We start from the raw sequence: 72,089 nt of genomic DNA, 5'->3' as shown, positions 1-72,089 counted from the left end.
TTTCTTGTTATTTTGAGTAGCCAAAACTAGCCTTAGCTCCACAAAAGTTGTCACCGCAGTATCTATTTTAAAAACCCAGGTATATTAATTCTCTTCATGATAGCTGAACGTATATCTGTGTTCCTCATATCATTAACAAGAACTTACAGTTTCAGGAGAGAGAGAGAGAGAAGGTGGAAGAGAGGGAGAGGGAAGTGTGTGAATCATTTAAATTTATTAAACGTACTAATGGTATATACAGCATTTCTTTTCATTCTCACTCCAGCTCAATTAAATAGAAATGTAAATATTCAATTGATAATGAAGGAATCTGAGTGCCAGAGAAGTAACTTCCTTAAAGTCACATGGCTGGTGTATGTTGGTATTAGATTTCAAACTTTGTTTTGACTCCAATGCCCGTTGTCACGTGCCATGAAATACAGTTCGTACAGTTCAGAACTTCTCCTCTTCCTCTATCCAAAGTGGGTCTCACCACCTCATCCCAACCCATTGCTCCCCTCAGCCGAATACTCCACGACTCACTGGTTCTGAAACCAACTTTTCATCTGTGGCATTTTGTCAATAACATTTAGTTTCCTTAGGTCTTTTCTCTTGCTGACCTTATACATTGTGCCCTGTGGAACAGCATTTTAAACTTAGGTAAAACTCCCCTTTGCTTAAAAATAATTTCACACCATTCTATTATATCATCTGAAAAACACCGCTCTCCTCAGAAAATGCTGTTTTCAACATGATCCTTAACTCCAAGAGTTTCATCCTCGATTACAATCCTAACTCCATGGAATAAATCCCCATCTGCCTTAAATTAAGTTGTAGAATATATTTGAAAAGAGTCTTATAAAATGCAAAAGTGTTAAATAAAAATGTGTTGCTTGGTTATTATTATTATCCGTGCCGATTATATCAGAATGCTGATCGAGTCTTGTCTTTATTTCTTAACAGGTGAGGCCCTTCTCTAATCTTTCCATTCTCCTTGCTCTGTTCTCTAAGAAAGTTGTTCTTAAACTTAAGTGTGTACCCAATCACCTGAAGGACTTCTTAAACTTGGGAAGGTGATGGGAATGTTAACTTGTTTGACTGTGGTAATCACTGTGATATGTACGCATCATATTGTACACTTTAAATAAATACGGTAAAAATAATATTTTTAAGAACATTTTCAAAACAAATGTTTTTTAAAAAACATGGATTGATAAGGCTTCGCCTCAGAGTTTCTGATGCAGAAATGAGACCCCTCAAATTGCTATCTATCACGTTTATAGATGCTGCTGATCTAAAACCCATGCTTTTGGAACCTCTGCTCTAAGAAAAAAACACAAAAGAAATCATGTCCCCAAATCCCAGACTCCAGCTTTTGGCCTGTCTGGCCACTGTTTCATTCTGTCATCCAAAATGACACTTTTAAACATCGAAGTTCTCCACTTATCAGAGCCCTTGACCTCATGCTCAATATTGCCAAGCCACCTCAGCCACACATGGAACTAAGTCCCTAACACAAAATATTGCTCCCAGTCACACTGCAATTCAGCTCTTTTGCACCATTTCTTTTCTCTGCCTCCCCCTTAACTCTGAAAACATGTTTTCTGTGTTGGCTGCGGAATGCAACATTACTCATCCCAGCCCTCTTTGCTAAGATCTTCTCTCATTGGACCAAACTTGAGTCCTTTTCACCTTGTAGTAAGCGGTCAGCTGCCTCTGTGCTCCTCTTGCCAGTATTTTGGACTCTCTTGAGGACCTTGCCATCTCTAGCCTTGGATTGCTCCATGGTGAGCCTTCTGCTCACAGACTGCAGAACGCTGCTGGAGAAAGCTGCGTGGCTTAGTGCAGCTGGTGCCCTGCGAGAGCCTGCTGTACAACTTCAGCTTGGCCTGGGCCTCCTGCTCACCACTCCTTCTATTTATCCTCATTGACTTCTTGGATCATTTTCCATGGAAACTTTTCAGGCTGTGTTTTATTTCCTTAAGCCCCCAATCCCATTAGTTCTCTCATTTTAATTCAATTTATCTGTTCCTATATCTATATTTATTCTTCTCTAACATCTCAGAGCAAGATATACCCTCTCTCAAAAGTTAGTCTGATGTTGCAAAAGAATGTCTGATGTTCCTTTGCTCTCATCTCTTCACATGTATAAAGGAACTTACTTGACTTCTGTCTTCACTGCCATCTCTTTAAAGTTAACCTTCCTATTTTCCAAATTGGAATTTCTCTCTTTTGGCTTTGAAAAATGCCTCAGTTTTCTCCCATTAAAGTGACATTTTTGCTTCATCCTGCTTTCCTTTCCCAATATTATTTTATTTATCTTATTAATTAGGGTCTTTGAATGAACAGTTGATATGGATTGCATGCATGCCCCACCCAAATCTCATGTTGATATGTAACCCCTAGTGTTGGAGGGGGGACCTGGTGGGAGGTGATTGGATCATAGGCACGGATCACTCATGAATGGTTTACTGCCACCCTCTTCATGCAGTGAGTTCTCATAAGATCTGGCTGATAGTGAGTTCTCATGAGATCTAGTTGCTTAAAAGTGTGTGGCATCTCCCCCCTTACCACTACTTCTTTCTCCTGCTTTCGCCATGTGACAGTTTGCTCCCACTCACCTTCCCCCCTGAGTGAAGGCTTCCTGAGTCTTCCCCAGAAGCCGAGTGATGTTGGTGCCATGCTTGGATAGCCTGTAGAACTGTGAGACCTTTAAACCTCTTTTAAAAATAAATTACCCAGTCTCAGGCATTTATTGTAACACAAGAACAGCCTAATACAAAGATCTTATTCAATACAGTTCATACATTTCCTCAATAACATTTTTCCCCTCAGTTTTCAGAAAATTGGACGGGACCCAATCATTCCATGAAAGCGCTTTCTCTGAAGTTAATAACGGCAGGCTCCATCTCCTGCACCTCTTCCTGCCCCAACTGGATCGAAGGCCTGTGTGGATTCTCACTGATTTCTCCACTGCAATTTTATCTATTTGCCTTTCTATTAAAAAGTATTATTTTCTTGACCTCTGAGACACTATATTCTCTTTTTTTTATTTTTTAGTTTTCTATTTAACTTTCTTCTCCAATTCTATTATTATTATTATTATTATTTGGAGATGGAATCTTGCTCTGTCACCCAGGCTGGAGTGCAGTGTCGCAATGTCAGTTCACCGCAACCTCTGCCTCCTGGGTTCAAGCGATTCTCCTGCCACAGCCTTGCGAGAAGTAGCTGGGATGACAGATGTCCGCCACCACGCTCAGCTAATTTTTGTATTTTTAGGAGCAACGGGGTTTCACCATGTTGGCCAGGCTGGTCTTGAACTCCTGACCTCATGATTCACCTGCCTGGGCCTCCCAAAGTGCTGGGATTATAGGCATGAGCCACCATACCCAGCCTCTTCTCCAATTCTTAAGCATTCCTCTCCCCACCTCATTATTGACCTGAGCTTAATCTTTGGCTTCCATGTTCTATTATTCCTTTGGGGTCATTACTGTCTTGTCTAGGCTTTTGACTGTCATTCTCACCTTTAGTTCCAAATTTTAACACTTCTAGTTCCTACAGGACTTTTCCTTTGCATATGCCCAAGCTTTGTTTCTTTCTTAAAAAAAGAAAGAAAGAAAGAAAAAAAAATTCCCTTCCCATCTTCTCTCCCCTTTTCTTTCAAAAGCAGCAACATTCACAGAATCAATATCTTGGATGGCTTGTTGACTTATTGCCGACCTATACCTTCCACAGGCTGCAAATCACTAGACTCATTTAGTGCTTTGGAGACTCTGAATCTTCCTTTCTTTCCAACATCTAAGCTTTCATGAGATTGTGCTTGGCTTTCTCTAATGGTCACCTTATGAGGAACACAATGCATCTTTGTTTTGACTCATAAACTTTTTTCTTCCATTTATCATGTCATTGTTCTTTAAAAATCCACAAGACTTCTTGTTCCTCTTGGCAATCAGACTTCGGTTAAGGCACAAATCAACTGGCGCCCTCACTTGTTTGTCAAGCATCTTACTACTCCCAAAACAGCTGCACCTGTGGTCAGAATATTTCCCTGGTCATCCCCACAAGCTGTGCCTCACTTCCAGGTTTTACCCACATCGCCTTCCCTAAATTCAGCTGCTTCCTTTCTCCCTTTCCTCATACTTTCCTTGGCAATCAAAGCCATATGGTTATTCTAACAATGGTACTCTTTTTTCCTGAAGCTTTTACTAATGACTGCTACCCACTGCCATTTTTCCTCCACTCTATTTCTATACCTCTCTTAGAGTCTAGCGTTTAATGATATACTCAACTAAAGGTCTTACATATATGTGTGTGCGTGTGTGTGTATATATATGCATATATGTGTGTGTGTATATATATGTATATAAATTTCCTAGTGAAGTCGGAAGTATCATATTGCTAAATTCTATTCATGGCAAGTATGCACTGAGTATCTTATGGCTTGTCCTATAGGTTTGTAGCTCTGTACTATATAACAAAAGAGATCGAATATAGGCTACTTTGCCATTAGTTAGAAAGAAAGATTTGCTTCCCAACTCCCCATAGGTTTTTTGTATGTGCAAATTTGCATAATTGACTTTTTAAACTACAAATTACTAGGTAACCATTATTTGTAGTTAGTTTGTAGCTTATCACTGTAATATAGATCAGCATTGTTATTATCCAAAACTCAGCGAAAAGAACTAAACTTTCCTCAAGGCACAAAAATTTGCAACATACATTTAATGAACTTTTTTTTTTTAACCAAGCAGTAGCCTGATTCTTCATTCTCCAAATTTAGCTCCTGAAGCATAGTCAGACCTTAATAATTATGTCTCAGCACAAACTTTCTTCACTGCATTCTAATGAGATATGTGATATTTAAAGTTATTACCTCAAAGGATAATTTTGATTGTTTAGGAAAACACATGCCATTACTAGTATATTTGATCATTTTATTTTAGTAAAATATTCTAACTTAGTGATGTGTGAAAATAAAATACTATTCTGTGGTATAAAATCCTGTCTAATTAGAACTTCTCTTTAAATAGCTTTTGTAGATTAAATATTTTTAATTGATGGGAGGCACTAAATCATTGACAAAAGTGAAGTAAAATAAAATTAAGTGTAATAATCTTTATTTTTTATCTAAAGGTAGTTCCATTTAAGAATCAAAAAAGACCAGGGGATATTTTATTACAACTATGTTAACATAACCAGTGGCTTAAAAATATATTATTTTTCATCTGTTCTAGGTGAGGACTACACAGCAAAGACATTTCTGGAAAGATCTGAAATCCTGCCATTGACCTGTCGTGGCCACTGGATGTCACTAAGAACAATAATATGGATGTGAGCCAAAATGTTCATGAAAGTTTACATACTAGTATTTCATCTTATTTCAGATTTATTCTCCACATCAGAAAATTCAAACTCTTACAAGATACAATTGATTTATAAGGAGCAGAGACAGGAACAATAGACATATATCACAATGATGGTAAAAAATAAAATGGTGATAGAAAAAGGAAGACAGAGATTATAAAAAATTTCAGCATGACTCCAATAGGTAAGTTTACTGTAGTGGGCACCCATTTGTCCTAATTGATGGAGCTAAAACTAATTGGAATCCAAGTTGTTATGCTTAATGAAGAATCCAGATATAAAATGCACCTTATATCAATTATAAGTTCTTATTTTCTTAAACAGTGTTAAGCCTTTTTTAGTTTGTGTCTGTAATGGATTGAATTCCTATGGTGATGCCTGAGAATGTGATTTTATGTGTAGACAGGGTCTTTACAGAGGTCAAGTTAAAATAAGGTCATGAGTGTAGACCTTATTCCAATATGACTGGTGTTTTCATAAAAAGAGAAATTTGGACACAGAGATATACACTGAAGGGAAACCTGATGAAGAGAAGGAGGGAGAAGATGTGACTATGTGTAAACCAACGAGCCAGGCCTGGAATGGATGCTGCCTTCACAGCCTTCAGAGGAAACCATGTAATTTCCCTCACCACCTTGTTCAGTAGGTACGATTTCCTCTTTTATTCAGGTAAAGTTTACAGATAAGTGAATTATAAAAAGAAGACTTTATCTAAATTAAAAACCTATACTCTTCTCATAACCACAGCGTATAACTATTTTTCTCTACTATTAGACTTAAAATAAATATCTACATTTTATAAATATATAACATTAACTTTAATTATACTGCTATAATAAAACACTTTTTCCTTGCATTTCTAATTTTAATAGCAATGTAAATTTTAAGCAATAATTCTAAACACATTTAAGTCATAATCCCAACATATATATAATTGTTCCAAAGAAAATTTCAAATATATTATGTAGAAGATATTTTCCACATGTTTGTAACAGTAATAATTTGGACTAATAAAATTTCAATAAGCTTGATGTGGTGGCTCATGCTGTAATCTCAGCACGCTGGGAGGCTAAGAGGTGAAGATTGCTTGAGGCCAGGAGTTCAGACCAGATGGGGTAATGTGACAAGACCCTGTTCATACAAAAATACAAAAATTAGCTGGATGTGGTGACACACGCCTGCAGTCCTAGCTACTCAGGAGGCTGAGGTGGGAGGATGGCTTGGGCCCAGGAGCTCAAGGTTACAGGGAACCATGATTGTGCGACAGTACTCCAGCCTGGGAGAAAGAGTGAGACCCTGTGTCAATAAATAAATAAATAAATAACATTGGGGAAATGATGCAATTGTGTTTAAAAATCAAGTGCACAGCAATGAGAAAGTTAGTTGATGATAGAAGTCACTAGTATGCTGAGACCAGCTCGGTCATGGAGACCCTAACCCAGCGGCACCGGAGGAATTAAAGACACACACACAGAAATACAGACCATGGAGTGGAAATCAGGAGTCTCACAGCCTTCAGAGCTGAGAGCCTGGAACAGCTTATTGTCGGGAAGCCGGTGATAAGCATTATTTCTATAGATAATAGATTAACTAAAAGTATTATTTAAGGGAAACAAATACATGGACCGAAACAAAGGGCTGGGTTTGGCTAGTTATCAGCAGCCAGAGCAAGTCCTTAAGGCGCAGATTGCTCGTGCTATTGTTTGTGGTTTAGGAATGCCTTAAGCGGTTTTCTGTCCTGGGTGGGCCAGGGTGTTCCTTGCCCTCATTCCAGTAAACCCACAATCTTCCTGCGTGGGTGTCATGACCATCATGAACATGTCACGGTGCCACAGAGATTTTGTTTATGACCAGTTTTGGGGCCAGTTTATGGCCAGATTTGGGGGCCTGTTCCCAACACTAGTATAATATTAGTATTTTATTCTTTGAGGATGTCAGATTCACATCTTAGAGTGGGAAAAAATAAAATGATGCCTAGGAAGTGAATTGTGTGCCATCATAGGATACACAAATGTGACCATTACTACTTCTGATATAATAGATTAAAAACCTATATAAACTAAGTTATTAACAAGAAGACATAAATATTCTTGTGCCTCTGGGCGTCCATTAAAAAACAAAACAAAATAGTGATCCTAATTACCAGAATTATACTTACTAGAAAAAGATTGAGATGATATTGCAGGAAATGCAAACAGTTCTGCCTTTGCAATTTTACTGCTTACTCTGCCACCTGTTACTAACTCTGAAGCCAGCCAGCTAAGCTTATGCCAATGCTCAATACACATCTCAGACTTTTCTTGCAATGATAACAAATTTAAAAGCATCTGTGTGCTTTTTTTTTTTTAAATAACATTTTGGTCTTAAAGATTTAGCAAAGGCTTGAATACATAAGTCAACATAGTCATTTATGTATGTCTTTGCATTTATATGTGGTTTTTTATAAAAGTTAAACATCCTAAATGGAACATAGATAATTTTGCTTAGAAATTCTTAAAATTGTTTTCACTAACAAGAAGAACACCTGAGGTTTTCTGATCTGCAAGGTTATCTTCTGTCTTATGTTAATCTGATACTGTTGGGTTTTGACAAGTTTGTCTCTTATTTACTGTAATTGGTAGATGATAATTAGTGACACCTTTTACTTTTGCTTTTTTTTAATAAAAGTAAATACGAATTAAGTCTGTAAAACTTTGCTCAGATCCACAATATATTTCAAAATGTTTTGTTTTCTCCAACTTGCCAAACTTAGAATATGAAGAGCTATTTGATTTCTTTGGGAGGCAGTGAATGGTATTCAAATATCCAAAAGTAAAAAAAAAAAGTCTCATATGGGCTTTGAGTACCATTATTGAGGTTTTACTTTTAATTTATGAAAATTAAGAAAAAGCCTGTTATTGTGGTATTGTGAGTAGAGTACAAAACATCAAATGAAACATTTTGTGTTAATAAATATCAAATGTATATATGTATATTTGTTAGCACTCTGGGCAGTCATCTACAGATCTAGAAAAAGCAGATTTGGATATAGATCGAATACTTCACTACTTTTCAAACGTCGTGGCTGTTCTTCTTTCAGAACGTTAGAAATGCAACACGGCCATGGAAGTATTAAATGCATGAAGAGAAGTAAGCAAAAGAAAAACATGAATAGACAAACTACATGTATCAGTAGGATAGTCAGGAGGTCCTCTGATCCTACATGCTTTGCAGAAAGAGTGATTTTAGGATTATGGAGAAATCTCTCTCTTCTCTTTCCGGGGCTGGGCCCATCCTCTAGGAAAGCATCAGTGCCTGGCAGTGTGCTCCTTGCACAGGGACGGGGCTTTAGCATGTCCACACTGAAAAAGGGATTTCCATTCTATGAAGCCCCCAGTCCCTCAGCTGCCACCTTCAACAAGAATTACTTCTTACTCTGGATAAAAAAATCTGATCCGTCCTCAAGGAGGAAGAGAAATAAAGACAAGGGTATGGATCAACAGAATGATATATTTATTGGGAAAAATCTTGCCCCCTGGAAATGAGTTTCTGTGTTTTGTTTTTTCCAGTTTAATTGACTAATGTGTTGCTGTCATCCATGGACCTCAGCTTCCTACTTGTAAAATAAGGGGTTGGACAAGGTAATCTGTAAGATTTTCAGCTTCAAATTTCTATAAATTGTTGAAAGGCATGATTGTGGAAATAAATTCCTAGGATCTGAAATAGTGGAGATGGTATCAAATAAACTGATTCATAAATCAAAAAGAGACTACTCACAATATTCAGAAGTTTACTTCTCTCTCTGTATCTGGTCAAGTAGAAAGCTGTGAGCTTGAATATCAGCAACAATCAAGCAAACAAAGATTTTACTGCACAACTTGTTTAATAGAAGCATTTGCATTTATTATTTCTTAAGAAGATCTATGCATTCTATAGGTATCTCTGAAGCATATGTATTTTTTTAAGGTATGATTAATGTAATCAAAAACTTTTTTGTCTGGTGAAGTGTTTGCATTTCCTTTGAAAATGTGTAGAATAATGGGAAACTGTCTTGATGTCTGAAGCAAATGTCATAGTCATTTTGAAACTGAAACCCTATAAAATTTATTACAGCAAGCTAAAATTTCATTTTCAAAGATAAATTAATCAAGGGTCACTAGCAAATAGACCTAAATTCTAGTTTCTACTATTTTTGTCAATTTTGTTGGAATCTTACATATTATCTAGTGAAATTTCACGTCTGAATAAATACTATATATAATTCTAAAATACTGCATTATGCTTTTGTTGATTATACCATCACTAAAATCTATAGACCACTAACATAGAAATTACAATCAACCTTTTAACTTGAATTAAGTACTGTAATTTTGAATAAAAAAATGACCTTAAAAGTGGTGATTTATTTAAATTTTTCTTCATACTATAGATGTGGCTAACAATAGGACTTGTCCAACTACTTTTCCAGGATCTGAAACTAGGACAAATAGAAAGTGCATTTCACATAAATACAAAATATATTTTATATGTTTTTACAATGTAATTTATTCATTTGTCTAAGTACTTTCCAATAGAAATACGATAGCCATATGTGTAATTATAAATTTTCTAGTGCCCAAATTTAAAAAGTAAAACAAAATAACAGAAATTAATTTTAGCAACATATTTTATATATCCAACATTTTATCATTTCAACTTGAGATATACTACTTTTCTTTCTTTTTTACCAAGTCTTCAAAATCTGTGGCATACTTTATACTTATAGCGCATCTCACTAAAGTCACTAAATTTTCATCAGAAATACACGATCTGTATTAAGATTTCATAAAACTTGCAGTTGAAACAGTAGATTTACATATTTATATCCAGTTTGTCCCAAACTTACTTAAATGTTTTCCAACCACCGAACCAAGTATTAAGAAAGCACTTTCTGGCCAGGTGCAGTGGCTCACTCCTGTAATCCCAGCACTTAAATGGCAGAGGCAGGTGGATCACCTGAGATCAGGAGATCAAGACAAGCTTGGCAAACATGGTGAAACCCTGTTGCTACTAAAAACACAAAAATTAGCTGGGCATAGTGGCCTATAATCCCAGCTACTTGGAAGGTTGAGGCAGGAGAATTGCTTGAACCTAGGAGGTGGAAGTTGCATTTCCAAAAAAAAAAAAAAGAAAGCACTTTCCTTTACTAGTTGCATCTACCCTTACCAAGCTGATGCTTTTTTTTTTTTGAAAAATTGATTTAACTTTGATACTTTGAAATAAAAGCATATTATTTTTAAAATTATGTTCGGTAAATTCACTAATTCTTTTTCCAACTCAGGATTATTACATCAAACTCACTCAAAGGGATATCTCACAAATTACAAGTCAACTCTAGATTTATCAGTAGAGGTTGAGTATCCCTTACCTGAAATGTTTGAGGGCAAAAGTGTTTTGGATTTCAGGGTTTTTGGGATTTTGGAATATGTGCATATACATAATGAGATATCTTGAAGATGGAACCCAAGTCTGAACAGAAAATTCATTTATCTTTCATATATACCTTAAACACATAGCCTGAAGATAATTTTTTTACAGTATTTTTAATAATTTTGTGCAAGAAACACAGTTTTGACTGCCTTATTGTGACCTTTTACGAAGTTAGGATTGGAATTTTCCACTTCTGGTGTAGTGTCTGTGCTCAAAATGTTTTGAATTCTGGAGCCTTTTGGATTTTTGGAAATATGCAAGAATCTAAGCTGTGTTATGGTTGCCTAAAATCACAAGTTTAATTCTGTTCAAAAATTATTAGAAAAAATTTTTGACATTTTCATTAGGATTTTAGGTGACGAATTTTGACAATTTGAGAGCAAAGTTCTTACTACATTCACTAAGTAATTGCAGAAAATGTCTTTTTGCATGGGGCATTTTATTGTCTTGAAAGATATTTTCACACAACTAAGGACTTTTTCAATTTGCTCTACCACAGAAATTTGCCATTTTCCTTCATCAAGAAATTTCAACACACCTTCCAGACTTGCTTTTTCACTGATTCAATTGGAACATGAACTTCTGCATCTTGACTTGATTATGCATCAATAGTGAGCCTTTATTTTAAATTGAAAAAAAAACCTCTGCGTATACATTTTAGAAAGTACATTATTGATTATAATAGTAATGAATATTCAAATCAATTACCAATTATAATTTACATAGGTATCACTGTAATCCCTATTGACTGTAAGAAACATTTAAACAAACACATTACAATGTTTCACTGGTGCACAGAGGTCAGGCGTTCGAGACCAGCCTGGCCAACATGGTGAAACACCGTCTCTACTAAAAATACGAAAAATAGCCAGGCACGGTGGTGTGTGCCTATAATCCCAGCTACTCGGGAGGCTGAGGCAGGAGAATCACTTGAACCTAGGGGGAGCGGGGTGGGGTGGGGGCAGAGGTTGCAGTGAGCCAAGATCACGCCATTGCACTCTAGCCTGAGAGACAGAGCGAGACTATATCTCCAAAAACAAAAAAAGAAAAGAAAAAAAGTTTTCCAACTGAACCAATCTGTATGAGGCCATTCTTGCATTCTTTCATTGCTATAAATAAATACCTGAGACTTAGTAATTTATAAACAAAAGAGGTTTAATTGGCTCCTGGTTCTTCAGGCTGTACAAGAAGCATGGCACTGACATCTGCTTGGCTTCTGGTGAAGCTTCAGGAAGCTTACCATCATGGTGGAAGGGAAGGAGAGCTGACATGTCACATGATGATAACAGGAGCAAGAAGTGGGGGAAGGTGCCACACTTTTTTAAATGACTGGATCTCACTCATCTCCAAAGAGATGGCACTAAGCCATTCGTGAGAAATCTGGCCCTATGATCCAATCACCTACTACCCGGGCTCACCTCCAACAGTGGGGGTTACAATTCAACATGAGATTCAGAGGGGACATATATCCAAACTCTATCAAAATCTGTTGACCCCAGTTAGATTGTTGATGTGTTCATGGAGAACACTAGTAATGAAGCATGCGCCCCACCTACACACAATACAATAATATCTAATGTGCTGCAACTTTAAAGTGCAATAAAGTTCTACCACAATGTTGTGTTTATCAGGAAAATAATTTAAAATGCTTCAGTTGTCATTCAAATTAAATACAATTAAAAATTAAATTACTTAGTTGTACTAGCCATATTTCATATGCTTGGTATTTACATGTTGCTAGTGGATACTGTATTAACCAATACAGACTAAGAGCACTGGTAATACATGTATATTACTATACATGTACTGAAAATTATTATACTGATTTTCAACATTGAATAATATTAAAAAGTATTGTACTGATTTTTGATGGGGCTAAAATATTACATATTATTTCATAAAAATTCAAACAATTATTTTCAGAGTTATGCATTTTACTTTAAGACATTGGGTAATACTAATTTTGAAAGCCTATATAAGTCTTTATTTTTTATTAAATAAATTTTAAAACTATACATTCTGAAATACATTTCAGAAAAATATAATAATATTTAATTAATTAGAAAGAATAGCTTGTTTAAATAACACAAGAAGTAAAATGAAAGCATTGTATAACGTTTTCTTTGAGAAAGCATTTTATCATTAATTTTTCTTACTGGTGAGTGCTAAGCACTCCTGGTAATAGAGTAAAATATAATAATAAGTAGCACATATCGATTAGATGATCTATCAAAAAATGTATGGGTGTCACTAAGGGTGTCTTGTTATTTTTAAAGAACTTTATAAACTCAACATCATTGTGTCTACATTTGTTAGATGATTCATTCAAATTATTTTCTATGGGTGGGTGACAATGGAACAGTTGTCTTAATGACAGAACTCTGTTCAATCAGGGCTACTGTCACTATTGTTACTAGTAAACATGACATATTAAACTTTTTTTTCTGTTTAGTCAAAAAAGATTTAAAAACAGTCTAAATATGCATCTATATTTTCACAAAAGTTAAACCTCATCTTCAGATCACACATGACAATTTTTGCTAAAGTAGTATTTTTGACAAGAGAATTGGTATTTGCTAATCATAGGTTTATTCAAAATATCAATACTCAAACTAAAAGCCTAATTTTATACTGATGATATACTAGGGATAAATAATCACCTCTGGAAGTCAAAATTTTACTAGAACCATCTGAAATTTGAAAAAAAAAAACAACAACCAACTCAAGCTATAATGAAATGACAGCTAGTGCTCATCCAGATTTTAGCAAGTATCTGGATGTTTGGCATCACATATGAAAGTACCAGATGGTTGACGAGATTTCTCACTTTTCATTTGGATGTTTTTCCCAAGAGTTTCATTCAGTTTTAATGTTCATTCACGAAGACAATTTGTGGCAGACACATAACTTTCAGGGATATTCTTATCTTCTATTAACAGAACATGACTCATATTTGGGCATGTCATCTTTCAGGAGATTAAAATATCATTAGGACACAATCAAATTATGTGCATATTTGTGCTTTCTGGTCAGAGAAAAACGCCAAACTGTTTTGTTTTTTTTTTTCTCTCTCTCTTTACTCTGACAATCAATAGAGAGCACTCCTGTGACCAGATGTGTGGGGGTGATTCCCTGCACACCAAACAATTCTCTGGTGGACACCGTCTGGGAGTTCCACAATTTAACTGAACGTTGACACTATCTACCAGGAGCTAGAGTCAGATCCCACAAGTTAACGGTCAGTCCCACAAGACTGCCCCCCATTTCAGATGCCAATAGCAAGCCCAAGGTTGTGTGACCTGTGCTTCTGACCAAATGGCTACAAAGTGGGAATTCCTATGACCCCATTCTCAGGTTAGATTAATTTGCTAGAATGACTCACATAATTCAGGAAAACACTTTATGAGCGTGTACCCATTTATTATAAAGGATATTAGAAAGAATATAGATAAACAGCCATACGAAAGAGATGCATAGAACAAAGTGAGAAGGGGTGAGGAGTTACCATGTCCTCTCTAGGCACATCATCTACCAGGCATCACCACATATTCAGCAATCTGGAAGCTCTCTGAACTCTGCCTGCCCGTTTGGGTTTTTATGGAGGCTTTGTTACCTAGGCATGATTGATTATGTCTTTGTCCATTGGTAAGCATCCCAACCTTAGCTTCTTTCTCCTCCCCAGACATTGATGGGTGGGGTTGATTGTCCCAACTCTCTAATCATGATCTTTTTGGTGGCCTGCCCCCATCCTGATGTTATCTGAGGCCCCAGCCACCAGTCTACTCATTAACATTCAAAAGACACTTCTATCACTCTGGAGATTCCAAGGGTTTTAAGGAGTTGTGTGATCCAGAAACTGGGGACAGAAAGCAAATATACATTTCTTATTATATCACAGTATTACACTTGGTAACCACTTTAAACTTAACCTGTGCCTTACAAGATCTCGAAATACAAGTTAACTACATTTCAGGTGCATGTTACTGTACTGAACAGTGTAAGAAAGTAGTAAGACAATGAATGGTAAGTATGTGTGTGATAGGAATTTGTCGGCTCCATTATAACCTATGGGACCACCAGTGTATATGTGATCTGTCATTGACTGAAGCATTGTTATGCAGCCCATGGTTGTATAAACAACAATAATTGAAGATAGTTTCAAAAAACTGTAAAGTTAAACCTAGAGCTCACACAGTAAAGGGGGAAAATTTATAAAAATATAGACAATATTTGAAGGAAATCTGAATGTTTGAAACACCTCGTAATTGAAGATGTGTTATTTAGTCTATTTGCATGATTTTTCTCTCTGTTCATACTAAATAATCATCAACTTTCTTTGTCTGCTTTGTGCTGTGAGGCAGTAGGCATGACATGAAATACAACAATCTGGGGATATTTCGTTTTACCTTCTGGAGTGCTGGCTGACAGCAACTGGATTGGGATAGCTTTTAACACATGAAATGAAATGTTAACAGTTTTTAAATATTGTTTTTTCATGGGAATAGAAGTGATGGAAAGGCAGCTCCCTTTTATGTCAAAGTCGATTAAACTGTAGATGTGTTAATAAACAAGCTAGCAAAAGAGTGTGTTTGTATAGAAATGCTCATTTAGGTTACTGAATAAGCACTAGAATTGGGAAACCTGGTTCTGGCCATGACATTAAACATTTCTCAGTTTCCTTGTCATCTCTAACATGTACTTGGGATAGGCATGCATCATTTATAAAATATACAACCTCTGCCAAATGCTTGTGAAAGTTCTTTAAACAAATCCACCATTCAAGGATAGGATATCTGTCATTCATATGGACGACTGCATAACTTGCTGCACAAGAGATTCAACCTCATTTCCCTTTAGACTAATTCTGTGCTGACAAATAGAGGAACTTGACAATTCACTGATCCCTTCCACCTCTGCTTAAACAGCCCATACATGCCAATAGGGAAGCATCCACTTTCATGCAGAAGAGCCACTGAGGGAGTGCAGGGGGTGAAGCAGCTCTCTGGTAGTTCTCTCCAGCCAAAGGGAACCTTGCAATGCTAGTCGTAGTAACTGGCTCTTACTGCATGTTTAGCTACCAGTCTTACAATGTTACATTTTGTTAATGAATCGTTGACACCTCTGCTTTGCTCCGGAGGTTTGGTGTCACCCTATTGGCAGCCAGGAATCCCACATTTTAATTATTTTGGCTGTTAACTTATCAACTATGTTTTTGGAATTCTTAACAGAGGAAAGGAAAAAGTACAGATTGGGTTGCGATGAAACCAACACTTTAGAAAAGAATTCTGTGTGTAAGGCCTTTTATGTGACCGTCAAAATTACAGATTTTCTTATTTACGGGTGGAGTAGCAAATGCGAGCTAATATTTAAGGACATTTAATCAATATATGCCCTAAAAATTCATAGTTTTTATTAGAAGTGGAAGCTGGATCTAGTTCATTTGAAAACAAAAAAGTAGAATACAGTAATCTAATCCTTGGAGACTCAAGAATGAATACAAAAAATAATATGCCTCTGGTGTTCTTAACAGCAAGAAGCAAAATATGTAAAACAATATCAGTGATAAATATTATATAAAACCATTGAAAATGATTAGGTTTGGGTGTGGAAGTCAAGAAAATGACATGTTCAAATTAGCCCATTTTATTAACAGTGGTTAACTAAAAAAGAAAATAATTACTCTGATAAATTATAAAAGCCCTTCATTTCTGAAAAAAGGATTGCATTGTCATAGTAACTTCTAGCAAATCACCTTACCCAGGAAACAAGAATCAATGTAGACTTTTCCTGATTCTTGATCGCGAACATACAATCTGATACTAGGTTTATTTCTTTAATAGCTCACTGTCTTAGTTTATTTGGGCTGCTATAACAAAGTACCATAAACTGGGGAGCTTATAAACAACAGAAATTTATTTTTCACAATTCTGGAGTTTAGGAAGTCCAAGATCAAGGCTCTGGAAGGTTCAGCGTCTGGTGAGGGCCTGCTTTCTGACTTAGAGATGGTACCTTCTTGCTGTGTCTCTCACATGGCTGAAGAGTCAAGGCAGCTCTCTGGGGTCCCTCTTATAAGGACATTAATTCCATTCATAAGGGATCTACTCTCATGATCTAATCATTTTGCACTGGCCCCGCTTCCTAGTACTGTTACACTGGGGGTTAATGTTTCCATATAGGAAATTTGGAGGAGACACAAACCTTCAGATCATTGCACTTACATATTTTGTTTTAGCCATTGCCGCTATTGCTTAATGCATGCTCCTCTACTTGCAGGGCTCCAGCAATAATCTGCCACTGCTATTCCTGGTCTCCTGGCTTGCACTTCCTATGCCGATCCTTCCTCTAAAACCATTTCCATTCAGTTTTCTCATTGCCTTAGTAATGGGGACCTTGCATACACCTTTTTTCCCCCGACCATTTTTTTTAGATCTTATTTGCTGCCCTTCTCCACCCCCTTCTATTCAACTTCATTCTTCCTTAGTCCTCTCTGTGACCTTCAGTGTATCAGCCAAGTGGAAACACTCGCAACTTCCTTCTGCATGACCTGCTCCTTTGTGGTCTCTGCTCTGGCTGCTCTTCTGGAGTGAAATTATTCTTACATCTGATTACCTGGTGAATATTTACTCCGAGGTCAGACCACTTAGACAACCTTCCCAGATTCCCTGATTCTGCACAGAAAAGACCAGCCATATGTATGTCTCCTGTGTTTTCCATTATACTTTGTAATTATGTTCTGCACTTACTTATTTCAGTTTATGTCTCATACTTTCATTTATCAATTACTTCCTACATGCAATATACTACCTTATCCATTTTTGTGTTTCTGGCATTAAGCACAGTTCCTGGCATATGGTAGATACTGGAGGAAAACAACACTTGAACTGCGAAGGGAATGGTGACAGCAGTTCTCTAGTCATAAAAGAGAGAGTAGGATGTGACATAATGAAGGCAACAGATACTACTGGAGAGGCAAGTTAGGTCTTGGATGGCTTTCTTTTTGTTGCTAATCGTACAGATTGGCTTCTGTAGGTTATGGGGATAATTTTCCAAAAATGTGAGTGATGTTACGTGGAGCCTTTTGGAAACATCAGTATGGTAGATGTATTTGAAGTGGACATGTTTGGGGAGAGAGCATGGAGAAGCAAATTGATGTAGAGATGTAAAGTAAGACAAGAAGCAGACAGATCAGTGAGGAGCCCACTGCAGTATTCTAGGTAGGAGGTGATTATGCCTGAAGTAGAGTAACAGCAGTTGAAATGGAGAAGAAAGAGGTATATAAAAACCATATTTAGGTGGTCGTAAATTCATGTGCAAGTGTGTGCTTTGTTATGGTAATTGGGATATAGAGGGACCTAGAATGATTCCCAGGTTTCTAGACCACTGGGAAGAAATGCCTTTATATAAGTTTGCAAACAAATGAGGAAGGGCAGGTGAGAAGGAGACAAGTAGAGTTGGTAAAATGTTGACTTGCAGGCTGACTTAACGATGCTCGTGGAATCACCAATGGCACATTTCTAGTAGAAAGTAAAGCATTGTTGTTCAGAGATCATGAGAAAGAGCTAGGGTAAAGAAAGAGAACCAACGTGCATTGAAGAAATTGCCTGGGTGTAATTTAAAATATGAGAAGAGGAGGTGGAGAAAATAGCCTTAAAGAATATATTTAGAGGGGCAAAAAAGGAATAGAGACTGAGAAGTCCCCTATCCTCCCAAAGTTTAACAATCTGGAAAATACTGTTTTCAATAAACCAAGAGAAGAAATATTTTAAAATAAATGTGTGGTTTGTAGCCAAAAAAATAAAGAAACACAATTTTTAAAAAATGAAAAAAAAATTCACTTAGATTTTGACTGTTAGGCTCTCTGAGATTTTAGAGTAGTTTTAAGGGAGTGGTTGGAATATTGTCCTTATTTAATGGGTTGAAGTTCAAATGAATATCAAGTGCTAGAGACAGTAAAATTATATTTTCTGAAAATATTGCTGTTAATAGAAGGAGAAATAGGGTGTTGGCTAGGGATTTAGGTGTGTTAAGGGAGTCATATGTAAGGTCAAGGGAGATTTTCTTCTCTGTTCACAGTACTGTGTTTGCCTTCATATACTTTTTACTGCTCCTTCTCTCTAATTTGCTGGTCTCATTTCCTAAAGATATGGAAGCTTATTTTCATGTACAATCTTATTTATTTCTCTAGTAGCTCCTCTTTCAGAGTTTTATTTTTTTTCCCTCCATGGCTTTCTTCAATAAAAACTTATATCTGCAAAAAAAAAAAAAAAAAAAACCACACAAAAAGACAAAACTCATCTCAAATTCTTATCCTTGGTCCTAGCCTGCTTCCATTTTACATTTCATAGTGTGAACATTTACACTTGGATAATTTTTTTTTGTTTTTTGAGGCAGAGTCTCACTCTGTTGCCCAGGCTGGAGTACAGTGACATGATCTCAGCTCACTGTAAGCTCCGCCTCTTGGGTTCAAGCGATTCTCATGCCTCAGCCTCCTGAGTAGCTGGGATTACAGGCACAAGCCCTGCTAACTTTTTGTACTTTTAGTGGAGATGGTTGACCACATTGACCAGGCTGGTCTCGAACTCCTGGCCTCAAGTGATCCGCCTGCCTCTACCTCTCCAAGTGCTGGGATTACCAGCATGAGCCACTGTGCCCGGCCTACACTTGGATAATATTTTGGCAGTACTAATCTGGTAGTCATAAAATGGAACTTGCCATTACCCCCAAGATATTTGATCAACCACCTTTGTCACTTTTCTGATTTGGGATAGTAACTATTTACTTCTGCCAAGTCACCAGTCCCTTACTTGTTCTTTGTAATGCCTTTTCCATCTGTCCTGTTTTTACTTTTTCTGTTGTCACTGCCTTATTTAGTTTCTAATCTTCCTTGCTAGCATACTATAATTACCTCCCTGACAACAATCTCAAAAATAAAAAACCAGAAAGATTTGTTGGCCTCTAATGCATTATTTTGATTAAACCTCTTTCTTATTCAAAAACTTTGAATGGTTGACTATGTATAGTACTATGTATGTTAAGATTAACCTCAAAAAAGTTAATTATATCCAACGATGAAAAAAGGTTTGATAAGTAACTTAATCAGCAAAGAATCATAACCTGTAGTTGTAGAATTAGGCCCTGGAAGAACAGCAAATGACTCAAGGTTTAAATAAGCATCTATTTTAAAGAAAAAAGTAGATTTCAGATAACAGTCATTTACCTGTAATCACATTATTAAGTACAAAGAATTATAAAAATTTCCCTTCTGCTAGTAATTAGACATATTTTGTTTGATTAATTCATAAAACCTGCCAGACAATCCTCATTGTTAAAAAAAAAAAAAAAAGTGTTAAGATGTGTGTCTGTGAGTATCTGGCTCTTCACTCTTTACTATTTTAAGTTAGTATTCATGATCTCTAAGACACAATCATCTGAGTTTAGCTTTCAAAAATATCTGGCCAAATAAGCCCACGTCTAGTTGCAGTCACTTCCTCTCCATTCCTACTATTTCCTTCAGACTTAAACTGCAACATCAGCTCCTTCCTGGCTGGGTTTCTAGCTTGACAGCTTTCAGACTTGACCTATAAGATTGGCTCTTTTGGTCGGGCGCGGTGGCTCAAGCCTGTAATCCCAGCACTTTGGGATTATAGCTCAAGCCTGTAATCCCGAGACGAGCGGATCACGAGGTCAGGAAATCGAGACCATCCTGGCTAACCCCGTGAAACCCCATCTCTACTAAAAAATACAAAAAACTAGCCGGGCGAGGTGGCGGGCGCCTGTAGTCCCAGCTACCCGGGAGGCTGAGGCAGGAGAATGGCGTGAACCCGGGAGGCGGAGCTTGCAGTGAGCTGAGATCTGGCCACTGCACTCCAGCCTGGGCGACAGAGCGAGACTCCGTCTCAAAAAAAAAAAAAAAAAAAAAAAAAAGATTGGCTCTTTTCTGTGACTGCAGCCTGATGACCTTCAGACTTGAACTGAAGCATTCTCTCTTCTCTGGGTTTCTACCCTGCCAGCCCACTCTCTAGATTTTGGATATGCCAGCATCCTTAATCACATGAGCAATAAGTTTCTTTCTACATACATACGTATGTCCTATTGGTTCTGTTTTTCTAGAAAATCCCAGCTAAGACAGATTCTGGTACCAGGAATGGTTGTAGAGGAACCGGTATCTTAGAGACATGTTTTCTGAATTGGTTCTAGGTTTCTGCATTTGGATCTCTAATCTTATTAAAGACATTAATGACTCTATTGCAGTCATAAAGAGAGCCCTGATAGTCTATAATGTGATATGGCAACATAGATATGAAAAATATCACCAAGGAATACTCCTAATCAAACATTTGTAACAGGCAAAGGTATGATTAACAATGTATATGATACCTTTAAACATTTTTGTCACACTAATGAGTAAGGAGATTGACTACTTATTTCTAATGTTGCTGGAGAAAGTGGAGAAACAAAATAATAATTTCAGGGGTTTGAATTCCTAACTTAAGTGCTGTATAAATTATCTGAAAGCATGTACCCTGAAGGAGAGCCTATCTTCTGTAGCTACGGGACTGGGATTGCTGAAAACTAAACTTAAAATCTCATCTTTCCAGTGGCTCAAGTACAAAATCAATTACATTCCCATCTGTCTTAGTCCATTTTCCTGACGCTGTAACAGATTGGCACAGACTAGTTAAATCATAAACAATGTAAATTTATTCAGCTTATGGTTCTAGAGGCTGAGAAGTCTAAGAGCATGGCACTGGCATCTGGTGAGGGTCATCTCATGGCACAGGGCAAGAGGCAGAAGCAAGTGCTTGAGACACAGATAAGCACCAGCCGCTAGACTTTCTTTATAACAACATTCTCTGGTGATAACTAACTCACTCCTGTAGTAATGACATCAATACATTCATAAGTGTTTCACCCTCATGATTGAGTCATTTCTTATTAGGCCCCAGTATTGTTGCATTGGAAATTAAGGCTTCAACACAGAAACTTTTGTGGAACACATTCAAAGCGTAGCACCAACCTTGCAGGGTGTCTATTGTTAAAGTTAGGGCATTGACTGGGAAACAATGAGATCCTAAAAGTTGGAATAAGGACATTTGGGAAGACCCTGATGAAACTGCAGATACTGGGCCTCTAAATTCTAATGAGTCATCTTTGCCAGTAGAAGCAGCCTCTCCATCCATATTTGAGGAGATCAGTGCCTCATTGCCTGTGGAAACGGTAATGACTTCCCCTATAGCAGTTGCCTTGCAAGAGAATGCTGATTCTTCTTAGGGCCACCCCCGTAATCCATCCTTGCTTTTAGACCTATAATAGACTCAAGTCCCATCTGGTTCCTAAAGTGAGTTACAATGTTTGACCCATGAAGAAGTGTGTTGCATTTCAAAAGATCTTTATTTTTCTAATTTATACAGATAGAAATCCTAAAAATATGTATGAGAATGGATATTAAATGTGTGGGATTATGTTGGAAGGAACATAAAGAAAGAACAGGTTGAATTTATTCATATGGGCCCACTAAGCAGAGCTTATGCATTTAACACTGCAGCTCAGGAAGTTAGAAAGAGTTAACGTGTTTCCAGTTTTGTGCAAGATAGTGTGTCCTGTTAGATGGAAATGTGCCCTCCCTTTCACAGTAGTCACCCTGGAAGACTGGTGCTTTTGTTGAAATGTGTCCCCCGAAAGCTCATGTGTTAAAAACTTAGTCCCCAAGGCAAAGTCACACTGTCTATCTGGAGATTAAGTATGGTTTAAGGAGAAGCATATGAGTGAAAGTTTACAAGAAGTGGTCTTGTAATGGTTAATTTTATGTGTCAACTTGGCTGGGACTTGGTCCCTAGATATGTGGTTAAATATTATTCTGGAAGCACTTTGGGGGAATTTTTGAGGAGATTAACATTTAAATTGGTAGATGTATTAGGGTTCTCTAGAGGGACAGAACTAATAGGATGTATGTATATATGAAAGGGAGTTTATTAAGGAGAACTGACTCACATGATTACAAGGTAAAGTCCTATGATAGGCCATCCACAAGCTGAGGAGCAAGGAAGCCAGTAGTGGATCAGTCCTAGTCTCAAAACCTCAAAAGTAAGTAAACTGATAGTGCAGCCTTTAGTCTGTGGCTGAAGGCCTGAGAGGCCTTGGCAAACTGCCAAACTCCAAGAGTCCAAAGTTGAAGAACTTGGAGTCTGATGTTCGAGGGCAGGAAGCATCCGGCACAGAAGAAAGAAGGAGGCCGGAATACTCAGCAAGCGTGCTCATTCCACCTTCTTCCGCCTTTTTTCAGCTGCGTTGGCAGCCAGCAGGGATGGTGCCCACCAAGATTAAGGGTGAGTCTACCTCTTCCAGCCCACTGACTCAAATGTCAATCTCTTTTAGCAACACCCTCATAGACACACCCAGAAACAATACTTTGGTTGCTTTAATCCAATCAAGTTGACACTTACTATTAACCATCACGGTGGACCTCAAGCAAAGCTGACTGTTCTCCAGAAAGTGGGGAAGGGAAGTATCATTCAATCAGTTGAAACCCCAAATAGAACAAAAAGACTGACCTCCCCTTAGCAAGAGGGAATTCTGCAGTAGGTGGCCTTTGGACTTGTACTACAGCACCAGCTCTTCTCTGGGCTGCTAGCCTGCAACCCACCCTGAAGATTTTGGACTTGTCAGCCTTCTTAATCTCATGAGCCAATTTCTTAAACTAAATAAATAAATAACAAAAAAGTGAAGTGTGTGTGTCTCTGTGAGGGTGTGTAACCTTTATCCCATTGGTCCTGTTTCTCTGGAGAACACTGTCTAATATACTAAGCAACAGATTTTGTCACCAGGTAATGCTATATACAAATGAAGGTATGTACAGGTTCACCACACTTAAACTCTAATTTGTTCCGGGACAATAGTCACAAGGTCAAGTTTGTAAGTCAAAAATTTTCTATATTGATATTTGCTGTATTATTATCTGCCCTTGCCCTTTCTAATCCCTCTTGCACAATGCAACCAGAGGAGCTTTTTAAAAGCACATATATGAAGATTTTACTACCTCCTTTTATAAAATCACTTAATAATTCCACATAACCTTTTGAAAAATCCAAACTCCTCAGTGTGTTTCACATGGCTGTGTGCCTCTCCTGTCGCTCCTGTCCTCATACCCCATGATCCCACTGAGGAGAGCTAGCTGTTGTGTTCCACACCCACCAATGATGTATTTCCACTTGTAGCCCTTTTTATCTTCCAGCTGTTGCTTTTACCTGGGATATTCTCCCCTGATTTTTCTACTTATCTTTAAAGTCGCAGCTCAAGTAGTCCAAAGGACATCCTTTCCTTCTTGTTTTGGCTAACATGGAATATATATTTTTTTCACTCTGTTCCCACGGAGCTGTTATAGGCAACTAGGGCTCATAGCATCTTGATTTCCCTCTCCTATCCTATCTTTCCATATCCAACCCTACACCGTGTACTAGAAGTGGTGACAAGTACTTTTGTTTACCACTGCCTAGGGACACAACATGGATACCTGTCTCAACCATGGCTATTGCTAAAAATGTCTTATTCTTGCTTGATCAAGCAGAGACAATCCATATACCACAGAAACAAGCAATAAATTTAACAAAGAAGGCATTCTGTAGGTGGCAAAGACTTATGAAAAACCATAGCGATACAGCAAATAAAAGATGTTTTTGACTTGAGCAAAGAGAATTAGATCATGTTAAGAGAGAACTGCTGATATGACAAAAGAGTTCACAGTGAATAGCAAGTATCATCAAAGCAGATTCTAGAACTGGGATCTCTGATGATCCTCATTCAGGAATCTTGCAAGTTCGGAGTCATCTGTACATTATTCATTCATATGCTTTGTAAGATTTCCTCCTACTGTTTTTGTAAATAAATCTGTTTTTCTCTAAGAGAATGACAGGTCTCTTAAAGGGGGGGGGGGGGAACAGTGGTTGAAAAGAAGGGTCGTTGAAGAAATATTTGATGAATAAATGAATGAAATAATGGAAGCAGACAATAAAGGCTTACCTAATAAGCCTGTGGTTGACTGCAATAGTAATTGAGAATCTGCAAAATGAGCCTCAGTAATCTCCAGGGTGGGGAGAATTAAAGGAACGAACATTTCCCTGTCTCCTATTGATCGCTAGCTCTTGTCCTGCCTTGGTGAGAGGCACTTAAAGTTATTTCATTTGACCTTGGTAACAAAAATAAAAGGTAAATATTATTATTTCCCATTTTATAAATAATGGATATCAGTATCAGAGGAGCCAAAAAACGGCCAGGGAAGGAGAGGGGGTGCTATTATTCCCCATATGGCTGGGGAGGGAGGGGGGACATGACATGACACCCCTGCCGTGTGGATCGTTAATGGCTGGGGGTAGGGAGAGGGGGTTTCTATTACTCCCCATACGACGGGGGATGCCTGACCCCCCTGCCATGTGGATCGTAATAGCAAGTGGTGGGGGGGGGTATTACTCCCCATATGGCCAGGGTGCCTGACACCCCCACCATGTGGATCATAATAGCCAGGGGGAAAGAGAAGGCGGCTATTCCACCCATATGGCAGAGGATGCCTGAAACCCCACATGTGGATCATTATAAGGGGAGGGTTCTATTACTCCCCATATGGTGGGGGATGCTTGACTCCTGCCCAGTATGTGGATTGCAATAGCCAGGAGGGTAGAGGGGGGCTGGGAAGGGGGGCCACTATTCTACCCATATGGCGGGGGGTGCCTGACCCCCCCTGAAATGTGGATCCTAATAGCCAGGCGGGGAGAGCGGGGGTACCTATTCCTTCCCATATGGCGGGGGGTGCCTGAATCCTCCCCATGCGAATCGTAGTAGCCAAGGGGAAAGGGGGAGGGCTATTCCTCCCTATAGGGCAGGGGGTGTCTGATACCCCCGCCATGTGCATCATAATAGCCAGCGGGGTGGGGGGGTGGCTATTACTCCCCATAAGGTGGGAGGTGCTTGACTCCCCAACCCTGCCATGTGGATCGTAATAGCCGGGAGGGACAGGGGGCTGCTGTTACTCCCCATATGGCGGGGGGTGCCTCACCCCCCCGTCATATGGATCATAATAGCCCGGGCGGGAGAAGGGGGTGCTGTTACACCCCATATGGTAGGGGGTGCCTCACCCCCCTGCCTGTGGATCGTAATAGCGAGGAAGGGAGAGGGGAGTGCTAATACTCCCCATATCGCGGGTTGGGGGGGTTTCCTCAACTTCTTGTTACATGGGGATTAATAGCATTCTCTCCCCTCTTGGATATAAAACAATTTCATAGGGTTTGTCTACACAGCCTATGATACTGAAACTAATATCCTCTCCACCTCCGGATATTATATAAGATGATGTACACTGTTTGCGAGATTTGGAGTTAAATCATGCTGTGTTTCCCTGAATATTTGTAGAAATCTCACAGCCTGGGTGTACACCCACTGCTATATTGGGAGTATCTTCGTACTCTACCCCCTGAAAATTAGGAGCCATATCACAGAAGGGGTGTAAAGCCACTGAGATATCTGAAGTAATATCATGCCCTCACCTGCTAGTTATTAGGAACAATATCACAGGAGGGTGTATACCTTTGCGGTATTGGGAGTAACATCATCATCTCTTCCTTTAGACGTTAGGAACAATATCAAAGGGTGTTGTACACCCAAGTATTATTGGAAGTAATATCATTCTCTCTTCTTCTAGATTGTATGAATCATATCACAGGCGGGATGTACCCGCCCTTGTTTTATTTTGAGTAATGTTATCTTCTTTCAACCTGGATATTAAGAACAATATCACATGGGGGGTGTACATCCTTTCAAGATTGGTGGCAATACCATCTTTTCCCTTCTTGGATATAAGAAACAATATCACAGGCGGGGTGTACACCCCTTGCAATATTGGGAGTAATATCAGCTCTCCCCATGTGGTTATTAGGGACAAAATCACAGGGTGGGTATACATTTCCTATGTTATTGGGAGTAATATCATCCACTCACCCTCTGAATATCAGGAGCCATATCACAGAAGAGGTGTACACCCCCTGCGATATTGTCAGTAATATCATCCTCTTCCCCCCTGGATATTAGGAGCAATACCACGGGGTGGGGGTTTACACCCACTGCGATATTGAAAGTAATACCAGCCTCTTTCCCGCTGGATATTAGGAACTATATCACAGGTGTGTGTGCACCTTCTGTGATATTGGGAGTAATATAAGCCCCTACCACGCTGCATATTAGGAACAATATACAGGGGGTTTACACCCCCTGCGATATCGGGTGTAATATTATTCTCTTTTTCCTGTAGATTAGGAACCATATCACAGGGGTCTGTATACCTTCTGCGATATTGGGATTAATGTTATCCTCTCCCCCACTGAATATTAGAAACAATATCACAGACATATCTCAAACATAGCAAAGCTCCTCAGCTCACGCTCTTCCCAGTCTGTTTTTAAAGACAGGCCGACACCTGTGTAAAGTCTTTAACTCAAGTTGGATTGATCCAGTTAGCACTCCTTGTTGCTTCTGCCCTCCAGCCTTTTGTATCTACTATTCTCTGCCTCTCTCTGTTATGTCTTATCTCCTCCCTTCTCCAGCACTTTAGTAAAATCCTTTTCATCAAGCAGTTTAGCTTCATCCCTGTGTTTCCCAATCTTAGCATGATTGACAGAGTGGGACAGATAATTCCTTGCTGTAGAGAGCTGTCCTGTGTTGTAGGATGTTCAGCCATGTCCCTGGAATCCACCCACTAGATACCAGTTGTGACAACCAAAACCATTTCCAGGTCTTGCTAAGGATCCCCAGGAGTGCAAAATGGTCCTCAGTTGAGAATCCCTGCTATGGTGTATCTTTCCCTACATATTAAAAAAATATATTTCAGAGGCTTCCTTGAAAACCATAGCCTTCATTGGTTATCTCTCATCTGCAATTAACCATACTTACTTCCTTAAATTCTCTTTTTCATAATTTTCTGCATAGTTTTAGTTCTTTGTTGATATTTAACTTTTCATGTAAATAATAATTTCTTCAACTTTTCTAAAAGCTTCTTTGAAATCAAGCCCTTACTAAATCTTAATAAGCCCTTAATAAGCCTGTTTTCTACAGATATTCAACTATTTGATAATTTGATTATGTTGGGGCATGAGAATTTGGATTAATGTATGATGTGAAATTATTTAAAACATCTCATGAAACTCAGCAGCAGCTCAAGTCACACAAGAGTGTAATGACAGACCTGCTGTTTAGTTTCCATCGTGCACCAAGTTAATCTCTTAAACAACAACACAAATTTGGGTTTCTACTTAGTTTTTCTATTGGAAAAAGCAAGAGATAAAAAGTTGAGGTGAGGTAATACATTCTGAGATGTTTGGTGTTTATATATTAGTGCAAGTGCAAGGTCACTTTTTGCCAGAAAAAAAGTATGAAAAGAGAGATTTTGTAAATCTGTAAATTTTTTTACATTATTAAATAGTGGCAAATTATCTTAATAATTTAATTAATTAATTAATCTTTCAACATTTTCTAGCATCTTTCAAGTGCTTGGGTCTTTGCTCTATTTTAGAAATCTTAGTTTAGGTAGAAACTGTGATATTGTAGTCTCATAAATCACCTTAAATATTGTTAATTTGGTGAAAATTCTTTAAGGCGGGAATGGAAGACCTCTATTATTTATTTAATTCAAAAATTTTAAATTGTGGCAAAATATACATAACATTTACCATCTTATTTTTTATGTTTATAATTTTTAATTTCTATGGGTACAGAATAGGTATATATATTTCTGGAGTCTATGTAATATTTTGATACAGGCATACACTGTGTAATAATCACATCAGGGTAAATGGGTTATCTATCATCACCTCAAGCATTTATCATTTCCACATGTTACAAGCATTGCAATTATACTCTTTTATAATACCATCTTAATAATTTCTAAGTCTGCAGCTCAGTAGTGAAAAGTACTTTCACATTGTTGTGCAACTAATATCTAGAGCTCTTCATCTTGTGGAAGTACCCATTAAACTCTGTATCCATTAAACAACTCTCCACTCCTTCTTAGCTCTTTGTAAGTGACTTTGCTCTTGCACTAGCCCCTACAGGTAATCATATTATACTTTCTGTTTCTATGAATTTAACTACTCTAGGTACTTCATTTAAGTTTGATGATACAGTCCTCGTCTTTCTTTCTGTGACTGGCTTATTGCACCGACCATAATGTCCTCAGGATTCATCCACGTTGTCGCATGTGTCAGAATGTTTTTCCTTTTTAAGGATTAATAACATATATCACATTTTGTTTGCTCATTCAACTGTTGCTGGGCACTTGGGTTGTGTCCACCTTTTGGCTATTGTCAGTAATGCTGTTATGAATATGGCTGTGCAAAATATCTCTTTGAAATCTTGCTCTCAGTTCTTTTGGATAAATAGCCAGGAGTGGTATTGTTGGGATATATGATAATTCTACTTTCACATTTTTGAAGAAATGTCACACTGTTTTCCATAGCAGCTGCACCATCTTACAACCCTACCAACAATGGTTAAGGGTTTCAGTTTCTCCATATCTTTGTCAACAGTGGTTATTTTCATTTATTGTAATAGCCACTCTAATGGATGTGAGGGGGTATCTCCTTGCTCATTGTGGTTTTGTTTTGCATGTCACTAATGATCAGTGATGCTGAACATATTTACGTGTGCTTGTTGGTCATTCATAGATCTTCTTTGAAGAAATGTCTGTTCAAGTCTTTTGAAATTGTGTCATCTGTTTTTTGTTGTTGTTGAGTTGCAGGAGTTCTTTATATGTTGTAGATACTGACTCCATTTCAGATGTATGATTTGCAAATATTTTCCCACCTTCCACAGGTTGCCTTGTTGCTCTGTTGTTTCCTTTGATGCCCAGAAGTTTTAAATGTTGATATAATCTAATTTATCAAGTTTTAATTTGTTGTCTGTGCTTTTGCTGTCAGATTCAAGAAATCATTGCCAAATCCAATGTCTTAAAGGACATCTATTAAATTTATCTTTTTTACAGAATCTAGAACTCATGAAATACTTCCTTGTTGAGCGACTGAATGATTTCAAAATTAACCACCAACGAAATCTTCATAGTTTCCCTACTACAATTCCTAATCCCTATGCACATTTTTTTTATTGTAAAAACTGGGGGAGTCCTTTTCTTCTCCTTCTCAAAAGATCTTTCACTCTCTGCTCTAGCTATTGTGTTCTTTCACAAGGTACATACTCTTTATTTTCATTTAATCTTACAAAACTAGCGCAGCTATTTTGATTAAGGTGTTGTCTCTTTATGCCAGAAAAATGCACCTGATACTATCGTGTAGATGTTAATAACTCAGTCGAGTTTGAATCCAAAATCTGTCACTATGTTAGGACAAGGACTATGTCTGTCTTTTTCACTGCCTGGCACAAATCAAGAGCTTAATAAATGTCTGTTGAATTAATAAAGGTGTAAAATGGATAAGATGCTTAACTCATCTAAATCTTAACCTGTGAAGGGACTAAAACTATCAATCTTATGGGTAAAAACAAGTTAATTATACTTATCACCTAAAATTTTGTGAGGATTAAATGGAGAACAAAATGTATTTGTAGGTTTAGCAATGTTTGACAATAGTGATTCCCCATGAATTATGTTGATCAATTACTGCTTAATTAGAAAGTAGACTTGCAGGACCCAGAGAGTCCTTAAAAGTTGCAAAACTGATGCTAAATATATGCATGACACTGTTAAAAAGAAACCATGTAAGGATGTTACACTCTTCTTGGGAAGACAAGGTTAGATAAAAATATGTACATAAAAAGAAACATGATCATTGGTGAGTGAAGCAAATATTCATTCCTATTGGAATTCCAAGAGATTACAATGGAACTGAATAGCCAGATAAAGCTTCCTAGAGATGATGAGCTTGAGTTGTTTCTTGATAGACAGCTGAATTTAGATGACCGCACAGGAAAATAAGGACATGCCAGGACAGGGAACATTTGAAGTGTAGTTTGTCCATCAATTTGTCTTCAGAGTGTGAAAGCCCTTCAATGTCATGCTATGGATTTTATATGTCATCTTCTAGACCAGGGGTTGGCAAACTTGTTAACTTGTTCTGTAAAAGGCCAGACAGTAAATATTTTAGGCTCTGCATATTCCTCTTTGCTTTTTTCTTACAGCTATTTAAAAATGCAAAAACCATTTTTAGCTCCCGGGTTGTAAAAAAACAAGCCACAGACTGGATTTGGCATAGTTCACCGACCACAAGGCTCTATTAAAGATTTTCTAGCATTTACTTGATATAACTAGAGGTACATTCTAGGAAAATGGCTGAGGGAAGCGAGAATCACCTTACTTATCTTTCTTTATCTGGACTTTTATATTGTCAGAGAAAACATGTTTTATGATTTAAATACAGGGACAAAGCTTCATATTTTCTTGTTGTGTATTATACAGAAGAGAATTCTATCATCACCAAGAAAATTATAGTATACAGGTTATTTAGGACAACATTTTCATTGACTTATACTCTCTTTTTGCTGGTTAGAGTTGGTATCATAATTGCTATTAATAACACTACAAATGGGTACATTGTAGACACTTAATGGCTACTTTAAGAATTGAATTTAGGAGGTGAAAAATGCTTTATGAACTCTATAATAAAGAAGTTTTATGGGAGCTAGTTAAGAAACAAATGTTATGAGAAGTGAAAATTCTTCTAGTATGTATCATAAAGCATGACAGTCTTTATGCTAGCAACTTAATTCTACAAGCCTTATGTGTTTGTGTTTAAAGATATTTCCATCAAAATCGAGATATGGAGCCAAAGATATATATTGTCCATTTACTAATCTCCTTACCAATGTTATAAAAGAGAATTGTTTAATTGTTTGGTTTTTGAGATGGAGTCTTGATCTGTCACCCAGGCTGGAGTGCAGTGGCGCGATCTCAGCTCACTGCAACCTCCACCTCTCAGGTTCAAGTGATTGTCCTGTCCTGCCTCAGCCTCCCTAGTATCTGGGATTACAGGTGTGTGCCACCACGCCCGGCTAACTTTTATATTTTTAGTAGAGACAGGGTTTCGCCACATTGGCCAGGCTGGTTTCTAACTCCTGACCTCAGGTGATCTGCCTGCTTTTGCCTCCCAAATTGCTGGGATTACAGGTGTCAGCCACTGCACCTGGCCTAACAAAGAGAACTGTACCAGCCTTACAGTAAGGTTGATTATGTTGTCATATGAACAAATTTAAGTTTCTTCATCTTTTAAAGCAGTATAGGAGAACCCAAATGCTGGGAGCGTATGATGGTTAATGTTATGTGTCAATATGGCTAGACCATCAAACATCAAACATTATTCTTGATGTTTGTGTGAAGATATTTTAAAGAAGAGATTAACATTTAAATAAGCAGAATTTGCATATATCAGTTTATTCTCCATAACGTGGATGGGCTTCATCCAATCAGCTGAAGGCCTTAATAAGTAAAAGAATGACCTCCCGAGCAAGATGGAATCCTACCAGCAGACTGCCTTTGGCCTGCAACAGCAACTCCTTTCTGGGTCTGTAGCCTGCTGGTTTATCCTGAAGATCTTGGACTTGCCTCCACAATCACATAGCCAGTTCCTTAAAATCTCTCCATTTCTGTCTCTGTCTGTGTGTGTGTATATAAATATATATGCATACAAATATATGTGTCTTGTTCACCGCCTGGCACATAGTAAGAGCTTAATAAATATCTGTTCAATTAGTAAAGGTCTAAAATGGATAAGATACTTAACACACCTAAATCTTAACTTGTAAAGGGACTAATACCATCAATCTTACAAGCGAAAACAAATTATACTCCCCACCTAAAATACATGCATATATATACACACACACATGCGTGCAGAGACAGAAGCAGAGGGACTTTATGTATGTATACATCTATATGTATGTACACACACACACACACGCACACATATCCTGTTCTGTTTTTCTAAAGAACCCTAACACTGTGTGTGTGTGTGTGTGTGTGATTGTGTGTGATTGTGGGTGTGTGATGTCAGTGTCTAACTTGAAATCTAAGTTGTGCGGTATGCACAAAGTTAACTTACAGCAATAGGTGAATGAGCTGGTAGGTAAGAAGGAATCTCCCAGTGTGATTGAAATAAAAACCCACTGACATGCATTCTGTATATAGAAAGCAAATGGACAAAAAAATAACCATTTCAAATATAAGTCCTTCGAATGAAAGCCATGTGAACAGATGCGGGAGCATTACAAGCTTTGATATGACACCAGGTATTTTCTCATGGAGGGTAACTAAGCCATTTGCTCTTCAGGGAGTAGTGCAAGGACTTATTCATTGATATGTTGACGGTGAATGACTCTCCAAAGCCATCTCGTAAACTTAAAATTTTTACTTTTTACATTAACTAGTCGTAATCAGGGCCAAGGGTTCTCCTTCAATTATACACAACTATGGACTAAATTTGAGGAAATTTAGATAAGTTCAACTAACAGTTATTGGGTAACTACCAAGTGCTTTTATTAGGTACTGTTCAAAGATATGTAAGAGGCTGTTTCTTCAAGAAACAGTGTCATTGGGGTTAACAACAGCTCCTATCAAAAGAAAGAAAGAAGGAAAGAGAAGAAGAAAGAATATGTGAATAAAGAAATAACATGAGAGTCTAAATACATTATCTTTCTTGGAATAAGGGAGATGCTTATTTTAATCCCACTGTAACATAGATTTTTAAATGGAGTGCATAAAAGAAAGTCACTCAAGGTGGAATATCACTCTCTGACATGTTCTGAGGAAACAAAATTTAGGGCAGGTACGCTTTCATGAAGAAGAGCGACAAGTAAGGATTTAACAAAATGGCATGTTCAGAATAACAGAGTGATAAGATCCATTGTGGGGACACCAGGCAGATAGGGATGGAATTAAGTCCCCAGACTTGTGAAGGGATGAAGGAGCAGAAACAGGTGAACAAAACTGCTTCTGGAGATTTTGCCTTATTTGTGGTCTTGTCTAGAGTCCTTCGAATAGTTTTAATAAGCAGCTACTTGATGAATGCCCAAAATATCTCAAGTGTAACCTAACTTAGAATATTAAAAATAGGAGGCTTTTTGTTTCTTTTGCTACTTGTTTCCTCCCAAATGGTCTCTGTGGTTATGATTTTCCAAGTGTTATCTATTCTTGCTTCTTAGGTTTTATAGTTTTAATTTTTGGTTAGAGCAACTAAATTTCAATGATAGGGTCTGGAACACTTAAGGATATTTACCCGTAGAACTATCTTTTATACAACAGCCTGAAAAGAAGTAACAGCATTCTGGCATTTTACATTGTGAAAGGAGGAGCAATTTTATTTATTAGAACATCTAAGCTATTGACTTTCACCACAATCTAAAATAAACTGTCTTGCTATTTAAACCATGGGTACGATGACCTATTTTCTACTTCTGTTCAGAGAAAATTCAGATAATTATGAAGAAAAAATATTGAATGTCAAAGTGCATTTGCCTTTGCAGAAATAGTATGAGGTGTTATTAATGAGGATCTGCAGATAACCACAATTTTGCACTGTTCAACATTCATAAATAACTACTGGCTAAATCAAGGGAGCAATTTCTGCTCCTATTGTGTCTTGCATGTGAAGTGTACATGTTATCTCAACATCAGAGTGTGTGTAGTACTACCAAAGGAAGGAATATGATGATAGAAACACTTTGAGCCACAAGTTATCAGCAGATCACTTTGTGGTATGGCAGTGTTCCAACCAGGCATAGTTTCTTTTGTGATACAAACAAAGGTTTTTCTTTTGCCTATGTTTGAAATCCAACCTGATATACATGATTTGTTCCACTAGACTACTGGCTAAGTAGGTACATATTTCTTTTAATTAATACTGTGAATACATAAATTACAAATATATTATACATTTGTATATATTACCATATATTACTGGGAAAAAAATATATATATAATGGTCTAAAAGTTTGTGCTGCCCCAAATTCATGTATTGATATTCTAACCCCCAAGGTGATAGTATTAGGGATAAGGTCTTTGGGCGGTGCTGTGTTCTGAACGTTTGTGTTTCTCCAGAATTCATATGCTGAAATCTAATCCCCAATGAGTTGGTATTAAGAGGGGAAGGCTTTGGGACGTGACAAGGTCATGGGGGTGGAGCCCTCATTAATTGGATTTGTGCTCTTAAAAAGAGACCTAAGAGAGCTTATTTGCTGCTTTCACCATGTGAGCAAGAAGCACCATCTTAGAAGCAGAGCGTGGGCCCTCACTAGACACTGAATGTGCTGACACCTTGATCTTGGACTTCCCAACCTTGAGAATGCAGAGAAATAAATTAATAAATTCCTGTTGTGTATAAATTACCCAGTCCAAGGTATTTTGTTCTAGGAGCCTGAATGGACTAAAATACACACACACACACACACACACACATTTGCTTGTTTTTTTAAACCAATGACTTGGAGATAACAGTACTTTTCTGACTGTATTCAGAAATCTAGTTGGTGAGTGGTTAGGGATAGATTTCTTTGTATTAATCAAATATTGATGATTATTTGTTAAATTATCCTTTTTTCATATTTATATTTCGATGTTTCAAGCTGGAAATTAGCAAACACTAGCTGCCATTAGTTAAAATGTTCCTGCTGATGGCCTAGGCTACATCAGTTTAACTCTCCAGCAAATATACTCAGCCCAAAATGGTTTAAGCACATACTTTTTTGGATGGATTCTCGATAGGACCAACATTTGAACTTGAGTGAGATCTCAGATGCTGAAACTGTAATTTTTCTAATCTGAAGCCCCTTTACAAACAATGGTTTTTACTTCTGATTTTTCTCTGTTTTAATTTGTACACATTGTTTTCCAGCTTTCACCGCCACTACTAATGTGGTGAGAAGTTGCTCGAGGCACAGGCTGCAGATCATTGAATAATGTAATTATAGTCTGTTGGCTGGGCTCTTAACTCCCACTGAACAGAGTCTCCCAAAAGTGATGACTCACAGCTATAGTGCAGTACAGCGGACTGTAGAAGGGTGACAATTTGATCTTAGTATTTGTGAAATACTAAATATTTTACTTCCTAGTATTGTTAGTATTTGAGCTAAGGCGTCTTATTCTCCAGTAAAAATTCTTAATATTTGAACTTAGATTTGTGATGAAACTCAAATTTGATAAGTTCTATAAATAAGAATTATAGAAGTGAAAAATTATAGAGCTACAATGTGATGTCTCCTATTCTGGTATAATTGTTTAGATAATTATAAAGCACCAACGAATATTTTGATAACGAAAGATACGATATTTTGGATAAAAATATATTCTCTAGAAATTCTTGATAAATTTTATGGAAGTCATAAATGTTCTTTAGTAGTAGCTTGGATATATACTGGCAACAGTGATTCTGAATTCTACTCCCTTCCTTTTCTGCTTCTTAGGGATGAACTAAGCTTTATGATTTTCCAACTGCTTTTTCCAATCATCATCTATTTATGAAACTATACGGAATAAACTGTAAACTATAAACAAAGAAAGGTATCCATGTAAGAAGTTGAAATGGGTAGCCTTTAGGGAGAGTAAACTACAATATTTTTAAGTATATAAATACACATAAGTTACATTGTAAGTGGCCTACTTTCAAGTAAGTCCCATGTAAGCATGCATAAGTGTCCTGTAAGGAGAACTCAGCTACAGGGACTAGTCAATATTAATGACTGTAATAAAACTAAATCTAATTACCAGAGAATCAAGAGTTTAACTTTGATTTAAATGACGTTTTTCCTGTTATTCAGTGCCATAGATATTTTAATCTCCAATCCAACACGCTACCTACTAGCACACAAAAGTAGGAATCAGAAGGGCCATGCTATGTGTACCACTTCTTCAGTGTTCCTTAGGTGTCCTACTGTTTGGTGGAAAACTTTTTTTTTTTTACTGATCTTCCACAATACATTTCTGTGGAGATATGTTTGTATATACATATCAACTCTTATACTATAGTCTTTTTATCAGTTACCTTTCTAGTCCTTTTTATCGGTTCTTCATTTCTTCCTATGCTGGAAGCATGCACTGTGATGTTTAGTGTGCCACTGATATGAATCTAGTCTGCTACTTGTCCATTAATAACAATACTTTAAGGATAGTGAATTGACTGAAAAGAGACAAAAAACAGCATGAATAGGAATCTCAAAATATTCTTAACTTAAAAAAAAATTGATGTAGTTTGGATTACTTATGCAGGCCAATGGATTTACATGTGATAACTTCTAAGAAATCCTTTGATTCAAACTACCCAATAAGTTGCTAATTGTGTGCTTTTAAAAAGCATGGCATAATCTAGGAATTATTGGGCTGACTGAATATGGCTAGAATAGCTTCAGAGTTGATTTTAACACCTAAGTTACACTTCTAGGGTTGTAATAGAAAAAGGTGAATTGAGAACATTTAAAGAGCTTGATTTGAATGAGATCATCTAAGAATGGCTCAAAGAAAATCAGAGAGCATTGCATGGTGATTGTAGAGAGAAAGAATGAAATAAAGTTTAGACTATAAAATAGACCTTGAAGTGGATAGTGACTGTACCCCTTAGTAATTTGAGGTTGAAATCTAATGGACTTTAAAATTTGGAGGTCTGCTTTAATAACATCAGTCTAATATAATTTAAAGGAAAGGGAATAGATAAAATTTGTAAATCTTTTTTATTTTTATTTTTAATAATCAGGAAGTTAGACTAGAATAGGCAATGCATGAGTCTTCTTTGCATCCTTGTTTAGGTGCACGATATGCCAATCAGGAGGGAAGAGTGTGAGATTCAGGAAAGAATTAGGTCTTCTCAGGAAGCTTGTGTATCTTTTTTTTTTTTTTTTTTGAGACAGAGTCTCGCTCTGTCACCCAGGATGGAGTGCAGCGATTTCAGCTCACTGAAACCTCTGCCTCCCGGGTTCAAGAGATTCCCCTGCCTCAGTCTCCCAAGTAGCTGGGACTACAGGCACATGCCACCATGCCCAGCTAATTTTTTGTGTTTTTAGTAGAGACGGGTTTTCACCATGTTAGCCAGGATGGTCTCAATCTCCTGACCTTATGATCCACCTGCCTCGGCCTCCCAAAGTGCTGGGATTACAGGCATGAGCTATTACGCCCAGCCATCTTATTTTCTTAGAATGAGACAAGTAAATGTTCTTGGGGAAAGTTTTTCTATCTTAAAGATCATTATTCATCAATATAATCTCTGCCTGCATGGCTCAGTACATAAAATTGGTTTTTTAAAATTTTTATTTATTTCAGTTCTTTCATCTCTGAGAACATTCCTTCTTTCAGGGATTCACAGATTCTGATTCTCCGTGACATATATCATCATCTATGCTAGTTTCATGTGTTTGCATGCTTTGGCAGCGAGAAGTCATCACCAGCTTCTCAGAGGTATCCATGGGCCCCTTACAGAACTCTGCTGTATAGGACACAGATATCTCTGAGATTATCCAAGCTAACATAACTAATTATTTTCCTTAATTGACGTCCTGCTTTTATCTGTTTCTTAAGAAATTCAAGAAAGCTTTATTACAGCTTCTCAATCTTTGGTAACCAACTATCTCATAGAATAATTATTCTCAATCAATAGACACATTTGAATTGCCCTGAAGACTTAAAAAAATATATATTCCCTGGGTCCCATGCCCAGAAATTCTGATTGAAGTTGTATGTGGGGAGGTGGCAAGTGGGGGACAATATTGAATATTTTTAAAAAGCTTCCCTAGATGATTCTAAAGTTCAGCCAGGGTGGAGAACCACTGGCTGAAAATGTTATGGAGCTTCACATTTTAATTAGTCATGGTAAATTAACAGCAATTTCGAAAATTAGCATGAAAATGTCTTTCTATGCTACATGTAGTGCTCAGATTTGACTGGGCAGATAAAGAGGAAAAAAAGTGAATGAACCAGGTTATTGTATATATCTGAATGGTTAATACCTACCTAAGTCATCTCCAAAGTCATGGTAAAGCTCAGGAAATAAAAGGAACTGTAACTTTTCTTTAGTAAATCCTGTGTAAGTAATTAAATTACTGACTACAGGACAATTAAATACTGACTATAGAAATTTGATTGTTTAGAAGAACCCAATCTAAGCACAAGCATTGAATCATGTATGTTGTTCACGAAATATTCATCACTAAAACACAAGCTTCCCATCCCTTTCTAAGGAATCTGACCTGTTTTAAAATTAGGTCACTGATGCCTCTACTACAGTTATTTTGAGATTTTAAAATAATATATTTTAAACGTAAGTTTCTTGAAATGTAAATATATTCTTTAATTTCTCTAGTTTTAGTGTTTTAGTCTAAATTCCCCTTCTTCCAGACCTTATGCAAAATCTATATTCATTTTTAAAATTTAATTAACAAGGATTCCTGCATTATATGAAGGATATTTTTTCCTCTACCTCATCCCATTTCCATTTTCCATTGATTTTTAAATCAAGATTCCAACCAAGTCTTACTCATTGATGAACTAAATAAACTGTTCTCTAGCAAAGAGGATGCTTTCTAATTAGCTGTAGGATATAATTAACACATGCTCTGGGCCAGTAAGAATTGGATTTGCCAGATGCCAGCATCTGATAATCCAAGCAATATTAATGGTAACAGGCAGAAGAGTGAATGAAGAATAGGAAAAAGAGAAGAATGTCCTTACTTCAAGGGGATGAGGCTGTCAGCATTTAAGTGTGAAAATTTCTGACAACTTAGTCACTTGTGCTATTAAATATGTTAAAGCTTCCATTTTCAATATGCAAGTCTGTTAGAGCAAAAGGAACCGTGGAGGATTCTGCATCAATAACCATGTATTATGGCAATTAGTCCATGAAGTGCAAAGCTGCCATAGATATAAAGCATCTTAGCTGAAAACCAGAATCTTGGCTCTACGACAAAGTTTAATTTTTGATAAAAGCCTACAGTTGGCTTCAGAATTTGTCTAGCACCAGGGCACCATGATAAAATTATATTATTTCTTATTAAGAAACCAGACCATGAAATACTTTAACTCTATCTCATTTTCATGAAGTTCCAATTTATCTAATCCAATTGCAGACACATGTACATGGACCCCAATGAAGATCTAAGAGCTTTTTGTGCTATTTGTAAGGTCCAAAAATAGAAAGCAGCATATTAGATTTGATTCTGAAATAAAAATACATTACTTACAAACAGAACAAAAAGTTTCATGTTTGACTAAATCCTTTCAGAAATCTCTTGGGAGCAGAAATGTGATATAAAAAGGGGCATTGCAATTTTACGTGAAACAATCCCTAAGGCCCTTCACATCCATTTTACTTGATCTTTTTATCACAAATGGGGAAGTAATAGTTACTATGAATCTTTCAAAATATTCAGAGTTGCCTAGCATTCAAAGTAGAATAGCAGTATCAAAATGTGTAGGAAGCGTTATTAACTCTACCCCTACTAATGTGAAATCTATAAAAATGAATTTATTCAATTCACATCATGTCATTTGTGAATTCTGGATAATCATGAGGTTTTGTCCATATATATATAAACTTCAGTTAGGAGCACTGTAATGTAGGCAGTTATAATTCCAGTGTTCTGCATAATGAACTAAGGATTATTCAAATTGAAAGATCTGAAAGTGATTCAACATAAAAAATGATTGAAAGAACTTACAATGTTTGTCTTGAGGAAGAAAAGACTAGTTAGACCATAATAGCCATCTTCAAATATTTGAAGGACTTCCGCATGGAAGGAGCAGTGAGTGCTTAGGCACAGCTAAGAACAGTGGTGAAAGTTTGAAACAAGGATCTGAGACTCAGGATGAACTATCCAATCTAATCAAGATGGGGTTGAAATATAGATTGCTTGAATATGTTTCCCGACGTCTTCATTTACTAGTTGTGTGAGCTTGGAAAAACTACTTTACCTCTCTATGCCTCAAGTATGTAACCATAAAATGGGGCTGGACTTGCTAGCTAGTGGAGGCTTTGTGAGGCTCAGAGTTATTACTGCACGGTGGACAGAACTTTTGCCTACCATATGATCAGTCCACAGTAGGTGTTCCTATCTTTTAAAATCATGCAATTTCATTTGACTACCTTAAAGATGAGAAAACCCCCTCCTAGAGAATTTAGGGATTGTCCGAAGAACACCCTCCACTTTCAACAACTGTCTGTGTCCCGTTATCTTGTATAGTAGTGTTATGACGTGAATTATGTCCCTCAAAAGATACACAAAGTCCTTACTCTCAATATCTAGGAATGTGTTCTTATCAGAAATAAGGTCTTTGAAGCTGAGCTCAAATTGAGATGAGGCCGGTGATTAGGGTGAGCCCTAACTCAGTATGACTGGTGTCTTTTTAAGTAGAAGGAAATTTCGACACAGACGCAGGAGGGGTAAATATCACATAAAGACACACACATAAGGAGAAGGATGGCATGTGACCACGAAGGCGGAGATCGAAGTGCTGCAGCTGTGAGCTGAAGAATGCAGAAGAATGACTAGCCAACCACCAAAGCCAGGAAGAGGAAAGATTCTCTCCTATGCAGAGGGAGTGTGTCCAATATCAATATCTTGATATTGGACTTTTGGCCTCTAGAACAGTGAGAGACAACTAGCCGGGCGAGGTGGCGGGCGCCTGTAGTCCCAGCTACGCGGGGGCTGAGGCAGGAGAATGGCGTAAATCCGGGAGGCGGAGCTTGCAGTGAGCTGAGATCCGGCCTCTGCACTCCAGCCCGGGCGACTGAACAAGACTCCGTCTCAAAATAAATAAATAAATAAATAAATAAATAAATAAATAAATAAATAAATAAATAAAATAGAACAGTGAGAGAATAAATTTCTGTTGTTTTAAGCCATTCAGATTGGGTAGTTGGTAATAGCAACCTTAGAAAACGAACACAGGGATATTTAATAAACACCTGAAAAATGAGAACCTTGTTACCGGAAGGATTTGTATAGAGACTAATACATCCATCAGTCAGGAAGGTTGTGGGAAAAGCCCCACACCCGATGGGAAAACAGACTAAATCTATTCAGTGCAATGCTTTTTTGTTGAATGCTCAAAATTAGGGATATAATGATGAAGTCATTGGACTTGTCATTAATTATTTCATAGTTTAGATTATTTCTAAGGTTCTTATAAATCTAAAACACTTTCATTATTTTATGGTGATTAAAGTGTATTAAATGTAGAAAATCAAACAGCTTGTCCAAGTGCAAATACATTTAACAATAAAACAATACAAAAAGTGCCCAGTAGAATTAGTTTGCTTATCAAGATAGAATTATTGATCCTAAAATAAAATGCTAGGTTATTAAAAATGAATCTATAAATATAACTTTTCTATAGCAGAACAAGGTCCCCTCCAATACAAAATTTGATATATGTCATTTTATAAGGTAACATTTACAATATAGTAAACAGTGTTTACAATGCACAGTTTGTACCTATGCAAACATATTGTTTTACTATTCATCCTTATTTACAGAAAAGATTTGTGTTTTCAAACTCTGTTAACTGGAAAATTGTACATACAGTATGGAGTAAAGTTCAGAATGTAAGGTTTAGAAAACTAATCATTGTAAATTAAACATGCTTTAACCTGTTTCATGTAGATTTTACTTTTCAATTTTTATCATGAAAATTTCAAAATATGCACAAAATTAGAAGGAATAATGGAATCAGTCCCCATGTACCCATCACCCAACCTCAACAACTATCAACATTGTAAAATATTTTAAATGGCCACTTTGATTATCAAGAACTATGGGCCCAACATCAAAATGATAAAACAAATTTTAATAAATTTGTTAATACTTCAGTATTCCCTTACAAAGAACAATGATGGACTCATGGTAGACTCCATATTTTCAAATTAATCATATTGATATAATTCAAGTGAGATTTTTATTTGCTTATATTATTTACCTATTTATTTTAGAGATATGACCTCTCACTCTGTCCCCCAGCCTAGAGGGCAGGGGTGTCATCATAGCTTACTGCAGCCTCGAGCTCCTGGCCTCAAGCAATCTTTCTGATCCTCCTGCTTCAGCCTCCCAAGTAGCTGGGACTACAGGCATGAGACACCACACCCAGCTAATACTTTTTTTTTCTTCAGCTACGGGTCTCACTATGTTGCCTAGGATTGTCTCAAACTCCTGAGCTGAAGTGATCCTCCTGCCTCAGCCTCTCAGGTAGCTGAGACTACAGGTGTGCATCATTGCACCTTGTTTAGTTTTGCGTTTTAACACTGTAATGTAGAAAGTTAGGACAGACTGTAGAAAAACTGGCATTATGATTACATTCAAAGATCACTCACAAATAGAATGCAGTCTTTCATCTTAGCAAAATGAAAGACTGTCTTTTTTAGGCAGGCACTTATTCAAAGTATGTTAAAATTATGTGGAACTTTTTTTAAAAAAACCTTTATTTTAGGTGCAGGGGTACACGTGCATGTTTGTTATATAGGTAAGTTATACGTCATGAGGGTTTGGTGTACAGGTTGTTTCATCACCCAGCTAATAAGCATAGTACCCAATAGGTAGTTTTTTGATCCTATCCCTCTTCCCATCCTCCACTGTAGAGTAAACCCTGGTGCCTATTTTTCCCTTGTGTTCTTATGTACTCAATGTTTAGCTTCCACTTACAAGTGAGAACATGTAACATTTGGTTTTCTCTCCCTGCATTAGTTCGCTTAGGATAATGACCTCCAGCTCCATCCATGTTGCTGCAAAGGGCACAATCTTATTCTTGTCACGTGGCTACATAGTATTCCATGGTGTATGTGTACCATAGTTCTTTATCCAGTCTACTGTTGCCGGAAATTTAGGTTGATTCCATGTCTTCGCTATTGCAAGTAGGGCTGTGATAAACATACGTGTGCATGTGTCTTTATGGTAAAATGTTTTATATTCCTCAGATATATACCCAATAATGAGATTACTGGACTGAATGGTAGTTCTGTTTTAAGTTCTTTGAGAGATCTTCAAACTGCTTTCCACAGTGGTTGAGCTAACTTACATTCCCACCACCAGCGTACGTGTTCCCTTTTCTCCTGCCAGCATCTGTTATTTTTTTTTTTTACTTTTCAGTAATAGCCATTCTGACTGGTATAAGATGGTATCTCACTGTTGTTTTGATTTGCATTTCTCTAATTATTAGTGATGACGAGCATTTTTTCATATGCTTGTTGGCTGTGTGTATGTCTTCTTTTGAAAATCGTCTACGTCTTTTGCCCTCTTTTTTAGTTTTATTTGCTTGCAAATTCAAGTTCCTTATAGATTCTATATATTAGACCTTTGTCAGATACATAGTTTGCAAAGATTTTCTCTCATTCTGTAGGCTGTCTGTTCACTCTGATGATAGTTTCTTTTGCTGTGCAAAAGCTCTTTAGTTTAATTAGGTCCTATTTGCCAATTTTTGTTTTGTTGCAATTCCTTTTGGCATCTGTCATGAACACTTCACCAGGGTCTATGCATAGAATGGTATTTCCTAGGTTATCTTCTTGGGTAGTCATTTGTAATTTGATAGGAATAGCATTGCATCTATAAGTTGCTTTGAGCAGTATGGCCATTTTAATGATATTGATTATTCATATCCATGAGCATGGAATAATTTTCTACTTGTTTGTGTTTTCTCTGATTTCCTTGAGCAGTGTTTTGTGGTTCTTGAAATAAGACACTCTCATCATTCCTATTCAACATAGTACAGGAAGTCCTAGCCAGAGCAATTAGGCAAGAGAAACAAATAAAAACTATCCAAATAGAAGAGACAAAGTCAAACTATCTCTCTTCACAAACAATAAGATTTTACACCACAGTCTCTGCCCAAAAGCTCCTGGATCTGTTAGACAACTTCAACAAAGTTTCAGAATACAAAATCAATGTATAAAAATCAGTAACATTTTATATAGTAACAACATCCAAGTTGACAGCCAAATCAATAATCCAATCCCATTCAGAATAACTACACAAATAATTAAAATACTTAGGAATAGGCTGGGCGCGGGGGCTCACGCCTGTAATCCCAGTGCTTTGGGAGGCCGAGGTGGGTGGATCTCCTGAGGTCAGGAGTTCGAGACCAGCCTCAACATGGAGAAACCTTGTCTCTACTAAAAACACAAAATTAGCCAGGCATAGTGGTGCAAGCCTGTAATCCCAGCTTCTTGGGAGGCTGAGGCAGGAGAATTGCTTGAACCTGGGAGACGGAGGTTGTGGTGAGCCGAGATCGCGCCATTGCACTCCAACCCGGGCAAAAAGAGCAAAACTTTGTCTCAAAAGTAAAAAAATAAAAAATAAAAAAAATAGGAATACAGCTGACCAGGGAGGTGAAGGATCTCCGTAAGTGGAACTTTCAAAAGGGCCATTATTTAAAAAAGCCCTCTTCCCTTCAAAAAATTGTTCATTAACTTTTTAGAAAAAAGTATGTGAGTTTCTATGTTTAAAAAAATTATATTGAAAATTTTTCTCTATTATCAAAATTATTTTCAGGTTGCATAGTTTTCCATTGTATGAACCAATCCTTATTTGAGGATTTCCCTGTTGTTGGCTGTTAATTGTCTTTTCAGATTTTATCTACTATGTAGAAAACTGTATTAGTCCATTTTCATACTACTATAAAGAACTGCTTGAGACTGGGTAATTTATAAAGGAAAGAGGTTTAATTGACTCACAGTTCACCACGGCTGGGGAGGCCTCAGGAAACTTACAATCATGGCAGAAGGCAAAGGGGAAGCAAGCACCTTCTTTGCAAGCCATCAGGAAGCAGAAGGAATGCAGAAGGACCTACCACACATTTATAAAACCATTGGATCTTGTGAGAACTCACTCACTATCATGAGAACAGCATGGGGGAAACTGCCCCTATGATTCGATTACCTCTACCTGGCCTGTCACTTGATGTGTGAGGATTATGGGAATTATGGGGACACAATTCAAGGTGAGATTTTGGGTGAGGATGAAGCCAAACCACATCAAACACTGCTATGAAAGTCTTTATATATAGATCTTTCATTGTATTGCTTATTATTTTCTTAAGATACATTCCTAGATGTGTAATTATAGGACCATTGACCATTATAAGGCTCCTAAAGCATTGTGCTAAATTTCTTTTCAGAAGTGTTACAATACTTTCTCCTGTAACTACCACGACTCTTCAATAGGTATTATTTTTAAAAAATTTAAGAGAAAAATCTATACTTTTTAATGTTTTAGTTCACAGTTTTAGAATACTAGTAAGAGAACATTTTTCGTGTAAATAGAACATTTGTATTTATAATATGTATTTAAGTTTCTAGGCCACTTTTCTCTTGATGTTTTTTAAAATTATTGATTTATAAACAACATTTAGATAATAAAGACATTCACTCAAAGTGTTTTTCTACAGATATTTTATGAGTTTTTATTTTATTTATTTGCAAATCATGAAGTCATTGTATTGCCATCAAATTAGTATTTTATGGAATTACCTGCTCATGTGACTCCTCTGGAGTTCCTATAGTGGGTGGACCCTGACATTGCCTACTCAATGTCTGTTTCACTCCCTCGCCTTCCAGTCCCACTACCCCTGCCCCAAGTGTGACATCTGAGTGATTGAGTGTCACCTCCCACTCCTGGGACAGCCATGAAGTGTCTAACTCGATCACAGTTGTCTCATCCTCCTTTCCAGTGATTGCTTCAGGAATCTAGATCTGAGTCAATAAGGACATTGATATGATAGGAAGAGTTAGCTGTGGAAAGAAAAGTCTCAGGTGAATTATTTTGAGCAAGTGAGATGTGAGTGGGAGTTCCCTGGAGGCACTTGGAACTGATTCCTGAGTCTTAAGAGTGACATACACACTTTGGGAGGCCAAGGCAGGCAGATTGCCTGAGGTCAGGAGTTCACGACGAACCTGGGCAACACGGTGAAACACTGTCTCTACTAAAATACAAAAAATTAGCCGGGTGTGGCAGCGTGCGCCTCTAGTCCCAGCGACTCTGAGGCTGAGGCAGGAGAATTGCTTGAACCCAGGAGTCAGAGGTTGCAGTGAGCTGAGATCGTGCCACTGCACTTCAGCTTGGGTAACAGAGTGAGACTCCATCTCAAAAAAAAAAAAAAAAAGTTGCATACAGGGAGACCATTTACTTTGCCCTGCATGCTGGACTCTGTGGTTGTGAAATCTGCAACAGCAGAAGCTCTTTAACGTCCAGTATGAAGATAGAGCCAGGAGATAGCAAGGAGCCAGGATGGAGCTTCACGCAGCATTGTCATCCCCATAGTCCATCTGACAGCTGGACCTCCAGGTACTAATATATTCCTCAGTGTTTAAGCTTGAGTTGGATTTTCTATTACTTACAAAAAAGACTTCTAAATAATATTTTTATTAATATTACCCATTAAATATCATTCATATGTTTACCTCAGTATTCAAGGCCAGTCTTATTTCTACTATTATACTTCCTGATTTATTTCCTGTATACTAGCCATGTTATGTTAGAATACTTACTACACCTTCATGTTTTGATTGTCTAAAATGTGGTTCCTCAATTATATGTTACAAAAGATTAATTATTCTTGAAGTTCCCATTCCAATCTTACCTCTTTTATAGAGTGGCCCATGATTACTTTAGCTGGAACTAATCACATGCACCTTTAAATTATGATACCATTAATTATATTTTTTTCATTCATTCATTTTCTTTTTTATCCAATGCCTGTTGTTTGTCCCTTGAGGACAACAGTATCCTTTTATTTTTACATCTCATATAATGTTTAGCAACAAGTAACCTATATATTATTTTCTACTTGTTAAGGATTTCCATACATTTAAAAAACTTTCTGTGATATGGGTGTAGCTGCTTTCTAATTTCTGCTCTAGTTCTTAACATTACAATTCCTTTCAATTAGTTAACTCATTCATTCATTCATTCAATAAATAGTTACCAATAGGCCATGATGTATTAGCTACTTAGCTGTGTGCTAAGTGTCCAAAATGAATAAGGCGCCATTTCTTCTCTTTAGGAGCTCACAGTGTAATAAGTGAGGCAAATGTGTAAACTGCTAATGTAAGGAATCCCTGAAGTCTACGCTATTCTGCCTCACTGCTAAGGGCCACTAATCTATCATAAATTACCTCTTTAAACCTATTGGTTTTTCTTTCCCTTTCCTCCCAGTATATTTATGTCAGTAACTATTAAACTTACATCTATAGCCCTGACCTCTCTCCTGAACTCCAGACACAAACAGTCTATTCAACATTTCCAACTGGATGTCTGATAGACACTGACCATTCCAATTAGAACTCCTGAATCTTCATTCTCCCAACCCCAAACCTGCCCCTTTCTAGTCTTTTGTATCTCAGCAAATGGTAATTTTACTAATTCAGTTGCTAAGGCCAAATATCAAGCCAACTTTGACTTCTCTCTTTCTTGTATGCATTATATCTAGGAAGCAAATCATGTTGACTTTACTTTCAGAGTATATTACGGTCTTTATCGCCACAATGCTCATCCAGTCCTGGACTGAGAATAAAGCACCCCACATGTTTCCTGCTTCAACTCCTGATGCCCATGGTCTTTTCTCTACCCAAAGACCAAAGAAGTTCATAAAAAAATAAAAAGGTCAAATTACTTTTCATCTTGAAATGGTTTCACTGCTTTCTATATCTCTCAAAATATAATCCAAGATCCTTAACTTGCTTGAAAGGTCCTAATCTGACCTCACGTTATCATCAGATCTCATTTTCTTACTCTTTGCATGCTACTTTGGCTCCAGCAACCGGCCTCCTTGCTCATGCTTGAACAGAGCAAGCCCGAGCCTTTGCTGGGGCCATCTTCCTGGAATAATTTCTTGACATCCTTGCGACTTACTTTCTAGCTTTATTCAGGTCTCAGCACAAATACCAGCTGATTACATATGTCCATGATCATTCTGTCTAAAACAGCATCTCTCCTCCCTCCTGATCAATATGTTCTGCTTTATCCTCCTTAGCAGTTATCATCAATTGAAGGGTATATATAAATTTTAAATTTTTCTGTATTCTCTTATAAAAAATATAAGCTCTGTAAGAATAGAGACGGTGATTGTGAAACCATCCTTATAAACTTTATAAAATTGATCAGGAGGAAGAAAGGGGAGAAAAGAAAATTAGCCAAGCTTGCAGCACACTCAGCATTGATCTTTAGGCAGCTGGCTCTCTGACCTGCGTCCTCCTAGCTGTTTGGTCCTCATAGCTGTTTGATTCTATTGCCTCGGAGTCATGTAGCCCTGTTACAAGATTAGAGTTCTCCATAACTGTTTTGCAGGTGACAACTTGAACGTTATAAATTATGAAGTTTTCCATTTGAGATATTCTTTCAAGGCCTGTGTACCAGTGAAACTACTGACGTCAGCTGGTCTGAAGGACGCCATGAGAATCTGACTCACTAAAGAATGAAGTTTCCACATCCTGATGATTTCATCCCTCTTTCCCCAACCAATGACCTCAATTTACCAGACTTTCGTCCTCTATGATTACCCCAGCCCCTCTGGGAGATGGATTTGAGGGTCTCCTCCCATCTCCTTGGTTGACTCCTGTGATCATTCAACTCTACCTCTGATGCATCCCTGCTGTCTGAGGGTGTTGGTCTGTTCCTGAGTGGTGGGCGTATGGACCTGTTGGTCCTAGAGCAATGACTACTTCTATGAGTCAACTTGGCTAGGCTATAGCAAGCAGTTTTTTAATTAAACATGAGTCTATGTATTACTATGAAGATTTTTTTAAAGATCTTGTTAACGTCTATATTTAATTCACTTTAAGTAACAGAGACTATTCTTGATAATCTGTGCAGGCCTCATCCAATCCGCTGCAAGTTCTTAAGAACAAAACTGGGGTTTCCTTGAGAAGGAAGAAATTCTACATGTGGACTTCAGCATCAGATTCTCCCCCAGAATTACCAGTCTGTAAGTTTATTATAAATAAATTGTATTTATATTAATTTATACTTATATAAATACACTTAAATTACACATGAATATCAATTATATATATTTATATAAATCTGTGTGTGTGTGTGTGTGTGTGTGTCTTCATCCTCCTGCTTGTTTCTCTGCTGGATCCCTGACTGATACACACACTGTGCAGCTCTTCACTATATGCTATGCCCCAGCATTGACCTGCAGTGACTGTATCAAACTGGCCCTGTTGCCTTCTAGTTGGAGTTAGCTAGTGGGAAACATTAACAGGAAAATAAAAGACTGCAGCAGGGGCCTATTTATTCACCAGATTTCCTCCTGGCTGGTTACTACAAGTTGACCGTGACTGTCTGCTGAAGGCTTCATCTCTTGTGAGGCAGCTCTTTTCCTGCATCTACTCCCTGTGAGTTTCAGTAACTTCTCCCAACCACTGTCCCTTCAAATCTAGAAATATTAACTGCTTTCCACTATTGCTAGCCACACAGCATTATACTATCCTTTGCTGGTTTCCCTAAAACCCACTAGCATCTTTGTAAATAAACCTTTTTATTATTATACTCTCCTCTTACTCTGTTTAGGTATGCCATGTGCTTAATGCTGGGACTGTATATAAAATAGGAATTTTGTCTTTCTCTCTTTCTTTCCTTCTTTCTTTCCTTGCTTTCTGTGCTGTATCTAGCATAGTAGGATTTCTGTAAATATTTGCTGAATTGATAACCAAATGAGCATGTAGACTCCATTTTGCTCACTAGCTCGTAGCTATCTTGTACTAGCTCAGAAACAGCCTATGCTTAGTCTTGCATACCCCATCTACAACGTCTCTCCTCCTTCCCTCAAATTGTTTCCCAACCACTGAGATCTAGTTTAACTTTGAACTTATTTAAGAAACATTCCCAATTACTCTCAGCAGCAGTTATTCTTCCATCTCTTCTTATTTCTCATTGAAAGCAGAGTCAGCCCATAAAACAGAAGTTAGTGCTTAATCATGCCTAGTCTTGCACTATTAGTTTTTGTTTGCAGGGACTCGTTCTATCCTCCCTAAATGACTGTAAGTTTGTTGAGGGCAATAACCAGTTCTCATTCGTGTATTTTACAAAACTTGAATAACGCTGATTGTTCTCTCAAAATGGATTAGATTAACACACCTGGATGTCATTTCTAAGTACATGAAAATGTTGAAATTTTCCCTGATCATTTTGTCAAAGTAATTTATTTTCTTTTGTATTGAGAATTTAAAAATCTTCTATCTCTTGAATATACATTTTCCCAATTTATATTCAAGAACTATATTTTATATTAGAATCTAATACTGCATTAAACATTTTTATTAAGGTCAACTGAAGTCTTACCTGGACTGACACATCTTTCTGTAGTAATCAAACAACAAAACAAGGAGGAATGAATAGAGTGAGTTGAGGGCATTGACTAACAGCGAAGATAAATCGCACTGTCTCTCCTTTACTATGCGAACTATTATTTTATGAACATAGGAGACTACATGGCCTGAAACTTAAAGAGCTGTAATCTAGATTTCTGATTTGAACTGAGCTACTAAATTTTGATGTGATCCTCAAAAAGTCATTTAATCTTTTCTGTGTTTCTATTAATTCAGCAATAGAGCATAAATATCTCTCAAAGCAAGAATCTGTTATACAAAGAAAAAACCTACTATGAGTTAACAAATCTATTTCATTAATCTTTTAATAAAATTAAAGCCTTTAATAGCTAACAATTATAGCATTAAAATGGTGTTGTCAGAATTTAACAGATAAACAAAATAGGCATTCTTAAATGTAAGCTCACATTCACACTGAGTAAATAAGGCTAGGAAAAAAAATGCCCTTCTTATTGATAGTCTAATTTTCCCCACTGTGAATAATAAAATCCCTTCTCCCTCAAAATCATCAGAAGGACTAAGTGCTATGGGCTGATTTGTTCTTTGCAACATGCTCTGAAGGAGAGCAAATGTGCTTTGTCAATTAGCTAGTTACTGCCTCTTTCCTTTTAAGAAGATCATCTTGGTCTGATTAGAAAACTAGAGAAAAGAAACTTTAATGGCAAGATGAGGACATGAACACCAATGTTGCAGAGAACCAAATGGAAAGCATTAGAATGCATTATTGATTGCTCAATCTGGAAAAAATATGGTAATTACTATGAGAATAGCAGAAAAAACAGACCGAAATGTCTACTGTGTCTCCTCAAGTTCTGTGATCTTATCTAACTCTCTCAGAGTAATAAAAATGTGAGTGATACTTTCAGACAAAATTGGAGGCATCCATATCTATGATGCTTGAATCACCGAGGCTTTCAGAAAACAGCACACAAACTCTCTACCTTGGCCACGTAGCTTACACACTTCACACATCTGGTCTCATACCTTATAATTTAATGCACAACTAAGTTGAACCTAGTGAAAATCTAAATTATGCATTTGAATACTGATAGAGCTGTTTGAAAGTACACTCAAATCAGTTATATTTCTACCTGACAGTCTAACTTGATACAAATATTTCCACATCCATCCTATTTCTTTTTCCCTGTTTGCCAACAATATAAGGATTTTAAAACTTTCAGAAAAACATTGTATATTTCTGAACACTGCATTTCTATTTCAAGGACTTGAAATGTCTGTCTGAAGATCCTACATCATTATCCTGTTAGATGTCATTTAACTAAATGGGTGTACCACTAACATGTATTGCAGCATTTCCACTTGCAACATATTTAAGATGTCCAAAGAAGACATTATCAAGGGCTAAACTTCAAATGCAAATTTCTCCTTGTAGTTTCTTCCATAGAAAGCAATCTTTTTCAATAGTATCTTGGCACATTTTTCTATATGAAGATGAAAAGTTAAATTGTTGTAAACTAACTGATGTTGAGAAAAATGGGGAGTGCATCTTACTGGGATAAGAGAAAACATTATTTAAATTTTAGTAAAAGAGATCACCAAATTCACTTTATTTCTAGAGCTATCCAAAATAACAATATCCATAGTTTGAGAGAGAGGTTGACTTTGGAATGAAAGGTAAGAAAAGAGAAGAGGAAGAAAATAGATAAGTCCCATAATCTTGGCAGGTCCACAGAGTGATATGGAAAATTCTCCTGAGCTGTAGGGCTTTTAGCCTGACAGCCCTGATATGTCATCCTTCTGAGTATACACATCCTAATTGGAAATGTGGCATTTTATGCATACGCACGCATGCAGTCAGCATAAAAGGGCAATCCATGTCTTAGAAAAGATTCATCTTACAGAGATAATATGCGTAGGGACGAAGTTGAGAAAATCACACCACAAATCACCTCTTTGTAGTTCTATGAGTGAGAAAGAAAATCTTCTAATATTGTGTACTGAGACTGAAGAATTTTTGTCCCCTCCCACATTATTTACCTTTAATATCCATCACTTTATTAAATGAACAAATATACTTTTTGAAAAATATATAAAATTAGTTTTATTGTAAAATGGTTCTTATCCACTGACATATTATGCTATGTCTTTTCAGTACAGCGTATCTTATTTCTCATTCCTTTTCCATATTGTTTTGCACAAAGAAAGCTGCAATGTTCTGTGAAAGAACAAAGTTAACACCCTATGCTGGTGACTTTGTTCACTGTCCAGAATGGCATCTGGACATCTGGAGTAGGTGACTGTGTTAGACTGTTTTTGTGTTACTGTAAAGAAATACCTGAGACTGGGTAATTTAAAAAGAAAAGAGGTTTAATTGGCTCACGGTTCTGCAGGCTGTACAAGCAAGGCATCAATATCTGCTTGACTTCTGGTGAGGGCTTCAGGAAGCTTACAACCATGGCAGAAGGTGAAAGACAACACGTGAGTCACATAGTGAGAGCGAGAAAGAGGGATTGAGGGGAGGTCCCAGACTTTTGAACAATTAGATTTCATGTGAACTAACTAGGCAAGAACTGACTTATCACCAAGGGGATGGTGCAAAGCCATTCCTGAGGGATCCACCCCCATGATCCAATCACCTCCCACCAGGTCCTACTTCTAACATTAGGAAGCACATTTCAGCATGAGAGCTGGAGGCGACACATATTCAAACTTTATCAGTAACCAAGGGGCTGGATGGTGAAGTCCTAACATTTTACCAGAATCTTCTTGTACAAATGTAGTTATGGCAAAAACCTTGAGGAGGTTTTCTTTTATCTAAGTTACATTGCCCCAAATAGAGGGTCCATTATGGTAGGAGGAATAGGGTTTTTGGTTGTAATGCATGCCTGTTACAATGGTCTTTCCCTCAATACCAATGCTGCCACCAGTAATTCACTTTACATAATTTGAGAATCATTCCATTAAGACTTAGTTTCAATTGAATTGAAGATGTGCCCTTAGAAGTATTCTACTTTAAGAAATGTGATTTTAGTATTACGTTCTGGGCTCTGGTCATGAGTGTTGTTTTATGAGAAAAGATAAGGTGGGAGTTTAAAAATAAAACAATTACTCTAAAAGCAAAATTATGAACCATCTGGAGAAAGTTTAGTAATATAGGAAAACAATGATTCAAATTACACAGAAAAAATATGTTTCAGGCAAATTAGCATTTTTGCCTTTGTCTGAATATCTGGATACTTGTTATACTCTAGCCAGAATTAATCACTAAAAACACAGTCAGCTTGTATTTTTGTGATTAAAACTTTCACTATAATAGTTGCTTGTCAAATGTCAAAATCAATCTGGCTTATTTGCTGACTTTCTACTTTTATGTACCACTCTTTTTTTGTTATATTAATTTTTAGACATGCTCATTTAGATCCACAAATTCATTCCAATGTTAATTCATTCCAATGTTACACTCCTGAGATTATTTTCTCTGAGCCTTGTAAAAGGTCTTCTTTCTGCTAATTCAATCTCCCAAAAGCATTTTCACAATCAACAAATATGAATCATGCTATAACATTTTGCTAAATCTAATAATCTACATTTTCTCAGTCTTGGATATCACTCACCTGCAATTACCCCACTGAAATGGACTTTTGTAATTTTTACAGAACAAGATAACCAGATTATGTTAATTAAAGTTGGAAGGCAGGGGCCATGTGTTGTGAGCTACAGAACTTGGCTATCTAGAAGATAATATGTTAGGGGTTGATTATACTGAGGCTTCCTCGAAACCTTTATAAAATGTGGAAATACTATTTTCCCACCCTGTGAATTTTGTGATAAAGTTGAAAAAGTCCTGACCTCAGAATACTTACCATGTAGACTTCTTTCCTCGTGGATTTTTTTTTAACTTATGTCTATTTTCCCCAGTTGTTATTTTAAGGTATCATAACTTATTTTATTGAGTAGATTAGGTCTTGGAAGCCACTGGTAATTTTTCTATGTGAAATAATTATCCTCACTAATCTTCATTTATTTAAAAAGTCTTTTCTAGGATATTTTGTTCATAAAATATAGAGAAATTCATTTTGTAGATCTAAATATTTAATAGTTACATATTTAATGAGAAAAAACCCTTCAATATATTTTCCTCACAAATAAAGGTAATGCTATAATAAATCACAAAATACCAAAAAAAAAGGAACTTGGATTTTGATTTGGAATTATAACTTACATTTTTGAAGGGCGAACACTGACAACTTAAACAAAACATTATCTTTCACTGCTTGAATTCTGCTTCCTGGGATTTTGTTAAGGCTGATGGCTTTTTGTGTTGAAAAGCTTGATCTGGGCTTTGTATTGAAAAGCTTGATCTATAAAGAAATGCAGAAACATAATAATTCAAAGATAACAATTCAAAATATTCCAGTAAAGGACAAATTTGCCAGTGCTTTGCTGGAAACAAACAACAAATGAAGGTGGTGTGTATTCTTAGAAATATAGTTTGCATGCATTCAACATTACACATTTTCTATACAATATGTGCTAGGTAGGCACTGGGGATAAAAAGATTAACAAAAATCGGCTTCTGCTCTTATGGAGTTCAGACTTTAACTCTGTATACTTGAAAGGGCAGGTCCTTTGCATTAGTCTCACCTGAAGTGCTTGGTAAAAATGCATTCTGTATTTGAATCTCTGACAGTAAAGCCCTGAAATATGCATCATTGATATGTTGTAACAAACTTCTTTGGCAATTCTTTAGTGCCCCAGATTAAAGAAATATTGAAGAGATCTGGAATACTGCTGAGGCTGGGGTTAAAACTGCAGTCCACAGGCCGGGTGCGGGGGTTCACACCTGTAATCCCAGCACTCTGGGAGGCCAAGGTGGGCAGATCACGAGGTCAGGAGTTCAAGACCAGCCTGACAAATATGGTGAAACCCCGTCTCTACTAAAAATACAAAAACATAGCTGGGCATGGTGTCACGTGCCTGTAGTCCCAGCTACTGTGAAGGCTGAGGCAGGAGAATCGCTTGAACCCAGGAGGCAGAGGTTGCAGTGAGCCGAGATCGTACCACTGCACTCCAGCCTGGGCAACAGAGCGAGACTTCATCTCAAAAAAAAAAAAAAAAAAAAAGGTGCAGCCCATAATTCCAACTGACCAGGATAATGTTGAGAGCATCACTCTGCCTTTCTTAGCGTCAATTTTCTACTCCAAAAAATGAGGGTAAAGGAACTTGACAGAGATAATATCTAACGTCCCTTGCCACTGAGGCCTCTCTCAACTAAGGGATGTTGCTTTATTATGGCACTCAATGCTGGGCACAATAATACCTAGTTTCCACTTTTTCTGTCAGCATTTTATCTTCCTGTTATTACCTCTGGGAAGGGATGATACATCAAAAATACAAAGATAATTAAAAGAATCAAATACTTAATATCTGAGCTTCAAAAGTCAACATCCAGGTAGAAAACACTATATTTAGAATATTTAAGGAATCAGAGCCATTATTTTCTTGAACTCCCTAAATCAAATGAACATTTCATGGGCTCATAGGATAGAGACCAACTTACTCAGATTAAACCACAGTACCGGGGTCAAATGAGATACATTTGGTTACAGAAAAACGATACTAAGTTTTATATATCTTGCATTTGTATCCTGGGATTCACGATTGGTTGTACATTACAAACATACTTGCTTGCAATGTCTTACTCATCCTTCCAGACCCAGGTTAAGAGTTCACGTTCTTGTAGAGTCTTCTAGTTCTCCTCTAACAAAACACAGATATTGTCCATCTCTATTCCCACTGCAACTTGTATCTATTTCTGTTACACTATGTACTTCATTTTCTGACAATTGTAGCTTGGATGTCTGACTTGCTGTGAGTCTCCAAGAGCCTCCATCAGGATCTTGAATCTGACTTTTGTTCTCATTCAGTGCCATGGATGACCACACCATAACTGCTTAGCAAACATGCCTGGGATTTATTGCCTTCAAGTTTGTAAAGTGTTTTGTCATGTTGGAGAAATAAAGTGAATTTTTGTAAAATGAAAACAAGGGCAAAATGGCAAGAGATGGGAAGCGGAGAAGGCTAATGAAGTTATGGCCATAAAAATCACTTAGCTTCCTGGCAGCCAGAGTGAAAAGACAACGGTGCTGAGCTCAGTAATTATTGTTTGATATAGAATGCTAAGTTACTAGAAATGGCCAATATGTCCTAGTTCTGAACTCAGAAGAATTTCTCATGTGGCAGGATAGAAGTTCATAATAAACTCTCTTGACATATTAACAAGAAATGAAGCAATGTCTAAGGTACCATTATTTCACACACTTCTTCAGACACAAGGCAAAGTACGTTTAAAAAAAATAAATAAATAGAGATGAGGTCTCGCTATATTGCCCAGGCTGCTCTTGAACTCCTGGCCTCAAGTGATCCTCTTGCCTTGGCCTCCCAAAGTGCTGGGATCACCAGGTAAAATATTTAATTGTAGTTCTGACAACACATTGCTACACTGGAAGAATTAATGTAATGTAGCACATGCGTATCTTTTTCTTATGATCAGAATGAAAAAAAGGTGAAAGAGAATCTCAGGAAATAAATGACTAGCCTGTTCTGATCCTTCTGGAGAAGAAATTGTCTCCATAGGTTTTTCTAATGGGGATCTGTGAGGTGTAAATGGTTCTGTCTTGTTGATTGAAAGGCAACTGACTTGCTTTAGAATTTAGGCATTTAGGCAGCGAGGCTGACATCTGATAAAATAATTAGAGCTGAGCAAGTGTTTCTTATCCCTGGAGGTCTGCTATAGTTAATACCTTCAGGCAGGGCCAAGACTTTTCTAAAAGAGGCCTTTTAGAAAGGCACACATGCTTTAACACAAAGTAAAATAAATCCTAGTGTTTCCTATCATTAAGAATGGACAAGATGAATTTAGCTGAGGGGACCGGGGTATCACAGGTTACCAGAAGGCTGCCATTAGCAATACTGTGACCTCGGTAGAATGTTTCATTCTTCACCACAATTGCATCCCTTCTGAGTCTGTGAATCAGCCTTCTCAAAGATAAACCTAGTATGCAGTAAACTTGTATATGTCCACATTTTTACATAAAAGTTCATGTCGTTTGTTCTCAAGCAACTTCTTTTCCATCAAATCTGTATCTCATTTCTACAATCACAAGATTTTATTCCAAATATTTGGCCCATTAAAATGACACAACATTCACAGGCTTATTGGGTCACAGAAAAGTGAGGATTTTTTATTCTTACATTTAGTCACTGAGGAAGAAGTTAAATAGGTTTAACTGCAACAAAGATCCTGACCACAGACATTTAGGCAAACAAAAAGATACAGAAAATATTTTCAATATTATTCTTAAAAACTTCCCAATTTTTAATATTTAGTGGGCAAGCAAAAATAAAAATGCATGTACTGGAAAGGAGGATTTAAAGAAAGATTTTTCACGAAAATATAGAAAATCTTTTATCAAAATAGAACAAGTTGGGGGGGCATGGTGGCTCATGCCTATAATCTCAGCACTTTGGGAGGCCAAGGCGGGCAGATCACTTGAGGTCAGGAGTTCAAGACCAGCCTAGTCAACATGGTGAAACCCTGTCTCTACTAAAAATACAAAAAATTAGCCAGGTATACTGGCAGGCATCTGTAATCCCAGCTACTCGGGAGACTGAGGCAGGAGAATTGCTTGAACCCAGGAGGTAGAGGTTGCAGTGAGCCAAGATCATGCCATTGCACTCCAGCCTGGGCGACAGAGCAAGACTCCATATCAAAAAAAAAAAAAAAAAAAAAAAAAAAGGTACAAGTGGCATTTAGTGACTTCTACTAGTTCACTAATTCTCACAACTAGTTCTTATTTTATTCCTCAAGCTTATATCTGCCCTAATTTTATAATTTTTGCCCTTTTAAATATATTTTATTTTTGGAGCAGTGTTAGGTTCACAGCAAAATGGAGCAGAAAGTATAGAGTCCCCGTATACTCCCAGAACCCCCTCCATGGGCAGGCCCAGCCTCCCTCACAATCAACACACTGCACCACAGTGGTACATTTGTTGCAAACGGTGAACCTACACTGACAATCATGATCACCCCAAGTCCATCATTATAAACCCAAGTCCATAGTTTACACCCCCATGTTCACTCCTAGTGTGCCAGGCCAATTCTCCCTGACAATCACACACACAGGCCTGTATGACAGTCACACAGGCCTGCATAGCACTTCAGTTACACAGACAATTTCCACAGCACTGCCTTAACGTTGAGCAAATAGTTAAACCTAGGAAATCAGTGCCCGGACATCAAAGCTAGAAATAAAATATTTAGTCAGTAGGAGCCTTGAATGGGCTTCTCCCTAACCAGGAACAAGCCAAAATAATAGAGAGTCTTATATTCATAGTGCCAGGACCCTTCTCGGGTTGACAAAATCTGAGACGAGTCAAGGTAACAGAGGCAGCTGTTTGAATAGATTCATTGTGGAGTCTAAGGCAGCTCTCCCGACCAAGCTGTAAAGAAGATGAATTAGAAATAATCACTCCGGTACCATAGTAGACAGGCCTTGAAGGTACTGGGCCTCACAGCTTAATTGGACTTAGCAACCATTTTTTGGCCTTTGACCTTCTAGTTAAAGCAAAATTAGTTACCTATAGACTGGCGAATGCTATACTACAGGTAGGCACATAACCCTAACCTATATAAACACTAAGAAAATTGTAACAGTTTGAGTTGGTCTGGTGGAATTATCTCCAGCTTTCTGCCTGTATCCGGTTACAGCAATAAATTCCCTTCTTTCCTAGTTTGTCTGCTTCTCATTATTGGACCTGGAAAAAATGCGGCTGGACCCGGCTTGGTTCTCGGCATACTAGTGTTGTATATTTTATCGGCTTTGAAAACGTCTAATGACATATATCCACCATTGTGTATCATATAGAATAGTTTCAATGTACTGAAAACTTTATGTTCTATTTAATCATTCCTCCCTCCCCTCTATCCCCTGGCAACCACTGACCTTTTTACTATCCTCATAGTGTGTTTTTTTTTTTTTTTTCCTAGAATGCCACATATTTGGAACCATACCTTTTCCAATCAGCTTCTTTCACTCAGTAATATGGATTTCTGTTTCCTCCATGCCTATTAATGGCTTGATAGCTCATTTCTTTTTGGCACTGAATAGTATTCCGTTGTCTAGATGTACCAGTTTACTGATCCACTCACCTACCAAAGGATATCTTGGTTGCTTCCCTGTTTTGACAATGATGAATAAAGCTGCTACAAACATCATTGTGCAGGTTTTTGTGTGGACATAATTTTTCAGCTCACTTGGGTACATACTGAAGAGCAGGATTCCTGTGTCATAAGAGTAAGTTTAGTTTTGTAAGAAACTGCTAAAGTGTCTTCCAAAGTGTCTGTACCATTTTGCATTTCTACCAGCAACAAACGAGAATTTTTATGGCTCCACATCCTCCCCAGCATTGGTGTTGTCAATGTTTTGGATTTTGGCCACGCTAACAGGCATGCAGTGGTATCTGTCCCATTGTCGTTTGCATTTGCCTAATGATGCATGATGTGGAGCATCCTTTCAGATGCTTATTTGCCTTCTGTATATTTTCTTTGGTGATATATATGTTTAGGCCTTTTGCTCATTTAAAAAATCAGGTTGTTTATTATTGTTGACTTCTAAGATTTCTTTGTATATTCTGGAGAACAGTCCTTTATTAGATATGTCTTGTGCAAATATGTTCGCCTAGTCTCTGACTTTTCTTCCTATTCTCCTGACAGTGTCTTTCACAACATAGAAGTTTTTAATTTGAATGAAGTCTAGGTGTTTTTTTTTTTAACAGGTTGTACACTTGGTGTTTTATCTAAAATATCATAGCCATAAATGAGGCCATACAGCTTTTTGCTCATTATCTTCTAGTTTTGTGATTTACATTTAAATCTATAACCCGTTTTGAGTTCATTTTTGTGAAGGGTGTAAGGTCTGTTTCTAGATCCATTTTTTTTCATGTGGATGTCCAATTGGTCCATCACCACTTGTTGAAAAGATTTTTCTTCACCGTATTGCCTTTGCCCCTTTGTCATACACCAGTTACATATATATTATGTGGGTCTATTTATTAGCTGTCTACTATGTTCCATTGATCTATATTTCTTTACTTTTGCCAGTACCACTCTGTCTTTATTACCATGGTGGAATATTTTTAAATGAAAGGAAAAAAGTTATGGGGACACCATAAAACAAAAGCTACTTCTGAGGTAGAATTTTTTCCAAGTGTTTGCAAATGTTAATATGTAGTTGAAGTTATAGATGTGTATGGAAATAACCTGCTTGGTTTTTTGTTTTTGTTTTTTTGAGACAGGATCTCACTTTGTCACACAAGCTGGAGTGCAGTGGCATGATCTTGGCTCACTGCAAACTCCATCTCCTGGGTTCAAATGATTCTCCTGCCTCAGCCTCCCGAGTAACTGGGATTACAGGTGTACACCACCACACCCAGCTAATTTTTGTATTTTTTGTAGAGACAGGGTTTCTCCACGTTGGCCAGGCTTGTCCCAAACTACTGGCCTCAAGTGATCCACCACCCTCGGCCTCCCAAAGTGTTGGGATTACTGGTGTGAGTCACTGGGCCCAGACTAGTGTTTTTTATTTTTTATTTTTATTTTTTTACATAAAGAGCAAGAAATTATACAATTCCCTTCTGTCCTATTCACAATTCTAATTCTCTCCTCTGTCATACCAAAATTCCATAAAAGGCACATGTCTATACTGTCGACTTCCAGTTCAGCTCTTCCATTCTTTCTTGCTTTCCCAACAGTTTATTTTGAAAAATGACAAAATAAAAAAGCTGGAAAAATTGTACAATTAATATATAGCCTTCACTTAGAATCATCACCTCTCAATATTTTGCTACATTTCCTTTCTCTCTCTCTTTCACACTTATTCTCTCTCTCTGTTTTGCTACCTACTCCAAGGCTGGGGTAGAAAGTATGATCCCATTTCCCGTGAGGATGGGAATTGGGTGATAAGTGAACCACATACCATTTTCAAAGTAAAACTTGGTTGTGGAGCATCGAGACCTTAGAGTTTTAGGCAGCAGGTACAACCATCGGCAAAAGAATTGTTTAGGGATTTCTACTGAGGAAGATAAGAAAGAGTTTTTCAGAGTTTTGATAGGCACCTTTTAGCTCGGCATGATCCTATGTGCCTAAAGGGGAAAGGAACCAGTATTTAAACTGTAGCTCAGGTGAGTGTGGATATGCAGGTTCCCATGTTTCTGAGAGTTGTGCCAATATTTCTTTTTCCTTTTGTTTTCTTTTGAGACGGAGTTTCATTCTTGTTACCCAGGCTGGAGTGCAATGGCGTCATCTCGGCTCACTGCAACCTCCGCCTGCCGGGTGCAAGCGATTCTCCTACCTCAGCCTCCCGAGTGGCTGGGATTACAGGCGAATGCCACCACACTACACTAATTTTTTTGTATTTTTAGTAGAGACGCGGTTATACCATGTTGGCCAGGCTGGTCTCAAACCCCTGACCTCAGGTGATCCATCCGCCTTGGCCTCCCAAAGTGTTGGAATTACAGGTGTGAGCCACCATGCCCATCCGGGTTGCACCAGTCCTTCTTTCCTTCCTTCCTTCCCCTCCCTTCCCTTCCTCTCTCTCTCTCTCTCTCTCTCTCTCTCTCTCTCTCTCTCTCTCTCTCTCTCTCTCCCCACTGCAAGCTCCGCCTCCCGGGTTCACGCCAGTCTCCTGCCTCAGCCTCCCGAGTAGCTGGGACTACAGGCACCCGCCACCACGCCCAGCTATTTTTTTTGTTGTTGTTGTATTTTTAGTAGAGATGGGGTGTCACCCTGATAGCCAGGATGGCCTCGATCTCCTGACCTCGTGATCCGCTGGCCTTGGCCTCCCAAAGTGCTGGGATTACAGGCGTGAGCCACCGCGCCCGCCCGGAGTTGTTCCAATATTTTCTTTTTTGGGGGACTGGAGCGGGAGACAGAGTCTTCCTCTGTCACCCAGGCTGGAGCGCAATGGCACCATCTCAGCTCACTGCAACATCCGCCTCCTGGGTTTAAGCGATTCTCCTGCCTCAGCCTCCTAAGTAGCTGGGACTACAGGCGTGCACCACCACATCAGGCTAATTTTTTTTTTATTTTAGTAGAGATGGGGTTTCATGTTGCCCAGGCTGGTCTCCAACTCCTGAGCTCAGGTAATCCGCCTGCCTTGGCCTCCCAAATTACTAGGATTACAGGTATGAGCCACCACACCCGGCTGCGTTGTGCCAATATTTCTAAGAGAAGGGGTGATCAAAGAATCCAACTGATCAAGATAAGGAAGGAAGAGATAATCACCTGGGACTATAACAGCAAGGTTTAAAAAATGATGTGCCTCCAAGAAATCACAAGGAACACGCAAGACTGATTTGAGATTCAAGAGAATGGGGCCCCCGAAAGAAATTAATTTAATATATAGGAAAATAAATTCATATTTGTTGATCATGGGACCTTATGGACTAAGATTTTTATCAGCTACCTTTATCACAATTAAAGTATCAGTTTATTAAGGAAAGTAGATACAAGTTTTAAAAATTGATAGTCAAACATCCCAATAATAAAGGAACTTTTGAAAGAACTCATGTCTCAAAATCTCACTATTCTGCTCTGATTTATGTTTTTCAGATTGTTTCCAGTTCTTGAAGACGTCCACATATAATTTGACAAAGATGTAAACATCGTGCAGATGCTGCATTGAAACCTGATTTTTATCTCAGCTTTATGTTGTAAACATTCTACATGATACGCCATTTTTAGATTTATATTTTAATCATTGTATGCCAATGCCAGTCTGTCACATATCAAAATCTACTTCAATCACATTTTCCAATTTTTGGATGTTTGGGATTTTTTTGTTTATCTTATAACAAAGAATGTTGCAAAGTACATTTAGGGCTCTAAAACATTCATATGGCTTATCCTTTAGGAATTATCTTCAGCTTAAATTCCCAGAAAAGAACATTCTCCTGATGCTGATTGACTAATGTTACAGTTACTGATTTGTAAAATACTTGGCTTTATTTTTGTCATTGATATTGTTAGGGTAGTTATGCTTGCACTGAAAAAACATCAATAGTAGGTATTATTGTTTTAAGTGTTTCCATGTTAAAGTGAAAATCTTTAAACTTTGAGGAAGCTTAAAATCATGCTACACAAAGATGCCAGTATTGGTCACAATAAAATAAAAAGAAGGGTGTAGATGAAAAAGCAATGGGTGAACAATATTTTAAGGTAAGGAAAAAGATTAAGGCAAGACAAAATAAAATGAATTCAAATGTACATATTTGTTTTCTACATGACAGTATAAGAATACCTCCTGCAAGTCACAGTGAAGATTTTTGTTGCCTTTTAAAAACAAGTGTTTGCCAATGACTTCAAGGCATATGGGATTATGTAAAGTGACCAAACCTTTGACTTACTGGCATTCCTGAGAGAAGTAAAAGTAAACAACTATTTGAGGGAATAATTATTCGAGGGAATAATTTAGATAAATCTCCCTAATCTTGCTAGAGAAGCCCAAAATCAATGCTAAAGAAAACAATCTTAAAGACAGCTGGAGAAAACGGTCAAATCACCTATAAAGGAAAACCAAGCAGGCTAACAGCAGACTTTTCAGCAGAAGTCCTACAAGTCAGAAGAGATCGGTGGCCCACTTTTTGCCCCTTTAAAGAAAAAATACGCCAAAATTTTAGAATGTTATATCCTGTCAAAGTAAGCTTCATAAATGAAGGAGAAATAAAGTCTTTCTCAGACAAGGAAATGCTGAGAGAATTTGTCACCACGAAACTGGACCTATAAGAAATGATCAAAGGAGTTCTAAATATGGAAACAAAAGGACAATTTTTACCACCAGAAAAGCTTACATATGATGGCCAAGCGTGGTGGCTCATGCCTGTAATCCCAGCACTTTGGGAGGCTGAAGGGCAGGCAGACCACTTGAGGTCAGGAGTTTGAGACCAGTCTGGCCAACATGGTGAATCCCTATCTCTACTAAAAATACAAAGGTCAGAGATGCTATAAAGCAATGAAAAACTCCAAACACAATCAAAACTACAGAACAACTAGCTAATAACACTATGACAGTAACAGAACCTCACATATCAATATTGACCTTGAATATAAAGGGCCTAAATGCCCAGTTTAAAAGATAATGTGGCAAATTGGATTAAAAAGACAAGACCAAACCATCTGCTGTCTACAAGAGATGCATGTACTGGCTAAAGATACATACAGACTCTAAGGAAAAGGATAGAAAAAGAGGTATGATACAAATAAAAAACAAAAGTGAGTAGGAGTAGCCATTCAGTTATCAGATAAAGTAGACTTCAAACTAACAACAGTACAAGGACAAAGAAAAGCTTTATATAATGATAAAGGATTCAATACAACAAAATTTAGCTATCCTAAATACATGTGCACCAAACACCAGAGCACCTAGATCCATAAAACAAATACTATTAGACCAAAGAAAACAGATTGATAGCAATCCAGTAGTAGTGGGGTACAATCAATATTTGGGTTATGGGTATACTAGAAGCCCAATCCCCAGCATGATGTATGTAATACCCATGTAACAAATAAATACATGTACCCCACTGAATTTAAAATACAATTAAAAAAATATAAACAAGTGTTTTTATCTTACCTCAAAAGTCATTTGGCTCTTGCATCTGTAGAAACAAGGAAAATCCAGTCAGTTGTTTTTTTCCTTATTTCTAGGAAGAAAGGTTTATCTTGTATAGTATTTCTCAAGAAAAACCACCCAATAAACAGACAAGAAATAACAATACTGTCTCCAAAATTCCTCACTCTGAAATTAACTGATGCCCAAAGATTAGAAATAGACATTGTATGTGTTATACATACATATTTATACATATTTTGCACACAAAAAAGTGCAAGTTTAAAAATTTCCCAATCTTGCATATTAGTTGATTCACATTTTTCAATATTTTTTCTTGAAGTGACATTACTCCATTACCATATTAGAACATTTTTAAAGATAATCATATTTTTTTCCTTGAAGATCTGAGACCATGAAAATTATGGACCTTATCAGTTTAAATGGTTCTTTAATGAATTAGTGATTCAAAAGAAGATTGCCTAAGAAGAAATCAATACCATTGTTGATCATTATTTGATTTTCAGTTATAAAATAGACACTTTTAATGATGTGGATGCTTCCAAATACATATGTGATAAATTGCTTGCAACTTCCTCAGCATTTCAAAAGTGAGTGTCTTCAGATTAGAGTTTCTAAATATATCCCTGTTCAAGGGGGGAAAAACCCAAGATGTCTCAATTTTCTAATTTTGGTCCATATCTGTTGGGTAATATAAAGGGAAGTGCTGCCATGTGGCTATAAGTTTTTATAGCATATTAGAGAGTCAAGCAGTTTGGTGTGGCAAGCTCACACAACCTCGTGGCAATAACTCAGCAAGTGTGATCAGAAAGGCAAGGATGTGCTTAGCATCAGTGAGGAGAGTCATAAATAACCCAATGCCAATCCTTTGAACACTGACCCAATGCTTTAATTTTGAACAGTAAAATCCAACTACATACCTACTAGACGTACCATCCAGTCTGCCTGATTCTTTCTCCTCCTCAGAAGGAAGCCACATTTCTTCTGTGAATCACTGACCCATGTTGCTAAAGTAAAACATAAGAAAAGCTGTCCCTGCACCGAATCCCTATTGGCCACATCATAACCCATGTGATTGTGTCTATGGAAATAGGAGTAAAAGCCAGTGGAGTGCTCTTTCCTATTTCAAGGAAAATGTGTTTTCTTGGGTAGTATTTTCCAAGATTGTAAGTTGAAAACAAATAATCAGCCCTCATCCCATTCTTTATTCTGAAACTGATGATACCAATAAGTGTAAGAAATAGTTACTGTTGAATATACATAATCAAGTGCATTCATAGGTGAATATGTGCTGCCACATAATCCATCACCTGCTTTACTTACTCGCCAGGACAACATATTAAATTTGCATAATTTTTTTCCTGAGAAAATGACAAAACATTAAGCCGTGTTGCTTTTAAAGTACATACTCATGTAAGTAACCCCTATTAAACAGTATTTTATTCTGCAGCTCTATATTATATGGGGACTAAAGAAAATATTTTGGTTTGCTTTTGCTGCATAACAAACTACTTCAAATGTTGGTGAACTAAAATAGCAACTTTTCCCCAGTAATAGGTCAGCTGGACAGTCCTGATGTGAGCCAGCTTGGTAAGACTGGATCATGTAGGAGGGCCCCACTCATGTGTCTGTTGCCTTAGCTGGTTCAGCAGACTTGGCATGCCTTGCTTACCTGGTCTGTCAAACTTCAGGAGGCCAGCCTGGGCCAATTCACACGGTGACAAAAGAATTCCCAGCAGCAAAGAAAGAGTGAGCTCCAAGGTGCAAACACTGGCCACACTCTGCTTCAGTTGCATTTGTTTAGGTCTCCCTAACCATAGTAAGTCACATGGCCATGCCTAGATTCAAACGGCAGAGAAGTAGGCTCCATCCCTTGATTGGAGTCAATGAAAAATACTGTGGGTGGTTTTTTGTGTTGGTTTGGTTTTTAAAAATCTATCACAGAGAAATGCCGGAAGAAAAACAAAGAGCTGAGCGGCTACACTTCACCTTTTCCTTTTTATTTAGGCCTTTCTGAGACTAGAACTTTGCGTTGGGGTGGAGAGATGGGGGGAATCTCCAGGTTGCAGTTATAAACAGAGATTCCTGAGAGTCTGACATCCAATAAAGAACAGAGTGTCCGCTTCGGAATTAGAGCTTCAAATTGCTGCAGTTGAGAAGAAATGTCCCTGCTCCACACCATGTCACCATGTGGAAGTTACATCTTCCAAGACGTAAAGTTACCCTTTGGAGAAAACATCGAGCCAGGCTTCCAGTGGATTCCTGTTGGGGTGATCAGACCCAACACCAGGTCATGGGGGCAACGAAGTCCGGTGGCGTCAAAGGATTGAGAAAAAGACAGTTTGAGAAGTAAAGTGGGACCAGGAGGCCATCGTATTGTAGAGGCTGCAAAGGCCCGGAGCGCTGGGAGCCCACGCTATTTATTGGTAATCCAACAGAGAAACAGGTGGTGAGAATATGGCGGTCAAAAGGGCAGGTGCTTGATCTACAGCTGTGACTGTTTAGCGTTTATATGGAACGTGTTCTGCTACTTGAGATAATGGGAATACAATTGACCTAGGAGCCTAGGAGGGCTAGAAGCAGGGAGCCAGCAAGTCTAGACACATTCCAGAGGACATTATGCAAGCCCTGCCTCAGCTTTCTTCCCAACACTCAGCATTTTCCCAACATGCCCCCCTTCTCTTTTTTGTAAAAGAGAAGGTATCATTACTATCATTATTAGCATAAAAGGTGGCCTCTTTTAATTGAGCAAGTCGATTGCAGGTTGTGCAGCCCATAATTGCCGGTTGGTGATCCAGCTTCATTTTTCTTAGCCCTTATTCAAACTGGAGTCGCTCTGGTTTGAATGCCTCCCACATACCTCCCCTTTCCCTTTTACAAGAGGACCCTTAATCCTAGGGGTTGCAGGATGAAGGTCCGTCTTCTGTAACTTCTTCAAGCTGAATAGGGGCGATGATATTCCTGCCTCTTAGGGTCTCTTGTATTCAGGGTAGAGAGGAGCTGAGTCAGAAATCATTGATCCATTTAGCATCATGACTCCGGATGGTCCTCGTTCCATCTTCTCATTCAGATTCAACTGGCTTATGGCTCGTACTGGGGGAACCTAGTCCATCGTTGGGATCCATGGATCCCTCCAGTCTCCTGTTCCATGGTTGTACACATCTTCAGGGCATCCACACGGTTTGTTCATCTCCTGCAAAAACACAAGCATACCCTCATCCCCACGGTAGTAAATCTACTGAAACAGAAGCAAAGCTTGTGGCTGAAGCTGGGAGGCATGCCATTGCTGAAGCATTTGTAACTCAGCTTGTGCCTCGTTTAATTACCGTGGAGTAAAACTTACTGTTGATAACGAGAAGCAGGCCCCCTTCAATAGAAGGCACAGAGAAAGCAAATCGAGGCTTAAAAGCAATCCTTAAATCTTCAATTTGCACTGTACAGGTGGGTCCACTAGATGCTGTGGCTTATGATAGATCTTCAGATGTTTGGTGGGCACTTACATAGGCACCCGATTGTCACCTGGAGAGACACACGCAAATCCTCTTCCCCATAAAATTATCTTTAGGCAGGGATCGGAGGAAGTAGATTCAGAGGTAAGGAGAATTTGGGGGCCTAACGGCTTCCTGATGTTTGATAGGTATTCCCTCGGAAGTGAGGAATTCCCTTTCTCTCCATATTGCTGCATGGGCATGGAGTTCTAGGTAAGCATACTTAGAGTCTGTATATTTTTACCCTTTTTCTTTCTCCTAATTGTAGTGTATAATGGCCCCGGCTTTTGCTAGGATATCTCTCCCTAACAAAGGAGTGGGACTTTCAGGCATAATTAGAAAGGCATGTGAAAAGAATAAAGTTCCCCAGTCACAACTTAGTGACTGGGAGAAGTATCTAGTGACTGCCTGTCCTAGGACCCCTTGGATGGTGACAGATCTGGAGGACAGTTGTCTGGGACAGGAGAGTAAGACTGAGAAGCCCATGCCAGTGTCCAGGAGACAGTTAACCTCTTAGCCCTCAACGGTCAAGCATACCTGGGGCTCTGTGAGGGTGATGGCATGGGCTGGCGCTTGCCCCAGGCTCCCTCAATCCTGCTGCTGGATCATCTGGTTAAGTGGCTTCTGACTCAGAGGACTTCATCCCTTGGGGCAGTGGGCCTTCCAGTGATTCCCTGACATAAGCAGCCTGGATGAGGGGGCAGCTTATTTCTATTCAGACTATCTTTTTTAAAGTGTCCTTGTAGACCGCACTGGAAGCAAGCCCTATTAGGCATTCAATTTGCCTAGCCTTTTCCTTTTCCAGAGCCTCCAAAGTCCGCTTGCCTGAGGGTCATGACTAAAGTGTTAGCCTTTTTTTATTTTAATCCCGTTTGTCCTGTTCCACCTGCTCCTCCTGATCTTTGTTATAAAAAACTGAGGTTGCCAAGTTCAATAGAGTTTCTAAGTTTTGTCCTGGGCCTAAGGCAGACTTCTGAAGTTTTTTCTAATGTCTGCAGCTGACTGGGTGAGAAACTTTTTTTTTTTTGATATTGCATTAGTTTTTAATGCCTAAAATCTTGTGAATATTTTCCCCTCCTATCTTTTTTTTTTTTTTTTATTATACTTTGAGTTCTAGGGTACATGTGCATAATGTGCAGGTTTGTTACATATGTATACTTGTGCCATGTTGCTGTGCTGCACCCATCAACTCGTCATTTACATCAGGTGTAACTCCCAGTGCAATCCCTCCCCCCTCCCCCCTCCCCATGATAGGCCCCGGTGTGTGATGTTCCCCTTCCCGAGTCCAAGTGATCTCATTGTTCAGTTCCCACCTATGAGTGAGAACGTGCGGTGTTTGGTTTTCTGTTCTTGTGATAGTTTGCTAAGAATGATGGTTTCCAGCTGCATCCATGTCCCTACAAAGGACACAAACTCATCCTTTTTTATGGCTGCATAGTATTCCATGGCGTATATGTGCCACATTTTCTTAATCCAGTCTGTCACTGATGGACATTTGGGTTGATTCCAAGTCTTTGCTATTGTGAATAGTGCCGCAATAAACATACGTGTGCATGTGTCTTTATAGCAGCATGATTTATAATCCTTTGGGTATATACCCAGTAATGGGATGGCTGGGTCATATGGTACTTCTAGTTCTAGATCCTTGAGGAATCGCCATACTGTTTTCCATAATGGTTGAACTAGTTTACAATCCCACCAACAGTGTAAAAGTGTTCCTATTTCTCCACATCCTCTCCAGCACCTGTTGTTTCCTGACTTTTTAATGATTGCCATTCTAACTGGTGTGAGATGGTATCTCATTGTGGTTTTGATTTGCATTTGTCTGATGGCCAGTGATGATGAGCATTTTTTCATGTGTCTGTTGGCTGTATGAATGTCTTCTTTTGAGAAATGTCTGTTCATATCCTTTGCCCACTTTTTGATGGGGTTGTTTTTTTCTTGTAAATTTGTTTGAGTTCTTTGTAGGTTCTGGATATTAGCCCTTTGTCAGATGAGTAGATTCCTTTAAGAATAGTTGGCCTTGAATAGAGTCAGGTGACAGAGAGGTATACTTCCTCAATGCCTCCCTTAGTTTCTCCAGAAAGGCGGTAGGATTTTCTTCCTTTCCCTGTTATAGTGGACATCATCGAATAATTCATAGGCTTCTTCCTAGTTTTCCTTAGTCCTTTTAGCATGCAAGTTAGCAGATGTCTGCGGCACCAATCTCCAGGTTCTGATTCTGTGTCCCAGTGAGGGCCTACACTGGGAACTGTCTGCTGACCTGTGGGGAATCGTTCTCTTTCCTCTGTTGTCATCCTATCATTGACCTGACTGAGACACCAGAGATCACCAAACTCTCAGGCTGCAGTTACGGCGGCACTTCTCTCATTTGGGGTTAGTGTCTGATTTAGCAGTAACATCTCTCTCCATGTCAGATCAGAGGATTGTCCTAACCTGTGTAAAACATCAATATAGCCATCAGGGTTATCTGAGAATTTACCTAGGTCTATTTTAATTTGCTTCAAGTCCAGAGGGAGAAAGGTACATACACTCTGGGCCAAATTCTCAAGAATACATCTTACGGGCATTTTTGCCTTGGGGGGAATATTTCCCATCTGAAAAAAACATAGGGATGACAGCACTCCTAGTAATTTTCTGATGAGCATTAGTCCTAGAGTGTCCTCTATGGTCCTAATGCTTATTCCTTTCCAGGGTGCATAACCACCCATGGACCTCTGCTTATTCGATTAGTTATGCTCACCGATGTAGCAGTCCTGCACCTGTTTTCCCACCTTTCTTGATCACAAAGAAAGGGGTCCCGGCTGCTGGATTCTAGTAGTCCTTTACCAGCG

At 37.9% G+C, this 72,089-nt stretch overlaps 2 long non-coding RNA genes across 2 annotated transcripts; one reads left to right on the top strand and one right to left on the bottom strand.

Annotated features, from left to right (window-relative positions):
* The first annotated feature begins 46,989 nt into the window (after window positions 1–46,989).
* Window positions 46,990–65,696, top strand: LOC140711470 (uncharacterized). The gene is made up of 3 exons (XR_012092683.1): window positions 46,990–47,073; window positions 49,600–49,711; window positions 63,751–65,696. It is a non-coding gene; the product is annotated as an uncharacterized lncRNA (long non-coding RNA).
* LOC119627555 (uncharacterized) lies at window positions 55,274–67,470 on the bottom strand. The gene is made up of 4 exons (XR_005243742.1): window positions 67,440–67,470; window positions 65,771–65,840; window positions 56,501–56,542; window positions 55,274–55,441 (listed from the first exon to the last, which is right to left on the bottom strand). It is a non-coding gene; the product is annotated as an uncharacterized lncRNA (long non-coding RNA).
* Window positions 67,471–72,089: the final 4,619 nt, after the last annotated feature.

This window comes from Chlorocebus sabaeus, chromosome 3 (genome assembly GCF_047675955.1).
Source record: "Chlorocebus sabaeus isolate Y175 chromosome 3, mChlSab1.0.hap1, whole genome shotgun sequence".
NCBI classification, from domain to species: Eukaryota; Metazoa; Chordata; class Mammalia; order Primates; family Cercopithecidae; genus Chlorocebus; species Chlorocebus sabaeus.
Note: the sequence above shows the minus strand (reverse complement) of the source record. Positions and strands in the feature narration are given on the sequence as shown.